The 72,089-nt window shown below is 46.5% G+C and overlaps 1 protein-coding gene across 1 annotated transcript; it reads left to right on the top strand.

The window, feature by feature from the left end:
* Positions 1–28,341: 28,341 nt before the first annotated feature.
* On the top strand, positions 28,342–54,337 carry LOC144166734 (uncharacterized). The gene is made up of 6 exons (XM_077696235.1): positions 28,342–28,532; positions 37,016–37,104; positions 41,773–41,805; positions 53,557–53,648; positions 53,740–53,982; positions 54,084–54,337. Exons 1-6 carry the CDS (start codon positions 28,435–28,437, stop codon positions 54,162–54,164), a joined length of 636 nt encoding a protein of 211 aa, XP_077552361.1. The 5' UTR covers positions 28,342–28,434; the 3' UTR covers positions 54,165–54,337.
* The last annotated feature ends 17,752 nt before the right edge of the window (positions 54,338–72,089 follow it).

The following is a 72,089-nucleotide window of genomic DNA, read 5'->3' as shown; positions in this document are numbered from 1 at the left end:
CTTGCAGAAGTAGCGGCACTTTCGGATAACGTCCGTAGCATAACTTTTTTCGGGGCGTCTGAAGAAACTCGCGATGTCTGGATTGCCTTGCAAAAAATCTCCAAAATCTTTGGTTAGCGCTAAAAGAATTGGCAAATCTCCAAAATGGTTGTTTCACGAAGGCTGCTTACATCTTATTTATCCCAATGAAGTGGGTCGTACCAAGAGCGGGCCGGGGAAGTGATTTGCCTGGGCTTGTAAGTGGCAGTTATTTAGTTAGTACTACGAAAGTAAATAAGGGTGTAAAAAATAACATAACCATGTTTATTCTGTGCGGTCGGGCAGACGAGTTGAACTGATTGTTTCACATCTCCCAGTTTCATTTATTCCACATCTTCTGCCGTTTGCTTCGTTCTCGACGCCTGAGAAGAACTCTTTCGCTCATCTCCAAATTTCCTTCTGAATTCACAATAAGCCGGCTCTGTAGAACGAAAAAAAAACATCTGAATACACTCACTAGCCAGTCGAAACAGTTCAGGCAGAAGCAACTCCCATTGGGCAAATGAATCCGGCTTACCTTCTATACGAACTACAATATTCGTACACGTTTGGAGGCTATAATTTTATGTATTTTTTACCACTTCTTTTGTAGGTGGAAGTTGACGACTTTTTATTGCCACTGCAGTTTTATCTTACTTAGCTTCGGTTGATTGATTTTGCTCATTTCAAAAGAGGCGCTTGTTATGGTTTCTTCTGTGGTAATATTTTTCAGTGACTATATTAGCAGACTGGTTTAGGAGCCCGAATTATGCGCATCCGTTAGCAATAAATGGCCTTGTGTGCAAAGGAGCCACCAGAGGCAGACTGCCATTACGGAGATTACACCGAAATGAGCTGCCATGAACGGAAGCTTCTCTTATGGCTCATCAAACTGCGGCATTTATAAATGTGCTTTGCAACCGCCGTTACAACATGCTTCGTGACCAAAGGCTGAATTGCTGGCTCTGGCTGGCATTTCGATTGTAGTGAGTAAATATTTCCGGGAGACACTGCTAAGCTGAATGGATTGAAATTTAGGAAAAACGGCATCTCACAGCAGCAAGGCGTGGCCGCACATCACCCTTGCGGCCATGGGAATCATCTTGGATGGGGAACCATGGAGCTATCAAAACATGTCAGTGACCGTGCGAAGCAAGCGGAAATTATTTAGGATAACGTATTTATGGTTCTACACCCCTTCTTATTTTAATGACACCAGATGACTGGATCATAAAGATCGGTTACAACTCGAATATTCGAGCCTCTGAAGTCAGCACTTCACCAAGAGATTGGTCATTTAAGTGAAATATTTGCCATGAATCGCCTACTACAGGGCGAAACCAATCACCCGCAACGTCATGCGAGAAACTAGTCAGGGAGCCATGATGGCTGTTGTGGGTTACGATTCGCACCGATCGAGGCCTATTTGCGCAGGAAAGCATGAGCCCGAGGTGGCGTCGCCTCGCTTCCATCGCGGGGATGTTGCACGAACATGTTGGGACGCGTCGCACTCCTGGTTGCACGGGTTTATGCGTCGTGTAAAATAGTGTAAAGCGAATGCAGGGGCGAATAGGGGGAAAATCAGGATGAAAAATGAAGGATGGGTGCTGAATGGTGAGACTGCTCAACAACAAAATGAACGAAAGCTGCCAACTCGACTGGGGAAGTTATGAAATGCAACAACTTTGAAGCCAAAAATTCAGAGCCCGAATAGGAAGTCCTGATGCATAGCTCGGTGTATTAAACTTCTAAAGTCGCCATAAAAGGGCATTGAGTTTGTCCTCAAGTGAGCAAAAAAAGGGGAATGCTGCGGTAACACATGACCAACAATGCACTAACCAACTTTCAAATAAGGTGTAACGACTTGTGATGTGATTCACAAGTCTTGTGATTCTTTGATTCCTGTGATTCTTAAATTCAAAATGTTGGGCCCGTCTTCATGTCTTCGTCGATCAGTTCAGCCACCCTGCCAAAAGTTGCCTGAATTGTGGAAAGAGTAACTCATATGGCCCACCCGTTCCAAAACTACTTAATCTGCTACCCTACGTCACATTTGTCAACAGTTTTGAGAAAAAAAAAACAATGCATATTTGAGACAATACTTTTGTACGTAAATCTTACAGGGCAGTGTTCTATAAAAAAAGTAGGCAAGAACCAGATATTTGCGAGAGCACATTGAGAAAATGCACTAAAAAACAATCTTTGGCTCCAAAAGACAAAACTAGCTCCCGCTCATACATAGATTTTGCATCGGCATTCCAGTCCAATAGTAGCAAAAAGTTTCAATGGATGGCTCGTGAGCAGAACAACGTTGAAAATTGGAATAGATTTCAGTAACCCTTCACGGCTGCCTTGTTAAAATTGGCGAATGGGGCGGAGAAGAGAGTAATTGGCTGGTGGGGCAGAGACGACAGCGTTTAGGTGTACCGGGCAGCCCAGAACTATCGGCTTTCAACAATATTTGCGCGAAGTGGGAAGGCACAAGACACAATTAGTTAGTTATGTTTTTGTTGTTGTTGTATCCGTTTATTTTAGACAATTCAAAACTACCTTGGATGGCTTGGCAAAAGGCAAACAAAACAGCCTGACGGGGCCCTGCCACCCCTAACAATCAGAGGAGCAGCGGGATCACAAGGAACAACAATTAGAGGAAGAAGATAACAAAAATAAACAAACAAAAGAAAAATACAAAAAGCGAGTCACATCCGTTCGCCAAAATAAAATAAAAAGTGCGCACTGGCGTAATCATACCAGAACAAAATATGAACACACAACTGATATTGGAACCAACAAAACAAGAAAGAAAGCAATCACAATGCACACATCCTTCAGGCACTGGAAAGTGACAAAGTTAGAGCGCTAACAACTGCTGTCAGCGGTAATTTTTATTTGCCTCAACAATTTTTCTTTCATAACTTTAGATACTTTATTTGGGCTACGATATCGAATGACGTCAAGAATATCAGGGTACTGGTTGAGGAGGTGAGGAATCTGCCATTTTAACCTTTGATCCCCATAGCCTGTCCGGGAACGGCATTGTTCTATCAAGCACGTTCTCAGTTCATACGGACTTCTATGTACATGATAGTTTAACTCAAACAATTTTTCATTAGTATTATACTGGCGGAGTACTTCCAGGGATAATTTTTTGGTGTAAAGTTGCCGTACTGGTTGTGTTTCATGTTTGTTAAAGTATGCTGCACAGCTTGCAGAATACTTTACGTTTGCAATTGCACGTATGGCTCGTTTTTGAATTATTGTAAGGTTATTTAGGTTTGTTTGCGTTGTGGTGGACCACACTAAAGAGCAATAATTTATTCGCGAATGAAAAAGCGCGTAATAAACTTGACGTTTTACACTCGTAGGCAGGTAGTATCTCAGCCGGTTTAATACACCCACAGCTCGACAAAGGTTTTTTTCTAAGGGAAGTTATGTGTGGTGTCCACGAAAGGTATTCATGAAATGTTACACCAAGAAAACAAATTGTCTCAGACTGTAAGATGCTTCTTTCATTAAAGTTTAACATCAGGTTTGTAGGAATTTGTGTCCCTTTTGGTCTGAATACGAGGTATTTTGTTTTATCTACATTTAATTCTAACCCATTTGATCTCAGCCAAACACCTAAATTTACCAACCAATGATTCGCTTTTATAGAGGTCTTGAATATGCATACCAGAGAAGAACACATTTGTGTCGTCTGCATACAATAAAAGTTTTTCTGTGCGTTGAAGATTTGCAATGTCGTTAATATACAAGAGAAACAGAACTGGACCGAGAATCGATCCTTGGGGTACCCCATACTGAATGTACTTGGTGCCTGATTTAATGCCATTTATTTCTGTATACTGGGACCTGACGTTAAGTAACTTTTAATGAGCGACCATGCGACACCTCTGACTTTATAATACGAAATTTTCCGTAAAAGCACATCATGTTGAACGCTATCAAATGATTTTCTTAAATCAAGAAATATGCCTAGTGTGAGTACTTTCATCTCAATGTTTTCTAGAATTGGCTCTTTGATTCCCAGAAGTGCCACCTCAGTGGATTTTTTCTTTTGAGACCCAAATTGCTCAGCTATTAAAATATTGTATAAAGACAAGAACGCTGTTAGCCTTTTGTTTATAAGACGTTCTGCGATTTTTGCAAACACTGAGAGCACGGAAATCGGTCGATAGGTAATTAAATTGCTCGTTGGGCCTCCTTTATGTATAGCTGTCACTCGAGCAAGCTTCATTTTCTCAGGGAACACTCCTTGAGAAAGAATAAGGTTGCATATATGCACAAGGGGAACACTTAATCCCTCGGCAACAGCCTTTAGTGGTTTAGGTTTAATACCGTCAGCACCTGCGGCACAGCTGTCCTTCAACGAAAAGATTATCTCAAGGATTTCAGATTGTGTGTACACGTGCTTGGAAAATGAGAAAATACGTAACGTCACGCATCGCACGCAGGCTAGATATAATAAACTATCAACGTGCCAACACCTGCACACATGTATGTGGGAGTAAGGTTGCGCTACTACGTACAACTCCCGCGCTCACGCGAATTCGCATCTCCTAAATTGACAGCAGTAAAGAAGAATAGCTCAGAATGGTTCACAATAAATTCTCTTTTGGCGTCTATTTTTCGTTCCACCTGTATAGGTACGTATCCTGCTTAAGAAAAAAAAACGAACGTTTTATAACTGACCGCGGATACTGAAGAAGGCAGTAAGAAATAAAAATGATCCAACCTGACCAAATTTAAATTCACATGATACCAAATAGCTTGAGTGTGCATGCTATGACTTGAAACAATGCATTGGCTTGTGTTGGCCAGACCGCGGGTCTGTACACAAAAAAATTCAGGAGAGCACCACTGCACCCAGAAAAGTCGAAAATGTAGATATGAAACTACGATTGATCAGAGGTCTACCCCGTTATAGTAATGAGATACCGAGTAATTACGATTACTTGTGGCAGAAAGCCGGAACTCGGTAGTTTTAGAATAGCCGAAAAATGAAAAGGGTTACCACTGTCATGGTCAATCTTACATTCCCCTAGCACTTTTATAGCGGTGCGCACATATTTCTGATAATGCCTTTCTTGGGCTTACTTTATTGCTCCCTGTCGTGCGGCTGCAACCACAAAGCTGAACGAGCTGTGATTAACGTGTTATTACGGCTGGGTGATTATATTAGAGCACCTAAAAAATAAACTTTATTACCTCACTCTGTTTTAAACATTGATGTTAATCTCAAAAGAAGCCGCATACAGGCACGCGCACACATTCATTTTGTCATTACTGATTTGGAAATTTTGCTTGTTGATACGTGATATACCCTAGATGCATAGCCAAGTCATGAGACGTAGTAAATGCGCAATGAACCAAAATAGAAGCTGGATCCTTTACAAACCAAGTGGTCTCTCCCGACAACAAGGACAGCAACTTTAACAGTGACTGCACATACGTTACCGAGGTATTAAGGAAAGCTTATCCAGCAGTGGCTGGTCCCTAGGTATTTTCTTTTCACGTCGCCTTTAGTCTTCTTTCGGTAACTGGAGGCAACAGACTCAAGCCGCCGCAAAGAAAACACAATGTGTAACTGTAACGAAAACCCTCATTTTGTTTCTTGTATTACCTTCATTGTAGCGTACCATTCAGAACATCTATTGTAGTGCTGGTTTGAGTGACGTCACTAATTCTTTTCGTGCAGCGATGCAGCGATGGCGTAGAGGTAGAACACCGGCCTAGCGTGCAGAAGGACCGTGGTTCGAATCCCGGTGCCGGACAATTCCCACCGCATAAAAAAAAAAAAAAAGTCCGCGTATTGATGGAATTGCACAAAGGGGCTTGGGGTGCGGCCTGACCCAGGCGACCATTGCCGGCAATGCACTCCCTCACCAGAGCAGGATTGGCCACCCTGGTGTAGTAACGGCCACAACCTCCCATGAATACGCCAACTAACCCTCGGCCCTCAGTCCCCAGCGGCTGCGAAGCAACTGACCACGGCGGCGGTCAGACCTGTGACGCAGCAGAGGGGGCTAAGAATCACTGGATCCGGACAGGCCGCCAATGGAATCTGAACCTGGCAACGTTTAACGCGCGAACCTTATCTAGCGAAGCAAGTCTCGAGGTGTTCTTCGAGGAACTAGAGGGCATTAAATGGGATGTAATAGGGCTTAGCGAGGTTAGGAGGGCAGGCGAAGCCTTTACAGTGCTGAAAAATGGACACGTCCTATGTTACCGTGGTCTAGAGGACAGAAGAGAACTGGGAGTGGGATTTCTAGTCAATAAAAACATAGCTGGCAACATAGACGAATACTATAGCATTAACGAACGGGCAGCAGGTCTTGTAATTAGGCTCAATAAGAGGTACAAGCTCAAGGTGGTACAGGGCTACGCGCCCACATCCAGCTACGACGACCAAGTAGTGGAACGCTTCTATGAAGATGTGGAATCGGCAATGGCTAAAGTAAAAACACAGTATACCGTAGTTATGGGGGACTTCAATGCTAAAGTAGGCAAGAATCAGGCTGGAGACAAGGCAGTTGGGAACTATGGTCTGGGCTGTAGAAATAGCAGGCGGGACCTACTAGTTGAGTTTGCAGAACGGAATAACCTCCGCATAATGAATACCTTCTTCTCTAAAAGGGAGAGTCGGAAGTGGACCTGGAGGAGCCCGAATGGGGAGCACAAAAATGAAATAGACTTCATATTAAGCGATAACCCTGGCGTCGTGCAGGATGTGGAAGTGCTCGGAAGGGTAAGGTGTAGTGACCACCGTATGTTAAGATCTCGAATTAGGCTAGATTTGAGGAGGGACCGCAACAAGCTAGTACGAAAGAAGCCGATAAACGAACTAACAGTAAGACGTAAAGTAGAAGAATTCAGGATCGCGCTGCAGAACCGATATTCCGCCCTTAATGAGGAAGCCGAGCTTACGACACAGGAAGCCAGCGACAACCTTACACGCATCATCACGGAGTGTGCAGTAGAAGTCGGGGGCACTTTGGCTAGACAGGATACTGGTAAACTTTCACAGGAGACGAAAGATCTAATCAGGAAACGGCAAACCATGAGAATCTTCACCGCAGCTGACAGAATAGAACTAGCCGAGCTCTCGAAGTTAATCAACAGGCGTAAGACAGCTGACATACGGAAGTATAATATGGAGAGGATCGAATACGCTGTAAAGAACGGAGGTAGCCTGAAAGCAGTGAAGAGACGTCTTGGCGTGGGGAAAAATCAGATGTATGCACTTAAGGATAAGCAAGGCAATGTCATCACAAATAGGGATAAAATAGTCACAGTGGCCGAGGAGTTCTATAGGGATCTGTACAGTAGCCGGGACATACAGAATAATTCCGAACGAGACAGTAGTTCAGAGGAGATAGACATCCCACCAGTAACGACCGAAGAAGTAAGGAAGGCTTTGAAAGAAATGAAAGGGGGCAAAGAACCTGGTGAGGATCAGATAACAGCAGACCTCTTGAAGGATGGCGGAGAAATTGTACTTGAAAAACTGGCAAACCTGTATACGCAATGCCTAATGACCGCAATGGTACCGGAATCTTGGAAGAACGCGAACATCATCCTAATCCATAAGAAAGGCGACATGAAGGACTTGAAAAATTACCGGCCGATCAGCTTACTGTCAGTCGTCTACAAGGTATTTACCAAGGTAATCGCTAACCGAATCTCTGCAACCTTAGATTTCAGTCAAGCTAAAGAACAAGCAGGGTTCCGTAAAGGTTATTCAACAATGGACCATATTCACACGATCAATCAGGTGATAGAGAAGTGCTCTGAGTATACTGAACCCCTATATATAGCCTTCATAGATTATGAGAAAGCATTTGACTCGGTCGAAACCATAGCAGTCATTCGGGCATTACGGAACCAGGGGGTAGATGAGCATTATGTAAGAATACTAGAGGATATCTACAGTGGGTCTACTGCTACCATCATCCTCCATAGGGAGAGCAGTAAAATACCTATAAGGAAGGGTGTCAGACAAGGAGACACAATCTCTCCAATGTTATTCACAGCATGCTTACAAGAAGTATTCAGAACGTTGGATTGGGAACAGGTGGGAGTAAGGGTTAATGGAGAATACCTCAGTAGCCTCAGATTTGCTGATGACGTTGCCTTGCTAAGTAACTCGGGGGACGAATTGCAAAGCATGCTTTCCGCACTGGGCGAACAGAGTAGAACCGTGGGACTGAAAATCAATATGCAAAAAACTAAAGTAATGATCAATAACCTCGGGACAGCACAGCAGTTTGAGATAGGTGGCGAGGCAGTGGAAGTGGTAAGCGAATATATCTACTTAGGCCAAGTTGTTACCCCAGATCCCAACCATGAGGCAGAGATAATTAGAAGGATCAGAATGGGGTGGGGTGCATATGGCTGACATTCTCAGATAATGAATAGCAGCCTACCATTGTCGCTGAAGAAGAAAGTGTATGACAGCTGCATCTTACCGGTACTCACCTACGGGGCAGAAACTTGGAGGCTCACTAAGAGGGTTCAACTTAAATTGAGAACGACTCAGCGGGCAATGGAGCGGAAAATGATAGGTGTAACATTAAGGGACAAGAAGAGAGCGGAGTGGGTCAGAGAGCAAACTGGTGTTAAGCACATATTAGTAGAAATTAAGAAGAAGAAATGGACGTGGGCAGGGCATGTAATGCGAAGGCAAGATAACCGCTGGTCATTAAGGGTAACAGAGTGGATCCCTAGAGAAGGCAAGCGTTGCAGGGGGCGGCGGAAAGTTAGATGGGCAGATGAGGTCAAGAAGTTTGCGGGGATAAATTGGTCACAGTTGGCACAGGACCGAGGTAATTGGAGAATATTGGGAGAGGCCTTTGCCCTGCAGTGGGCGTAGATAGGCTGGTGATGATGATGATGACTAATTCTTTTGGTAAATCACTTTAGCTCGAAGTTTTTTATTATTGCATTTTTCTATGAACAGACGTATTTTATTCTTTATATCTCCAATGACGCAGAATGAGCTACCAAAGGGTAGTTCTATTAAATTGAACAAAGATGGGTTTTCCCTTCATAGACCCTTTATATGGAGGTTTGGAGCGGTGTGCTACTTTGTTGTTTGGAACGCTGTGCAACTTTGGTTGTGACCTTATGGTAATAGCACACACCGGGGTATTCGCTGTCCAACTACTAGGGGCAAGGCCTAACCCTTGAATAATGCGGGAAGCTTGGGGGGATTTTGTTCTTGGACATCAAAATGCGTGGAACCTTCCTATACAATCTTGGCTAAAAATAATCGATGACTGGACTTATCTGCAAAGCGTTGTTTAAACGCAACCTTTGACAGAAGGTTAGAACAAGAATTGCGCCTGTACTCATTTCGCAATAGGGGATTTTTAATGGCTAAAATACACGTGACATTACAAATGCTGAAGTTTTATCAGGAAGCTCGTTTATAAAAAGCTTCTACTGGCTTTTTTATTACGGTACACGTTACATTTCGGAGGCAAGTAATGCACTCGGGCAGCAGAGGACCTGAGCGCATGGAGGTCAATGGCGGAGGTCTTTTCCTGGCTTATACTTGAAGAGCTTGGTGATTATGAGATGATTTTATTGTGTGATCGTATTTTGTGCATCACACTCCTGAGCACCATGCCGAAACGAAAAAGTGTTAAATTAACGTACAGTTGATGGCGCCTACTTGTCGCATTCGTTTCAGTCTTGCGCAGATCTGGGAACTTCAGTTACTGCATTACCGAGAAGAAAAAGTCCTACATGAGGGATAGCGCCCGCTTCTGCGAGGCCCGTGACATGGCACTTCTTCAAGGCAGCACCCTGAGGGAACCGCACAACCTGTACAATCCTGTGTTGCCGGTTGACCTGCGTGACAATGATCAAAACCTTATCTGGGAAGCAGGATTCGACAAGGAAGGGTAAGGATGCCCGCCTTTTCTTTTCTGCATGAGGAACATGATGTATAATGCGTTTACACGTAGATATAAGAAGGGAAAGGTATGTTTGGTTTGTTTAGCAAACACTACAAAGACTGCGTCCTATGAAAGTGAAGTTAATGCCTGAACTCAGCTTTTTACTTGCCCTGAAGCGCACGCACAGGTGGTCTAGACGAGACGGCATCTAAGACGAGATTTAAAGACAATGGGTCGGCGAAGCAGCCCTGAAACTAGACACAGTCACGTGGTAACGCTCTGGCAAAGATCCGATTGAATCCAGCTGTGACGCAACTCGACAGAAAATTAGGCGATGTGACGTCTCACACTTGCCCACGTGAACTCCCGCGACTCAGAGTCATTGTGACGCGATGAATGACATTGCCAGGCATAGGATTGTAGAGCTGTCTCTAATGGGGTTGTTTACCCGTGAGGGTAATCTAGCTATGAAGATGTAGCAGGTCTATTAAGTGTATTTTGAGCAACCAGGGTGTAGTTTTACAAGGGGAGTATTAAGTCACCCAACTGCAGTTTTTTTCTGGAACCTTTCGTATCATGCGGGACTTCGTTTTGAGACAAAAATAAATAAGCAGCCAACAAAATGAGTAATCGACGCTGCTGAATATATCTCGCAATCACTTTCATCGCAATAAGACAGAGAAGTGAGCAACGAATCAAGAAGTCAAGCACAATGACTTCAACTGGAATGGTATGAAGATGGAGATGGAGCCTGGAATAAAACATTGTTCCCATGAAAGCTCATTCACCCGATGTTTGCCCAAGCGAAAATACTTGATTTAAGAATAGCTGAAAATTCTTAAAACCTTTCACTGCCAGTCATTGACGAAGGAATTTTTGTATAGGTAATTGTGTAGCTTTACAAAGGTAAATTGTTCTGCCCTATGCACTTCATGGTAGAAAAAATGACCGCTCACGTTTTATACCTCTCCTTGTTATTCCACATTTGTAGGAACAACAAACCGGGATATTGCACTGCTACTAACCTTGCCAAGATGACGCCAGAAACACAGAGTCTCCCGTGCTCTCATAAGCTTGGATATATCTGTAAGTTTTTGAAGAAAACGTAAAGTAAGTGCACCTCATTGGAGGGGAAAGGGAATGGCTGCAAGACACTTTCCAATAACACCACAAGGGAGAGCTGTGGCAGGGGCTTCAGGTTTTGTGTTTGTGACTTGCAAGGCTATTGTAGAACGAACCGATTGCGTGTAAAGTCCACCTCTTCCCTTTGTAGCCTAGGCCATTTTAACGCTACCAAACCTCTTCGTGTGCCTAAAGCAAATGTTCCTTTCAAATGTTCGCTGCCTCGCAAAAAATAAAGGTTTTTTTCCATGGGACTTTTGCAGGACCACCTGTTCATAAGCTGTGTATGAGGCGTCTCACCATGTTCCTCACACCAAACACCAGAGGTGTTGGCGACATCACAAAAAGTAACATGCAAATATTTTGCTAGAAACGGTACTGTACTGATGTACGCGTTAGATTAAAGTAAAAAACCACTCGGCATCAACAATTCAGCCATGCGTGATGAGAGGATCAACACGTTGAGGCGGTTGGGATCTGTTATACGGCAATTACCTACAACGCGTGATGCGGAGGCGTAAAAATAAAATAACAAGAAGTGGTAAAGACTGAAGCCCTTTTACGTTCCTCATTGCCCGAAGTGTTATACAAAGGTATAGGGGTTCTGATGCATGCTGCGGTTGCTCAGAAACCTCGTGCGCGAAGTCCTGACGAGAAAAGTGAATACCTACCTTCGTCCGGGGCAACACACGACAGACAAAGAAACTTTCATCGGTGAAATTTGTATTCGCGGCCTCCCACTCATTGGTTACGCCAAACAGCACTACACTGGCAGAATTTTGTTGAATGCATTCCACTGCTTTTAAAGGGTTATAATATTCACTTCAGACACTACAACCCATGAACAGAAAACGGCCAGTAAACGCAAGAATACGAAAGTGTAAAAAATGTTATTTGCAGTGGGATATCCTGTAGTAAAATAAACCACTTGTCACCTGCAGTTAATCGCGTGAATAGACACAGAGAAAGGATACTACGATGCACTCTTTCATTTCTATGCGTCATTAAACAAAATAATAAGAATAAAAATGTGCCAATAATAGAAACAGAGTAGACGAACTGATTACATGCATTCAGTAGCATTTTATTATTAGCTGGAGAAATAGAAGGAGGAAAACAGAAGTTATTAAGCACAAATTCCAGTTCCGGGTGGCCTTCGTAGTGCAAATAGGCGGTAGCCTCGCAGGGGCTCTTGCCAGATGCACAAGGTTAACCTTGTTAAAAGCATTGCAAAAGGACACATGAACTGCTTCATGTACGTACGAATCGTTTGAATGGCAAATGCATCTCGAGCCTGTCACTCTACCGGGGTGTAAAATAGTACAAGCTTTCAGAATGTGGGTACCACTTCACTAATTCTCCTTCAACGGTACCGCCACCTCTCCAACTCTCCCAAGTTCACACTACTGTCACTGGAGGAGGATTTGGAGTATCGGCACTCTTTTATCCTATTTATCTGCGCCGCCGCCATGATCGGCAGTTTACATCGCGTGATGTTTGCTTACACTGCGACGGTTCAAGAACTCCGCCATTTCGGTGTTTGTGCATTTTAGTTGGTCAATGCTAGTAGATTTTGCTTGTACGCCCTCTGTGGCTGCGCGCGCGTGAAGTGGTTCCCCACTGGAATGAAGGATTACGCTTAAAGCAGAATTTCAGCAGCAAATCTGTTTCCGAAGATGCCGTTTTTCGGCATCTTCTGCAGTTTTGTTCAGAAAAGAGTCGAATTTAGCGGTGAGGTCGTAGAAGCGGCGATTTCGCAACAGTGACTAACACCAAAAATGCCTCCATTGATAACTTACTCTCTTAGTAGCTGTACTCTGAGACTTTGTCGAGTGCCTCTGGTTTAAGCAATAAAATTTTCAATGTACAGTACTTAATACATGCGTTTTTTTCCGCAGCTATTGTTAAAGATGTGTTTTAATATAATGATTTCTATATTGTTGGGCATTTTGTATTTTAGTAATTTTTTAATTGGTACGACGAAAATTATCTGTTCGAAGCAATAATGTCAGCACTAAAAAATGCATGGCTCAAACGCAGCGGAAAATGTAACTTTTCAACGTCCTCTTTTAAAATTGGTCATGAAAAGAATCCGCGGAAACAAGGTGGTGCTCCAAATATTGAGGCTGCGAGAGCGGCACTTAAAGCGGCATTTAAAGCGGCAGTAGCTAGCCTCAGAGCGACGGCTATGGCAAGCCTTTTCTCTGGCGGCTCGTATATGCTCATCTTTGTAACTCGAAGTGTTGTTAACGATATTGAATAATACTACTGCAAATCAGTATACGTGTAACTCCCCCCAATTTTTATTCCGGTGCCATCGATTGACTCGGCGTCGCTCCAGGAATTTTCCTTACCACCGCTGACACCTCTTTCACAAATATTTTCCCCTCGCCTCCACCGGTGCCCTTTTCGCAAGTTGCGCAGTCGGCACCTAACGGCGGTAGTACAGTTCTCATTTCATTGCAGAATATAAACACAAGCACACACGGGCGTAAGAAATGCACTGAGAATTACTGCGCTCCCTAATATGAAATTTGTGTGCAGCGCGAGCTACTGTCTTCTCGGTCACGGCGCATTTCTGCTGCATCTCAGGAAGTGTTCGCATGATAAGCGAACGTAGGGCGATGTGAGCCGCTCTGCTGCTACCTCGCAGTGCACCGCCGCCACCGGCCAGCATGTTGCACACCGTGCTTGAACCTGTCGCACAAAAATCACGTGGTTCGAATTAGCCCCGCCCAAAGGAGCAGCGAGCATGTTGTTGCATATCGTGTTTGAACCTCCCGCGCAAACGTCACGCGGTTTCTATTAGCGGAGAATGGAAGAGCGTCTGGGAAAAGTGTAAGGGGGAGGGCGATCGTTGGTGGCGACACATGAAACATGTGTTAGGGAAAGGCAGTGAGACAGATGGCGCCGCAGCCGCACGTGTCGCGCTCCACTTCACCCTTCGCTAGACGCTTCTCTCCCTTTTCTTTCTTTCGTCGCTGCCACGCTCGCTCACTCGGTTGCGCGGATATAAACAGACGCCTCTTCCGCGAAGCCCAGGTATCGGCTGCCAACGGGCTGCCCCTTTAAACGACCGAAACCCACCGTCGCTGTTTCCACTCAAAATCACTTTTCCAAGTAGCTGCGAATCCCTCCCTGTAGAAGAGTCACTACCCCAGTTGGAATGCCGTGTTGGGCCCATATTTCTTTTTTAGCTTGGAAGGTCTTCCGAGGGAGATTTTCGCCGGAGTCTTTCACGCCTAAGTATGCGCCAACACCGGTTGCCGGTTTATGCGTGCACGGTTTGCGGGTAGAAAAAGGGGGGCGTGCAGGCACAGCTAGGCTTTATGCCGCTACTAATGAAATGCAGGTTGTGCTGGTAGGAGATTTAGATGTCAAAATTACATTGCTCAATGTGGTTAGTCGGCTGTACTCCTCAATCCAGTGGTTCGGGAGCGAGTTGTGTTACACAGACATCTGAAAAAACAGTGAGATGCATACGAGGGGGAAGGAAAACGAACCGCCACATGTTGGTACGCGATAAAAGAGCTCAAGTTCTTCTCTGATTTAAATAGTTAAGGGACGAATGCATGCCATTCGTTTGGAGGACGAAGAGCAAGAATTGAAACATCCGCCCGAATACAAGCGCGAATGGGTGCAAAAACCAAGGAAAGCTGCTGGCACCGCCGTTACCTACTCAAGTTCAGCTTGTCGAGTAGCGGCGAATTCTTTTTAGATGAATAGCAAATTTTCCGCTTGGAGCACCGGCGTGACCCAATATCACTTCTTCAGATGGCTTTCAGGGGATAATTTGAAGGGCGTTCGTCACTTCGAAGCCCGCGCACATCACCGGTTGCCGCTTCATGTGTTCGCAGGTTTGTAGTGCAGAATATTGGAAGGGAGGAGGGGTGGTGTTCACGCGCAGCTAAAGGTTTCATGCCCGTACTGATGGATGGCATGTCCATTGGGCTGGTGCGAGGTTTAAACGTGGATGTTAAACGGCGCCATGGGACCTGTCCAGAGCCCTTAGTGATGGAGCGGAATGGGTTTGTGTATTATGCTGCCCAGATTATTCACGCAAAAGACGCATCGTGATCTACGGACGTAAAAAATGCCATGTCTTGCAGTTCGGTTGGCTCAGACGTGAAATGACGTCATTCTTTAAAGATATTACGACAGTTGCAGCAAAAGTGTGAATCCGTCCTTACACAAACAGTAAGATGCTTACGACGCAGGAGGGACACAGGCAGATACATGTTTATCTGCAAGAACAGAGCTTGGATCCTTCAGAGGTTCATTCAGCGAATTTCCTGGGAAATGTGCTCCATCGCAAATTACGATAGCCGTGGTTAGTTTTGTGCTCTCCTTGGACTGCGTCCGGCTTTGTAGGTCATCCTTCTTCATAGAGTGGAAGACCACTAATTTGTTTTTATATCGCCGGCTTTTTTGCAATTCTTTTACACAAGAGTTGTTTACCCCAAGTGTTTCTCATCCATCGCATGAGAAACCTCGAAGCTTAAAAAAACTTGGTTAGGAAGGTACTGAGAATCAAATTTGGTACCTTTATGCCGAGAAACCGCCAACATTAGCACTGCGCCACCGTAAAACCTCAAAGGGTTCAAGGTTAACAGAGGCGACGAACAATAAGATGGGTAGCCAATTAGAAAAAATTATAGTGTCGGAAGCAGTGCGGAACACCTACAAGTAAAAAAGTCCAGAAATGAATTTTCACACGTTTTAGAGGCAAATGGCTAAACTTTGAAGAAAAAAACAACAAAAAATTCATGGGCATTGAGCGTTCAAAAGCCAATCTATCTTGCCTTCTAAAGCTGCCTGAATAAGAGACTGGAAGGCAGTTGCACACAAGTGTTTGGGAGGTAGGAAATAACTAATAAAATTACAAAAAAACAAGTAAGGTAGCCCCGCAAATTAACCTTAGCTGAAAACAAAACACTAGTGACGCATGAAACAAAAAAGAACCTGTATAAACAACATTTCCGGTGGCCACAATCTAACCTGGATCATGGTGTTATGAAACTGGCTTGTGTGCGATTTCGCCCCTGGCGTGACCTCTCGAGTGCTGTTCTCCTTGCCAGTTGCCGTGCGTTCGTGCCGGAAGTAAGGGGCAGAGATACGCTTTCAACAGAAGTACGACAAAATCTGCTTTAAGGTGTGATAACGACACCGACATGAAAAAAACCCCGACTTCTTTTAGCTGTGTCTGTTTTGCACATATTGTCACGAAGACAAGGACGATGCAGTTGTCTTGAATGAGAGACACATTTATTGGAGCGAACTTGTGCTCCCCTAACAACTCAAAAGAATACAGAGGCGGCGAAGCAGCGGTCAACAAAGTGACTTGCGTTAGCGAGCGTCGCAGAATCGAATGCCCCGGCGTCTGCTCTGCAGGCTTTATATCTTTCGGCGCGCGTGGTTCTCGAACCGTCGATTCACATCGAGAACATTGTAGATCCAAGAAGATTATTCCAGGCTGTTCACGTTAGATCGGAATGCTCTCCCTATCAGAACAGATAACACATGCGGCAAAGAAAGAAAGAATGGAACACGCGCTTCCCTTGCCACAGAGATAACACATACCGGCGCAGCCGGGCGGTAAAAGCAAAACACAAATAAACAAACCCAATGCATGGTTCGCGGCATTACCCCCCTCTAAGAGTGCATCCACCCGATGCTAACATAGGCGACAGTCCGAACAAATAAAAATTAAAGTTCGTCATCGTCCGTAGAAAGGCTTTAAGCGAACCACGTGGACGACTTCGGGCCGCGTGTGTCGTCGTGATGTGCCGGAGTCACCATCGGGGATCACTTCGTAGGTGAGTTGGCCAACACATCGTAGAATCTTGTAGGGTCTGAAATACCGTCGCAGAAGTTTCTCACTCAGTCCGCGTCATCGGATGGGAGTCCAAACCCACACACGATCCCCTGGTCGGTACTCGGCGGCTCGGCGTCGGAGGTTGTAGCGGCCGGCATCCACCAGCTGCTGGTCCCTTATACAAACTCGAGCGAGCTGGCGGGCCTCCTCCGCACGCTGAAGGCATCCTTGGACGTCGGCGTTCAGGTCGTCGTCTTCTACGTGCGGCAGCATGGCGTCAAGCATTGTAGTCAGCCGTCTTTTGTAGACGAGCTCGAACGGTGTCATCTGCGTGGTTTCTTGGATAGCCGTGTTGTACGCAAACGTGACATACGGGAGCACTTCGTCCCAAGTCTTATGTTCAACGTCGACGTACATGGACAGCATATCCGCAATCGTCTTGTTCAAACGTTCCGTCAGTCCGTTCGTTTGTGGGTGGTGCGCCGTCGTTCTTCGGTGATCCGTGTTGCTGTAGCGTAAGATTTCTTGCATCAGCTCTGCAGTAAAGGCCGTACCGCGGTCCGTGATGAGGACTTCAGGGGCTCCATGTCGCAGCCCAACTTGTCTTATGAAAAACTTGGCGACTTCTTGTGCAGTCCCCCTCGGAAGAGCGGCGGTTTCCGCGTAGCGCGTCATGTAGTCTATTGCTACGACAATCCACTTGTTCTCTGATCGTGACGTAGGGAACGGGCCCAGAAGGTCCATTCCAATCTGTTGGAAGGGCCTTTATGGGATGGCGATCGGCTGCAGAAGTCCCGCAGGTCTCGTTGGTGGCGTTTTTCGTCGCTGACAGTCACGGCAGCTCCGGACGTAGTGGGTGACGTCGGATGTAAGGCGGGGCCAGTAGTACTTCGCCTTGATTTTTCCAATTGTGCGGGCTCTGCCGAGATGTCCGGAAGACGGGTCGTCGTGGCATGCTTCCAAAATTTCTTCACGAAGGTCTGCGGGGATGACAAGAAGGTAATTCGTTCTCGTTCCGGGGCTGAAATTCTTCTTCACGAGGACGGAGTTTCTCAGGCTGAATGCTGGTAAGCTGCGTTTGAAGGTCCTAGGTACAGCGACGTTGCGTCCCTCGAGGTAGTCGATTATGACGCGTAAGTCAGGGTTGGCACGCTGCTGGGCGGCTAGGTCGGTCTCCGTCACGATTCCGAAGAACGCGCTGTCTTCATCAGTCTTGTGCGGGTGGGTCGACGGGGGCGCGAGACAGGCAGTCGGCGTCGGAGTGTTTTCTGCCGGATTTATAAACGACTGTAACGTCGAACTCCTGCAGGCGCAAGCTCCACCGCCCAAGACGGCCAGAGGGGTCCTTCAAATTGGCGAACCAACACAGCGCGTGGTGGTCTGTCACAACCTTGAATGGTCTTCCATACACGTATGAGCAAAATTTTGAAATCGCCCATATAATTGCCAGGCACTCTTTCTCAGAGGCAGAGTAGTTTTTCTCCTCCTTCGACAGACCACGGCTGGCATAGGCGATTACCTTTTCGCACCCGCTTTGTTTTTGGACGAGGACGGCACCCAAGCCTATATCACTGGCGTCCGTGTGTATTTCCGTTACGGCGTTTTCGTCGAAATGAGCGAGGACGGGCGGGCTTTGCAGGCGTTTTTGCAGCTCGCAGAATGCTTTTTCTTGGTCGCTGTCCCAGCTGAAAGGAGTGCTATCTTTCGTCAAGCGCGTGAGCGGCTCTGCAATGCGTGCGAAGTTTGCGACGAAGCGCCGGTGGTATGCGCACAGTCCGAGAAATCTTCGCACGCCCTTCTTGTCTTTCGGCCTTGGGAAGTTCGCAACGGCTGAAGTTTTTGCTGGGTCAGGTAGGACTCCCGCGGCGTTGACGACGTGGCCCAAGAACTTGAGTTCCTCGTACGCGAAACGGCACTTTTCAGGCTTTAGCGTTAACCCCGACGTACGAATGGCCTCGAGTACAGACTCCAACCTTGCGAGGTGTTCGTCGAAAGTCCGGGCGCATACGACAACGTCGTCGAGGTATACGAGGCAGGTGTGCCACTTCAGGCCAGCTAGCACCGTGTCCATGACTCGTTGAAACGTTGCTGGCGCCGTGCACTGCCCGAAAGGCATCACCTTGAATTCGTATAGGCCATCCGGGGTTATAAATGCAGTCTTCTCTCGGTCCCTCTCGTCCACTTCAATTTGCCAGTAGCCGGTCTTCAAATCCATCGATGAGAAGTACTTCGCATGGCAGAGGTGGTCGAGGGCGTCCTCGATTCGTTGCAGGGGGTACACGTCTTTTTTGGTGATTTTGTTCAGTCGCCGGTAGTCAACACAGAACCTTAAGGTGCCGTCTTTTTTCTTCACGAGTACGACTGGCGCAGCCCACGGACTTTTCAATGGCTGTATTATGTCGTCGCTGAGCATGTCGTCGACTTGCGTCCGGATGGCCTCCCGCTCGAGTGAAGAGACGCGGTACGGTGACTGTCGGGTAGGTGGGGCTCCATCTTCGGTTATATTTCGGTGCTTCGCTAGGGGTGTCTGACGTAATTTTGAGGTTGCCGAAAAACACTCGCTGTAGTGATGGAACAAATCCAGCAATCTATCCCGATTTTCTCGCGGCAGCGCCGGGTTCACGTCGAAAGGTTGCGGCGGCTTGGAAGCATCTGCGCGTGCGCATTCAAAGTTAGCGACCGCGATCACTTGACTTGGTTCTTGCGTTTCTCCGAGGAACGCAATTGCAGCGCCCTTGTTTAAATGCTGGTACTCCTCGGTGAAATTGGTGACCAAAACATGGGATTTGCATTGCTTAAAGTGCGCAATGCCTCTTGCGACGGAGACACCGCGGTTGAGAAGAAACCTTTGGTCACCCTCGACGGTAGCGTCGATGTCAGGAGCAGCATCCCCACAGTAGACGGCGATCATCAAGCTTGCGCGGGGTGGCAGGGTGACGTGATCGTCGGCGATCCTGACAGCAGCACGGTGATCGGGGTTTGATTCCGGCGTCATGGAGTGATCGGAGGAAAAAGTTATCGACTTCGTCTGCAGATCGATTATTGCGCCGTTGTCCGTCAAAAAGACCATTCCGAAAATTATGTCGCGGGAGCAGTTAGGCAAAATGACGAACGCCGCTGGGTACGTCATGCCGTGTATGGTGACGCACGATGTGCACGTTCCACTTGGCGTCACGAGGTGGCCTCCTGCTGTGCGTGAATGTGGACCGTCCCATCTTGTCGTAACTTCCTTCAGCTTAGACGCGAATGACCCGCTCATTACCGAGTAGTCGGCTCCCGTGTCGATGAGGGCGACTACGTCAAAGTCGTCGATGGACAACTGGACGTCGGACGCCGCCTTCCTCGAGTTCCGGGTGCGTCGGGGCGTCGCGTCTCGGCTTGTGCGTGTTGACGGTCGGGCACTGTGCGTCGTTGTTGTCTTCTCAGCGGCAGCCTCGCTCATGTCGGGTACGCGTCGTGCCGTGTAGCTGTCATCGTGTTCGGGAGTCTCGTCAGGGTTAGGTCGGGTCATCGGGATGAGGGCATGTTGTGAATCGGTGTCTTCGGCGCGTCCTTGCGTTGTTGGAGGGTTTCCAGTTTTTCGCCGTAGAGCAACTTCACCTCCAGAAGTTGCTTCCTTTAGTTTCACCCGCGTGGGCTGGGGGACCTTCCACGTGAGAACTCAGCATTGCTACGGTGGTTCGGCGACTGGTATAGATAGGGTGACGGCGAACGGTTGAAACGGGCTGGTCGACGGCTGGTGTTGGACAGGTACTCTTCGATCTCCGATGGGCGCTGGCCAGTTCGGGGGCGGGGTGCGTCGACAGAGAACCCTCGCAAACCGAGCCTCCTGTAGGGGCAGCGATGGTAGACGTAGTCGGCCTCTCCGCAGTGGTAGCACAGCGGACGATTTTCGGACGTTCGCCACACGTCGGTCTTCCTTGGGGCGGGGAGTTGCGGCGCAGGTGGTCGGGCCGGCGAGAGGGGACGACGGTACGGAGCCTCGTGACGATAGGGTGCAGGTGAGCGAGGGCGATGTACGGCAGCCGCGTAGGTCATGGCTTGCGGCTCGCGAGGGGCTACTGTTGTCGTTGAAGTTCCCAGCGCTTGCTGCACTTCTTCTCTAATGACGTCGGTAAGAGAAGCGACTTGTGGTTGCGGCGGCGTCGGGAGCAGTTTCCGCAGCTCCTCCCTCACTATTTCGTGGATAGTCTCCCGTAGGCTATCTTCGGGAATGCGCACGTTGTCGACGCAATTCGCATTGGCCATGCCAACATAGTTCCGGTCGTACTGCTTTGCACGCATTTCGAGTGCTTTCTCGATGGTGCTGTCTTCGGTCACGAATTCGGCGACGGTCTTTGGCGGATTTCGGACAAGTCCAGCAAACAGTTCCTCCTTCACACCGCGCATCAAGAAGCGTAACTTCTTTTCATCAGTCATTTCGGGTTCCGCGCGGCGAAATAGTTGCTTCATCTCCTCAACGAAGATTACGACCCCTTCGTTGGGGTGTTGTGTCCGAGTTTCAAGCAAAAGAGCAGCTCGCTCTTTTCTCACAAGGGTAGTGAACTACCCAGCACCTCCACCAGATGTCACGAAGACAAGGACGATGCAGTTGTCTTGAATGAGAGACACGTTTATTGGAGCGAACTTGTGCTCCCCTAACAACTCAAAAGAATACAGAGTCGGCGAAGCAGCGGTCAACAAAGTGACTTGCGTCGGCGAGCGTCGCAGAATCGAATGCCCCGGCGTCTGCTCTGCAGGCTTTTTATCTTTCGGCGCGCGTGGTTCTCGAAACGTCGATTCGCATCGAGAACATTGTAGATCCAAGAAGATTATTCCAGGCTGTTCACGTTAGATCGGAATGCTCTCCCTATCAGAACAGATAACACATGCGGCAAAGAAAGAAAGAATGGAACACGCGCTTCCCTTGCCACAGAGATAACACATACCGGCGCAGCCGGGCGGTAAAAGCAAAACACAAATAAACAAACCCAATGCATGGTTCGCGGCAATATTTGCGCAGTCCGTCAGCGAAGGTACCCGTCAACCGGTGAGGCATCGTACGAAGGAAATTGGTATTTCTTGTCCTTGGTAAAGACGCGGTTTTCTATAGGGTTCTTGTGAAATGAATTCGGCAAAAAAAATTTGCGTGCCCTAAGCTATTCTTTATTCCGTGAGCTGATGTGGGGCTCCTGAAGAAAGTTTGCTCCGGACGTATATTTTTATTTAGAGTGCAAAAAATGCCAGTGAAAAGAGGTGTAAAAGCTTTATTTTTTACATCTACATGCATATACCGCGTGGTATAAACCTGATGTTCACTCTAAAAAAACCAACAAATATTGAACACATAATTATCTACAGAAACTACACCTGTGTTATTTTGGTATATCTTGCAAATGGCACGAAAAACGCTTGGAATTGCGGCACGTTAAGTTCACTTTCTTACTGTTCAATTTCATGTTTTACCATTCGCCTTTTTTTTGGGGGGGGGGTTACATGAGAGGGGTATTTTTGCTGTGGGGTGCTAATCTTCAACATGTAAAAACCCGGAAAATATCAAACACATATTTATCTATAGAAATGACGCCTGTTTTATTTTGGCATACCTCCTTGCAAGGTGCATAAAAAAAAGCTTAGAATTGCGGCACTTGACGGTCGCTTTCTCGATGTCCATTTTTATGTTGTACCATTCGCCATCTTTTTTTTATAAGGAAGGGGGGGGGGTTATGTGTATACCGAATAGCAGAAAGCTGTTAGAAACACAAACGTCAATGCAGTCTAAGTGCAACTACGTAGGAGTGAAGATGTGCAAAACTGTGTCAAGTACTTTTTAGTACCTTTCTTGAACGTTACGCAAGAGAAAGAAAAACACGCACGAAAAACTGGCCCACTTTATTGTCGGTTATAATTTGTGCAGTTTTAATTCAGAAAGCTTAATCATAACAAAGACCACTTCATTTTTATATGCCTGCTTAAAAAGAACTTCGCGCAGTTGGCCCATGTGTACTCCAGGCTAGTTGCCCAGAGACTCTCCATTGAAAACTGAGTTCGTAATGTCAGTCTACTTTTTATAAGGTACGTCAACCCCTGGCCAAAAGGCAGGTGCGAAGTTAGAACATCAAATCGGTCATCAAGGAAGGAAATTCAACGTTCAGCAATTGGAAGGTCTTTTTAGAGCGTTTCAAGAAGTCACAGCCTGGTAATGGCATTCAGATGTGAATGAAGGCGTGCTCGATATTTTCCGGTTTTAACACCGTGAGCTCTCCAACCCAATGCATAACATAAACCTCTGTCTAACGTCCACGTATCGACCAAAAGGGTATTAGTATGTAATAAAAAATATAGAGCTGTTAAATCTCCTGGCATTGAGAGTCCCTGCACTCACAGTTCAAAGCTATCTCCTCGGCCTACTTTACACAAGGAGTGGTATTGCGTCTCAGCGCATAAACAATCGCTTTGGTACAATGACAATGTTTTACAAACCACAGTTGATACAAACGCTAAAGTAGATCGCGTAACTGAAAAACGCGACGACGAACCAACTTCAGTCATATACTGGCCGACCCAATAACGTGTTCCATTCTCTGACATTACTCCCCAGTTGGGCAAGACGATTCATACCCTAAACAGCAAAAAGGAGCGATATATAAGTGAAATCGATCCCCTAGAAAGAAAAACGCTATAAACAAGATGCTATAAAAAAGAGGAGGTAGTCACATGCATTCCCGTTGAAGTTTTCTAAAGGAAAGGATTGTACCAGTTCTATTAGAAGTTGACTGCCTTACAATGACCGCAGAGATCCGGGGAAATGTTGGCACATTTATTCGAGAACGAAACAGATCCTGCACGACGTACCAAACGTTCGTCACTAGAAATACAATACAAGAGTGATCTCACAGTAAGAAGACGGTCTACGACCCTCCAACTTTCCCGTCACGCCCGCAAGGCTTGGGCACTTTCGCTTAATTATATTTAAAAGTTTCACTAATTTCTTAACGGTACTCCGAAATAAGTGAGGCAGCTTTTTTGACCGGGAAATGCTATTGAAGAATATGTGGGCTTCCGACAAATCGCAGTGCCATAGTCTGAAAACTTTTCTGAAAAGGTTCTCTGTGCTACTGGTCATACAGAGTATTTGTGAGTAATGCTCAGCGAAATGAAAGCGCTTTCTCGAATATAAAAACAAAGGAACTTCATCGGCAATATGCCGTTTTTTTCACCTCTCTAGTTTCAAAGCACATTCTTTGCACGAGAGGACTCTTGAGGATTTCTGTACATTAATGCTTAAGGCAAAGAGCGAACAGGAGTAAAGAAGTTCCCAGCGTGACGCACATATTCACACAAGTCCACCTGGATAGGTAAAGTGCCCGCTAATAACTATTTTGTCATATATTCGTGGTAGGCTAGTTTTACCCCATACATGATTTTCGGTCCACTCTGATGTGTTCTAGTATTTGAAAGGTACACCAGGAAACACCTTTTTGAATTCGTTCTTAGAATGCCTCTGCAACCTGGCAACCTGTTCAGCCTGTTTGACACGTATATAGAAGACACTTTCTGCCACCTGAATGGTATTGCAGATGCTCCGTCCCCTGATTCCACATATTTGATGCAGACCATCGAGTGTCTTCAGGGCACAATGGAACCTCTACGCAAAACGTTTACGAGTACATTGTAGCCTTTGTCAGATAATGTAAATTTCCCGCAACCCGTTACTTTAGCGAGCACCTCTGTGTTAGCTTTCTTACAAACGAAAAGCCTGTGGGCTTTTGAGAAAGTGGTGGGGAGGGCCCCTTTTTTGAAGGATTCCCTGAAGATATTATGAAGGACATGTGTTGAGCCACATTTACAGTTTTGTGAAAGGGCGATCTTAGCCTATCAGTGCCTATGAGCCATTCAGATTCTTCCGTTATGTACTCATCGAGACAGGGAAGCAGCTCCAAAAGGACCATTTGAATTTGTTCCGATGGGTGCATGTTGTCGAAGAGAATGTGGTAATATTTTGCCAAACCCTCATGAATATTACACTGCTCCTGCACCTAAACAACGTCGAAGAGCAGAAGGAATAAATGTTTATTTCACGAGCGCTGGTATTTCTCTTAGGGCGCGCGCCCGGGGGGCGTCCGTAGTTCGGGATGCCCTGGCCTTGGCTGGCAGTCTTAGCCCTGTTCACAACTATGGGCTGGGTCCCAGGGTACGGATTTTAAGGAAGGGCACCCAGTGCTCGTAAGAGGGGGAAACTTTGGGGGTAGGCCTGGGGTGCGTCCGCACTCGCATTCTTGGTGGTATGGCGTGCCGGGCAAGGACCAAAAATTACAGGTGGCCGGGTATATAAGCAATCCTACAAAGTAAGCACTCGGTATTCATATCGGAAGCGTAGGAGGAGATACCTGCGGTTGGTGGCCTCCACGGAAGCCGCGTTTGCTAGGCCGCACCGCACGCGGGAGAGGAACGGAAAATTTGAAATGGCTGCGCTGCAGACAAATGACCCAGTTTTCAGCACGGGCACTACCGTTGATAAGCAGTGCTTTATGCCAGAGTATGAGTGGCCATGCTGAAAAATTCCTATAACTTAGGCGTGATTGCAGGTACACCATGGGTAGTGAGTCTGTGTGTGATGAGGTGAATATTATATAATGAGTGGTAATACTTTGTCTGCTATTTCTGTGGTATGTCTTCTTGAGATTGGGTCAAGCTCACCAAAGGGGTGGCTGTGATTGGTTAGGGCTGGGTCAGGCTTTCGTTGGGGTTGATTGGGTGTGCCGTTCAGTTTATTGACGATGGGTTTGAATATCGAGAAATGGGTTCTACAGACACCGAGTTCACGAAACGGGTTACCGCTGGTGTTAGCGCGCCCTCACGCGATCCACTTTTGGTGAGGTTTGAATGGCTGCGGATGAAATGATCGTGCACTGCCGGGCATCGAGAACTTACAGCGGCAAGTTGGGAAATTTATGTGAGCTGCCGCAGCCATGTCTCCGACTAAGGGAGAGCGACCACCCCCTCTGGTGTTTCACCAGCCTTGCACCACTAGTTAAAGCTGGGCCATATTTTTTTTTGTTTTTGATTAATTGATTGTGGGGTTTAACGCGCCGATGCAACGCAGGCGATGAGGCGCGCCGTAGTGGAGGGCTCCGGATTAATTTTGACCACCTGGGGATCTTTATCGTGTGCCGAAATCTCGTACACACGGGCGTTTTTGCTTTCCGCCTCCATCAGAAAAGCGGCCGCCGCGGCCGGGAATCGAACCCGCGACCTCGTGCTCAGCAGCGCAACGCCTTAGCCACTGAGCCCCCGCGGCGGGTTTTTTTTGTTTTTGTTTTTGCTTGAGGTTTACTAAATTTTATCAGGCTTAGCGCACTTCCCTCCTCTCCTGTTTTGTAGATAATTCGAGGCGATGCCTATTCTTCATTTTGTTCATTTCTTTATAAAATTTGTAACATTTGTATTTCTGCATTTTATTTTTTAAGATTCTATACGGCCAATTGTCTTCCATGAAGTGATTATCACGAATATATGTGTTCGTTTTGCGAGTTAAATATTTTTAGAAATGTAGGTAAGTTCACGGTGGACTCATTTATGCTTGCGTGTATTAGTATTTCTACGCTATTTACCAGACATTTTTATTCAGCTTAACCTAAATCGTGGAGATGTTTATGATGCAAATTTGTTATTTTGTGCAATTGTTTTTGTAAAATTTTTAATATTCTATTGCTTTTATATTGGCGTTTATGCAACACTTTGTTGGACAAATTATTCCCATTTACTGCATTATATTATGTTGATGCGGTATCGTTGCAAGTATTGCATTTATTGTAAATGCAGCAAATTACTCGGTCAGTGTTGTGGCAATATATTATAATGCCTAACAATAGACAAATAAACACAGTACCGCCCTGCGTGATATCTGCTGAAACCGCAGAGCGGTGGGATTTGTTTACCATTACTTCGTTTAACTTGGGCTTTTTCTGGTGCACCATATAATAATTGTCTTAATGGCTGCCATACAAATTGTTGCCGAATTACTCGTGTAATACAAGTTATCGCCATTTTCTGTAACTATGCTTCCTTCGTAGATGGGCATGTGTTACAAAATCAGCAATTATGTATCGCTTCAAGCTCCATAATGAACCCATTACGACAAGTAAATCAAACTTAGTGTAACTGTACAGCAGTCTTAGCGGCTAATTGTGACCTAATTGGTTTGATACTTTTCGTAACACACCAGCGAGAGCCCGTTGCTGTCGTCATACTCTCTGTGTAAATAGCCATGCTTGACTGATCGAAAAGGCAATGTGGGAAAGCCACCTTCCTTATAAAGACGCATCTGACACAAATTTTTAACAATCGGCTTTAACTCAGAGTTTTAAGGCTTCTCTGCGAAGACGCGTTGCAAGAGTAATATCAGCCGTGTCCTATCTAGATAGGAACGTTTTAAGAGCATTACACTGTTTTTATATTTTTATATAATATCGAGTGTTTTTTTTGCGGTGGAAAAACCTGCTCCCCGTGGAGAACGGAAGAATACAAGGTGAAACTTTCGTAACACTCAGCCCTAGAAGAGCACCGCTGTTACATAACTCTGCCTATCAGGAACAGGGGTGCAGAGGAAGCTTGTCCAATCCTATCAAACTGTAAACAATGCCTTTTGGAAATCCGTGTCAAAACAAATTGCCAAACTGCGCTTGCCGAATCCCCTAAATGTCAAGCTTGTCGTTTCGCCCGAATTTCTGTTGGCCAAAACTTTAAATTTCCGCGCCGTTCTCGCGTACCTTCTTGAGCCAGCTGCCGTAGTCGTACGTTCTGGGCAGATCGACTTCATCGGAGTTCACCGATTGCGGCGTAACCATGCCGCAGATGGCCTCAAACTGGCCAGAAATATCTGTACAGAGGGCGCAAACTCCGCTGTTCCTTCTCCAGATGGAGGGAATACCTGGGATTGGCTGTAATAAGCCGGAATCTTGCGCGCCAGTTGTGGGAGCGGGTTTTTTCACGCCGCCAGATTTGTTCGAGCAGACTATTTCGTCCGCCAGCTGTAGGTGAGGAGAGAGCGAATAAGGAGGCCTTTTGGAGTGCGTTGCCAACGGAAACGTAGACGGTGATGCGAGGAACCCAATACAAGAATCGCTTAAAAAGAAGTAGTTACCTGCGTCGAGAAAAACACCAAATACTGTCAACAACCTACCCAAAAAACAAAAATGGCACTCGCTTTATCTTCGGTCCCTATCATTGGAAACTGTTCACTTGCTGGAGAAAAAACTTTACACCGTGCAAAGTGTCAGTTGCGAATGCATATGCTACTCCTTTGGTACCTTTTAAGTTCTTCCGTCATGTTGCAGGTCGGCAACGAAAGCTTCCGCATTGTACCAAGCCGACAGAAATAGCCAACAATGCCATTGGCAAGTACTACCTTTAAACGTTTTTTTTGCTTGGACAACTTGGTACGAATATGACCGTGTACAACTTGTGTGCTCTTGTCTGTCTTATCACTGCATGACAGCACCTGGATGGAAATTTCCCCTAAGCCGGCAACGATTCTGCATTAGCCTATGGGAGTTGACCTATACAGAGAGCATCAGCTTTTGCAAAAAACGCAACATGACTGTACTATCCCAGCGACATCTCTCTGGCGAGGAGGAAAAGCTTTTTTTGAAGCAAGAACGGGACCAGAGCGTCTGGGTTGCTCCGTCAGGGAGGTAAGATTCAGTGTTTTATATAATAATGATGTCATTGTTCATGTCCTTATATTGTTTTACTTCTATGGGAGCGTACTGCACAGTTACAAGCAGATAGTACGGGACGAAATTTTCCTTTTTAGGTGAGAGGAGTTCAAAAAATTTATGTACAATAGCCGACAAACACAAGCCTAAAATTTTACACACACTAAAAGATAAATGCCAGCCAGACCCAGAAGGGACCAGGAGTAGTACAATTACCCAGCTGAAAACGTAGCAATAGGCGATATAACAGGAAATACTGAAAGGAGCGTTTCAGTAAGCACCAACATCAGCCGGGTAAATATAGGAAACATAAGCAGATGGAAAAAAATAAAAAAGGAAGACACAAATTTGTTGCATAGCTTTATAACTATGCATGGTGGAATAAAACATGAGAAGTTGGCCGAAATAGAAATAAAACTTGAAAACAACCACATAAACATATATATGTTTGTGGAGATTCTCCTGTGAGACTTAAAAGCCCGTTTCCGTACGCTATTATGTGCGGAACTGGCGGAAGCGGGCAGAAGGAGGTTCTTTTCAGTTTCCAAACTAAGAAAGGTCTGTTAGAAAGTGGATGAAAGAGTTTAGTTACACCTACGTGCAAAGGCACAAGATAACATAGAAGCTCATGGTTAGGGGTTGCTCATCCTCTAGATAGTGATGAATTGAGATAAAAATTTTGGAAACTGTAGAGGTATAAAAGAGAGAATAATCAGTTCAATACCTAAGGGTAAAGTGTATTACTTCGGGTAAAAATGCTAATGCAATATACTTTGATAGACACACTGACAATAATGGCTCCTTTGTGCTTGACCCATGTCGAGAAAACGGGATTACAACAGAAACACCGAAAGAAACTGGCACAATATAGCGTTGTAAAGCTGTAAAAGACACTCGAGCATACTGTTAGCTGATATTCGGGACTCTAGGGGTTTCAAAAAATTAAGACAGCTGAAAACGAAACAGACCATCTAGGAAGTGACTGCAAAAATGCTACTATACCACTGTATTTGGAGAGGCAATCAGTCTCAACTCTGCTATGTCCACGCAGAGTCAGTCAAATTGATTTGAATTGTGAAGCGTGTAATTGTGTTGGTGATATAAGGGGATACGAAAAAAAGGGTTTTGAGGCGAAACTTTGAAGCACGACGAAAACAGCGTAAGTAAAACGCAGATAAGAAATAAAAGCATCACATCCGATGGAAACAGAACACTGAGCCGAGAGGCTAGCAGGCTTCATCAGGCTTCAATGTGCAGGATTCAATATGCAGGCTTCATGATTCTTTCTGCATTTAACGGGAAATATATTCAACTACTTCGTGTAGGAAGCCAGAAACCCTAGGTGAGCTTTAGCGCTGAAATGTCAAAAATGGGGTTGCTGAGTGGAACGAAAGCGGACGCAGTGCCACACCAGTGTAACGTCCAATAAAGCTGTAAGTGAGATTCGTAGAGCGACGAATAGACACTGGGGCATGAAAAATACGATACCATCCGCCTTCTGCTGGCTTTGTTGCCCTACATGACACTAACCAAGACGCTCTTACTAGTAACGGAACGAAGCAAGTCTCGGTATCCTCTTAAGAGCGTCCACTGACAGGCTCGTATGGCTCTGAAAAACGCTACAGATGCACTCATAGAGCGCCATCTCTCCAGCCAGAGAGCCCTGCTTCCAACGAGAAAAACTGGCGAAAAACTGCTGAATCAAACCAAATTGACTTCCACGGATTTGAAGACGCAAATGAGCTCTCTGAGAGGGGGCGGCGCGATATCATATCCAACCCTTTGCCAAATAACGTGCACCCCGTCCAGCCCACCGGTCGGCGTGAAGCTTCACCCGAAGCCTGAACAGGAAGTGAGCCCCCTCCAGGACATGGTCTACATGAATGCAGCCGTAATACATGTTAGAAGGACAAGTACAATGGCAGGCACCACAAAAATGGAGCTGCTCGTCAGTGCCACCCAAATAACCGCCTCAAGCAAAGAACAGGATGACCTAGCTGTGGCACTCGCCCTAACGCCACCAAGTGTCATGGCGAAGGTAACTGACTTACGGCAAGCGAGCTGCAGCCGTAGGTCGAGTTGGGCAGTACCAGTGCACACCTCACGCTCTCAAATACCGCCATAAAAACAAACCTTCCCATGACGATGCCAGAGAACTAGACGACCAATCCTCGGAAGGCGTGGACAAACCAAAACAACTTGTGAAGTACGAAGACATTCCACAACATTACAAGCTTATTAGGCGGACTATTTCGCTACCTCACCCGAACCTCACGAACTCCCAAGAAACAACCCTAAGAGTTCGGCACACACGTTCCAGCACCCAATCACCCTAAACTTAACTTTTCCCACCCAATACCCACCAGAATGCAAATGCTGCCAGCCCCCAGTTAGACTCACAAATATTCTAAGACAGTATAGGATAAACAAGCACCTGCCGTCCCTTCCCCGCTCCCCAAATCGTCTTAACCAGAGGCACACACTTCTGTCGAGCCCCTGCCTTTTGCAAATGTCCTGCTCACCGATAGAGGAGCAGATGCTAACGCAGCCTATAGATTTATGTGAGAACCATTTCTGGAGGATCCCCTAAATACTCGCTACAAATGTTTTGTTGCTTTCCAAAAATATTTCCTCACCACCACTCAGTATAGGAATGAAAAGAAGTATACTGGAGTGTGAATATAGGAAGAGGAAAGGCTTGGTATTGAATTACCAGACAAGTTTTCTGGCATTTACAATCACCTACATGGCTCTCGACTATGGGCCGGGGATAAGGAAGGAACAAACCCAAGAATGAGCTGTCCAGGAAAGAACAGCTGTCGTAGGCGTAAGCGAACATGGACTTAAAAGGTTTGTTCCGTTTTTTTTTTAGCTTGAGCCATATTCCATTACCAAAATTAGATCAATATTTTTCAAATAGGAGAAAAAATCAGATAGAACTTCGTGCTGCTTTGCTAGACACGTTCATGGCGCTTACTAAATCTTTAGCGTTATTCTTCTCGCTGTAGACGTTCGACTCATCCAAGAAAGTTTGCCGTTATGTGCTATGTGGGCCCTAGATTCTAGTATGTATCGAACCCACCAGAAACGTACAAAATTCACGAAAAAGCGACGCAGTATTTGCGAAGCGTAGAATTGTGCTGCCATAAAACTATAAAGTTGTGCGAGGCCTTTGATGAGTTTTAAATAACTTTATCTTTCGATGTTTTTTGTGTTCACACTTGTATCAATTGTTAATCTGTACTTTTTGCATTCTGTTTTGTAGAAAATCCCCCCCTATGTAATGCCCTGACGGGCCCTTAGGGTACTGAAATAAATAAATAAATACTGGTTTTGCAGGCCTCACCTTTCCGATTGCAGGACTCTCAAGAAAATAAAACATGCGATCATGAATAAAAGGAAGTGATACAAAGGGAAGCCATTTCAATTTGGACGTTCATAATAAGTGAGCCAGCGTTTCAGCAAAGGCGCACGTGCGCTGGGTTTTGCTTGAAATTCTTGAAGCTTCAAGTCAAGCTTGTTTTGATAAGAGTGAAGGAACAATAGGTCCACGTAAGCGTCCACGTGTAGTGTTTAGATATATCTACATAAAAGGCGTAGATTCTCTATGAATGGGAAAACAAGAAGGCGAACGATGAGTTGGGGTAATAAGTCAAAAAGAGGCAAAGTATAGAGAAACTAATAGCTTCAGGAAGAAATCAAATCAAGAACGCGTTATAAATGTGGCGCACAGAAAACATTATGATTCTTTCTGATAACTGCAATGGCACTCTTTACGTTCTGAAAAAAAAAGAGCATTGTGGATAAGTAAAGATGCACCAAAGGGGCGTGCATGGCTTATGCAAATAGGAATAGACACTATACGGCACGTTTTATTCAAATTTGATTGCATCTATATCGATGTTCATATGCCAAAAGTATTCGGTTTCCTGACGCCATAGACCCAATGGCATGAAAGAGAAAGTAAAGTGTGATGCTGTAGAAGTAATTAAAAAACATTGGGATGCCGCCGGGGCAACAGCAGAGAGGAAGATTGATTGATTGGGGGGTTTTAACGCGCCGACGCAACGCAGGCGATGAGGCGCACCGTAGTGGAGGGCTCCGGATTAATTTTGACCACCTGGGGATCTTTATCGTGCGCCGAAATCTCGTACACATGGGCGTTTTTGCTTTTCGCCTCCATCAGAAAAGCGGCCGCCGCGGCCGGGAATCGAACCCGCGACCTCGTGCTCAGCAGCGCAACGCCTTAGCCACTGAGCCACCGCGGCGGGTAGAGGAAAGGGGAAAATGTACCCTACGGTACCTACCAGTTGTAAAAGACGAAATGTTGTCTTACTTCGACTCTTAGAACGGTAAAAATTTGAGTAGTGCAGGTTAAATACATGAAATTTGTTGATGAGAGCCCTCGTTTGGAGGCATGCACTTGTGAATGAATAGATTAATCAAATAATGAATCAATAATTCAATCAATGAATAGATCGATCAATGAACCAATGAATCAACCAATAATCAATTATTCCATCATTAGTTCCCTTCGTTAGTCAATCAATGAGCAATCAATTCATTCAGTATTCAATAATTAACAAAGTACAGCCTCCCAAATTTTTAATAATATAGCGGGAGCGACGACCATTCAGCATGTCAGCGCCTTATCACTGTGGGCAGCAGTCGAATAGTCGAGAGTACGCACACCCGCATAGGGCCATCTGCTGTATGAGTGTCGTCTGCTGAGCTGTTTTCTTGAGAGTGGCCCACTGCCCTGCCGCTGTATCTGAATGACTTTGTGCCCCACGCTGTTTAGCTACCTTTGGCGGTAGCGAAAGGGACTTGCAAGATAAAAATTACCCGCACCTCCCCGAGGGGGATTGTGAGGATGCAGAGCATAACGGACTGACTGGCGCTGTTTGAAGGTGCGCCTGACAGTTCGTTAGCAGATTCGTTGGCGTCCATTTTCAGCGCATCGAGACGGCGCTCCGCATATCAACCGAAGAAGCAACTGATCCAGCGGCGCACGCACGGGGTATATAAAGCAACTGCCGTGGAGAGGAGGATGAGAGAGAGCCGCGCATGCGCGCTTATCACACAGCTTGCGGATGAGACACGGAGGGAAAGCGCGCCAGCGCACAGGCGACGTGGAGAGGAGAAGGGGAGAGGAGGGTACGAGCGCGCTGTAGCAGCTGACGTGGAGAGAAGGAGGAGAGAGAGACGCGCATGCGCTATCACACAGCTGGTGGGTGAAGACGCGGGAGGGAGAAGCGCGCGTCGGGCGCACCGACGGCGCGGGGAGAGGAGAAGAGGAGAGGAGGGGTACGAGCACGCGTTATCGCACAGCTGGCGTGAAGAGGAGCGGTGCGGACGGACGCACGTTCGACGCATGACCGGCCCCCGCTATAAGATGCTCTGCATCTAAAAACTGGTGGTGTGTTGCCCTGAGAAGAACCGCGGAGCAGACGACACTCCCACATCAGATAATTTCATGCGCGTACGCATGCCCTCGCCTATTTTTCCGGTGAACACAGTGATAAAGCGCTGATATGCCGATCGGCTGTCGCTCCCGCTATATTATTAAAAATGTGGGAGGCTATAGCTGCCACATGTGCAAGGACCATTGTTTCTTCAGTGAGAAAGCCCTAAAACGTTTTTTGTGCAAATAACCGCTCATGATGCTCTACTGGCAAAAATAGCCACCGCAGTGAAGAGCAAATAGGTAAATAAGACACACACGTCCCTCAATGAGCTTTGAAGCGACGTCTGCACAGCAGTACACCAGGGGTGTACCAACTGTGCTATATCTTTTTTTTATTGCTTTCTTAGAAATTCTTATGGCACATGGCAAGTCACTGCAGGGATTCAATACCCGTCGACCCTGTTTTGTTGACGTAGGGTCATTGAACCTTTCTAAGGCACAAAAATAATCAAGTGCAGGAAACCACTCAGGGGGTTCATCATCTGCACGATGCCCTCCGTTGTACACTTTATGTCTAGAATGAAGTTTTCCATGACAGGCCAGGCGCTAACGTCCACATTCCGCGCGGCCATCTCATCTTCTATGTGCTGTGAACACTGACGTATATGAATAAATAGTACGGCACAGCGTCTTCATTTTTCACTACTGGGAACCGAATTACTGGAGGGTTACTAGTAAGTTTTTTATTAACGCACAGTTCAGGATGTCACATGAAAATACGGGGTCACATAGGCTGATAAAACATAAGGAATAACATCTTGTCCCACTGATTATACTGACACTTTCTGTTGTCCACAGTGCACTAATCAGGTACTTACGGAAAGCATATCGCTGTGTTTATTTTAAAAAAAAGTCCCTATTTGTCGGTTTTACCTGCGTTCTTTTTAGTCTCCTCAAAACGTCGTTCCCAGTACCTGTGCCAAATTGCTACCTATTCACTGGCTCCGGAAACAAACATCGTCTACGTGCTTGTATAGACGCATCCCGGAAACATTTCTCAGGTAGTGAAGAGATACCTGCACTTTCAGAAGGACACGAGATACAATCACGTCTCGAAAATCTTCTTTAAACACTACTTAAAACATCGCTTGATGACGCAAAAAACGCCAGGTAGCACTTTTTTCAGCAGCATTTCAGCAACTGTGCTTACGTTTGGTGCTGCAAAAAACAAAACCTTTCCACAAGTTGTGAAAATAAAAGAATGACCAAGAAAGATTAAAATGACTGCGTTTTTCCCAGTTTCAAAACCAAATGAAAACTACAAGTACTTTGTGAATTCTTTGTGCATTTGCCCGTGTAATGCAGAACACATGTAGCAGGTATTAAACTTTGACAAACACAGATTAGAAAGGTTGTGCGGGGAACCAAACAATTGCGTCCTTGCCAGGTCCTTTTTTTGTCCCCCAACTTTTCTGTTTCCTAGCATCAGTCATCTGGTTCTCCAGATATGTCTCCAGAGAAACTAGCAGATATTTTGTAGGTACTTCTTTGCAATCTCCTCTGGTTACAAAAAGCAAATCAATGGTTTTTATCTTTCTTGTTCTTTTTTTGTGACAGACAAACCTACCGGATTGGCAGGAATTGGGACCCTTGTGGGAAACACAAAACTATTCATTTCAAGCGTACACAAAAATTGTAGATCAATGCATGCAGTGCTACAAGTGAACATGCTGGGTCATGAGTCGTTTAGATGCAAACCAGCGGAGCCGAACTGGGATGGAAGGGGAGCTTTAGTGTGTGCCAATATCCTAGCTGTTTCACTTCACGGTTTTACACGAAGAAATGTGAGCGAAGAAAGAATGGTATAGACAGTAAACCAGAACATCGGATGGTTGATGCAACTTGTGCGAAAAACAAGGACACAAACGCGGTGACAGCTTTGCAAAAGATAATGTAGCAGCTATCAATGTTTTAATTACTATCGCCATGCTTGCGCGTTCAAAGCATGGACGCAGACTTGCATGCCCAAGAAAATGTTTTCCTGTCATTTGTGTGCTTCGTGTTCACATTTTGGAATACTCATCGCTCAACCAGTGTTGTGATTTTTAACTTAAGTTGTGTATGACCATAGTTGTCAATATAACACCACAAAAGAAAAACTGAACGCGTATGATAGGCTCATGGTTATTTGTAGGGCATACCCGTAAAGTAAAAAGAACAGGGAGCTGGTATTTACTAATGCTTTGTTTTCTGCCACACCTTGCAACGCAAGCTAACTGGTGAATCATTATTAGAGGTTTGAAGCGCAGCTTTATGGGGTAATAGACGAAATGGTTCGACGTCTTTGGTCCCTGAGTACCTGTATGTCCCGAAAAACACGTCTGGTCCATGGTTAGCAAATTCAACTAGCGGGGTAAGGAACTAGAATGTGGCTTAGGGGCTATTTTACTAGGTATAACAGCTCCTAAAAGGAACCCTAAAATTGCTATAAGTTCGAGCAACGCAGAGGTTACGTTGCGAAAACACCGGTCAAAAAAAACGAGTTTTTTTTACAAACCTAATGTAGCTGTCAGAAAACCTGCCTACTTGGCTTTTTATTTTTAACTTGTAAAGAATTATGCCGGCTTTGAAGACCTGCTGGAACCATCACACTGGCAACCAGATGAGCACTGGTTGTCGCATTGCTCAGAAAACACTGAATGGTTTTAGTCAGTATAGAACCTAAAGCATTATTTTAATGGAAAGTGTTTATTGATTTTGCAAGAACGCGATCGCTGTACGCACGCGTATTGCTTGTCTATCTCTTGGACGTAGGTCCGGTAAAGCAGGTGCCATCTGGAGTTCAGAAGTGATAGTAAAAAACTTATTTGCCAGTTATATTACCTTTTTGTTATTACATATACACAAACCAATTTCATGCAGGCAGCTGTCACCACAACGGATCTCATTGTATACCCTGTAGGACTGATGCTTCAGTTTCTTTCTTTTAGACAATTGGTTGGCATTTTCTGCCTGAAGTAGGCCTAAAATTACTGCTCTTTTTTTTTTTCAGAGGTGTAGCGATGTATGCGGCTAACTGTAACAGCACCATTATCCAAGCAGACGCTGGCTGTTTACAGGGGCACAACGTAATTTGCGCAAGTAAGTATTGTCTGAATTGTGATGCTTATACTCACCTTATCTGGACATTTGTGGGCAACAATGGTTAACTTAGCTGAACATAGCAAAAATACTCTTCCATCAAGCTTCGGTTCATTGCCTTCCTCAGAACTAGCAGCACACACACACACACACACACACGCACACACACACACACACACACACACACACTCACACACACACACACACACACACACACACACACACACACACACACACACACACACACACACACACACACACACACACACACACACGCACACGAACCCGAACACGAACCCGAACACGTACACGCGCTCGCGCACTTGCACGGGCGCACTTGCACGCGTGCGCACGCGTACACACGCACACCAGCGCACACGCACACACACATACACACACCATCTGTGTGTGTCTGTCTGAATGGCCCCGTTTGATCTCATATGACGACGGCCAAAACATAAAATTTTTAAATTCTCTGTTCTGCAATCACTGATGTCAGCAGGTCAGCAGCGGCCGATGTCAAGATCCGAGTTGAGAAGGTGTCTAAAAATTTTCAAATAAATATGGAGAAATGCCTACGGCTGCCCCTTTGTGGGCATGTATATTACTTAGCTGCTTGATCGGCTTAAATTTTGGGGTGAGAGGTTATCCCATGTGCATGCGCCACGCGTCAGGTTCCATGCGTAGAACGCAGATCAGTGCCAGCGCAGACTACGCAGGTATTTGCTGCTCCCTTCAAACAGGGGGCGAAACTAATGAGGGCGCACTGCCACTCCTATGCGAACGAACGGCGCGGTTTAGTTCCATATTTTCCACAATTATGAGACCGATAGTGAAGATGTTATCATTTAGGTTATCTTTCAAATAAACATTTGACCATTGCGATTATCACAAGGCGAGAGCAACGCCTCTTCCTTGAACGTAACTTTCGACCAAACTGTCATCGACATGAACAGTACTAAACCCCAAAAAGCCCAAAAAGTGTGACAGCAATGTATAAGAGTTGAATAATATTAAGAAAGGTAACAAAAATTCTGTAGTTATCGTTTTCTCAGTATAATTCCTGGTAATCTACAATTCAGGACGAAGAATTCTCCCAAAATAAACCTTCAATTCCATAGCACAATATACCTTTTCGTTGTTTCCGCCCCAGCATTCACAGTGCAACTCTCCATCGAGCTGTAGCTTTTCCCGTAGTATGTTTCGAACTCCTTGGCAGCCTTTCGGTTCAATGGATGGTTCACCTCTTGATCCGCACTCGCCTTAGGTGACGCACCCAAACCCATTTGTTTAGATCAATTTGAGAGATAATGTCTGCCCTGTTCACTGAGCTACTATATATTCTTGCTCCTTGCCCTGGAGTTAGTTTTTTAAATTACACTGCTCATTTTCTCTCTCTTGGTCTTACTACTACCTTATTTCTTTCCATGTCTTGCTGCGATGATCGAAGCTTTATTGTAACAGTGTTATAGTGAGATTCCACGTTTGTGGTCCGTAACGGAATCGCCAGTATGGCACACTCGTTATAAACCCGCATTTGTAATAATAAGGTAGGATTACTCTTGAAAAATACCAGATTTCTAATCGAATGCGGCGCAGCGTTTGCTGATCCTGTGGCTAATTTTCTTACCGTGACTTGATTGGTCGAAACTAAATTGCCCGATATTGTTATAACCATCGACATGCTCAAGCAGTAAATTTGAAGATGAATTATCTTCGCATAGTTGTTTAATATCACTTATTTTATTGTTTGTTCAGTTATGTTTCACATCATAGCTTTGCGAGAATTCGTGAAGCAGTTTAGGGACGATTCTGCGGGATTATAAAGACACGACAATGACATCAGAATATTTCAAATGGCCTACTTATTCCCCATTGTTTCGAAATCTTGATCACTCCCAATTGAGTTTTCCGCAAACTCCTATCAACGACGCTGCTAACAATTTCGGAGCTAATGTGTCTCCCTGCCCTACCGCTATTTGGGTAGGGTAATTTGTGTTCTTAAAAAGAGCTGAGGTATCCATTCACTGCTCGTATATCACCGTGCAATGCTACACTAAGCTTACCCTATTAATTGATTTTTTCATGCTCTCACCACCGTGGCTGTAGCCCCTGATTGAAATGCATTTTCAGAATCTCTAAACGACACATAAATGCCTTAATTTGCACTGCCGTTTTTTAATTGCTCAGAATAATACATAAGTGTGAATCATTGTTAAAAAGACCTTTCCAAGCCTGCTTGGTATTTCATTGAGCAAGCTTGAAATTTGGGCTAGCTGATTCAATGCGCAGTGCCGAAAAAGACATACGGATGTAAAATAAGGGACGTACAGAGCACTGCGGATTTCCGGAGTAATTCCTATGATTTGCCAGTATTATGATCTTTATCCCGTTCTTTCGACTGTCGAACACCTATCTTGTGGTGTAGTCAAATTGCAATACTTTTATGCGTGATTCGTGGAAAACAGAGTATGCTGATGGGCCTGTGATTTTTGAGCCCGTTTAAAACATTCCCCCTGATTGTAATTTTTTTGTGTTTTCAAGTCTTCAGCACACTATGCAAAATGCAACGAGTGCAATAATGCCATTGATAGTGGTGGTTATTGAGTACATTTTTAAACAATTTGATGGAAATTGATGATGATAGATTATTTACTGATCAATGTGAAAGTTAGGGGGGTGGAAAAAAGAACAATTCACACATATAAAGCTAGATAAGTGCGGATTACGAACGGCACGGTAGCATGAGGGGGGTTCTGAAAGTGGACATTTATAGAAATGTATCCATCACAAGTACGCCAGGCTGTCACCTTAAAAGCAGACAAGCAAACAAAGCATCCAGAGAAATGGTTACTAGTGTGACCAACACCATTACAGTTACACTCTAAGAAATTGTCGTTTTATTGCAGTTGTGCATAACAATTTAGATGAATAATGGAAGAAATGCCGCCTAATGCGTAAAGGCTCATAATACATGAGCAATATGAAAAGGCCTGACGGGCGGTTAGTGTCACCGCTCCTCGAGGTTTTGTTGTGCACTTGATTCGAAAATTTGAAAATGTCTCATTGTGCAATTTTTGGCAATAAATAAATGCTGGATAATTTTATATGTGTAGACTTCCGCAATGCCTTGAATGCTGAGAAGGCGTGTGATACTAGTTGAGCCCTAAAACCGTTGGGGACATCGATGTTTTATAAATGCAAGGAATTGAAGCTGAACTTTATATAAGAATATGAACGAATCATTTTTCCCCCATTGTAGAATGAACTCAATAGGTCTGTGTTAAGTACAGTTATCTAGAGCATACATTTTGTATTTTCCTACTGGTATGCATTGCAACGACGTTTATGGCAGCGAACGTGGATGAATTCAAAAGAAGATGGTTTATTACAATTGTAGCTCTTTGTTCGATTTTTGTAATATCGTGTAAAGTCTTATTTTAGGTGTGACCAGATTCTAGTATCTTTAAGGGGGCCTGCAGAAAAAATATGTTTGCTTTATTCGAAAACTTTGGTGTTTTATTTTGGCCCAGTGCTTCTCGAGCCGCAATTGACGCTTTATTTAGTGAGCAGTTAATCAAAGAAAGTAAAACATTGTTTTTTTTGGCCAAATCGTGCGATTAATGATGTCTGCCGTGATGTGACAGGTATGGGTATTCAAGCGAATAAGTGTATTGTTCCGTCTGCCGCGGACTGCAGAACCTTGTTGCCGTCAGTCCTCCTTAATGGCGCCGCCATACCGTTCCCCACCCCTGTCCGCCTTTCTTTTTGTTTCCAACCGTATTTGCATCTGGCTTATTTCCGTTACCGATGTTAGTAAACGTTTAGAGAAACATGGGGTGTCTTCGACAAACAGCAGCTATAAGAAACACAGTCGCGCAGTATGAACACCAGTACGCACTGGTACTTGTATATTTACGTCTACTTTTGTAACTTTCATTCTTTGCACCACCATCCTGACAGTATAGCATTTATATGCATTACGCTTAAGACGAAATATCTCATTCTGAAAGCTTAAAAGCTATTCCTACTTTGCGTTTGCTTTGTCGGCCTTACCCAATCACACGAGTGTGCATATTGCTTCATTGGTCCAGTGTGGGGCAACAGCTAATGAGTCGCATGGCCATTCCTTTTTTCATGTTTATGTAGCTTAGTAAAACAAAGTTTACGTTAAAAGTAGTGTAAGCAGGACGGAGCAATCTGTGCAATAAAACAAACGTGTTTTGTCAGCACTGCCCCTTGAACATATAATATCTATGAACGTGGTCCAGGATGGCTAGCGCAAAAAACGGCATGAATTTTGTTTGTTGCTCAATGGTAAACGTTTGGTGCGGAGGAAATTAGATCAAATAAAGTCGTCATTTTACCACAACCAAGGTTATTTAGAGTCCGCACCCCAAAAGCGGTCAATTATCTATTTAATATTCATTGCGGCTTGCACGAGCTGGCCTTCACATCGCACCGCTTTAAATATCCATGTAATTAAGCTGCATCTGAATTGGCTCAATTGTATCTTGGTTCGATAGGCGGGAAGAAAAACACTACAAATATACAATTATAATATTTTAGTATTCCCCAGTAGCTAAGGAATGTGGCAAAGGGTTTAGTGTGCCCCTCCGTCTGTCAACCTGATCCGATGCCAAAAACGGACTTTTTATTCTATTACAGGTGACAACATGACGGACACTACAGCGACTACAGGTAACACGATTAAACGGTCTCTCCTCTTCACCATCTATCACAGCCGTTGTATTTGGGTGGCGTGTAATTAGGCAAACCTTATGTGAAGCCAGTGTTTTTATAATATGGGAACATACTGTCGATCACCTGCCGGAGAGGTAACCTACCAATCCTTTGAGGAACAACTCAAGTTGCTTCAAATGATAGTTTATGATACACGCTTTCTTTATTTCTACCACCGTATTCAGGCACACACATTTTTTGGTCGTAGGAATATCTAGCGTTTTCCCAGACTGTACAGAAGGTGAAACATGTTGGTTGACTGGGCAACACGACTGCTGTTCGGCGTCACGAATCCAAAGACTACGCAGTTGTCTTCAAGGAAAACAAGTTTACTGGAGCGAACGTGTGCTTTCCTAATAATTCAAAGAATACAGTGGTGGCGAAGTAGCAGTCGAGAAAGTGACGTGTCCAGGTGAGCGTTGGCGAGCAGAATACCGAGGCGTCTGCGCTGCGGGAATTGATATTTGGGAGCGAGAGTTTCTAGAACCATCGATTTACATCCAGAATACTGTAGATCAAAGAAGATTATTGTAGGATTTTGACGTTAGTTCAAAACGCTATTCCTATCAATGGAGATAACACATGCGGATTTTACATTAAGAATTATAAAGCGCTTCACTTGGCACACATATAACAGAGACCAGCGCAGCCGGGAGGTAAAAGTAAAAGATAAAGAAACAAACTCAGTGCAAGATTCCCGGCATTGCCCGCACTCTAAGAGTGCATTGACCCATTGCTAAAATAAAAGACAGTCCGAACAAACAAACAAAAAAGTCTGCCATCGTGCGTGGTGAGGTTTAAGGCGAACCACGTGTACGACTTCGCGCCACGTGCGTCGTCGGGACGTCCGGAATCACCATCGGGAACACCCGGTAGGTAATTGGCCAACACGTCGTAGAATTTGGTAGGGTCGAAACTACGCTCGCAGAAGCTCCTCACTGAGTCCGCCCCGTCGGATGGTAATCCAAACCCACACACGATCTCCGAGGAGTACTCGGCATCTCGGCGTCGCAGGTTATAGCGTCCGGCATCCACCAGCTACTGGTCCGTTGTACAAATTTCAACTAGCTGGCGGGCCTCCTCAACACGCTGAAGGTATCCTGGGAAGTCCGCGTTGAGATCGTCGTCTTCTACATGCGGAAGCATGGCGTCAAGCATCGTAGTGGGCCGTCTCCTGTAGACAAGCTCGAACGGTGTCATCTGCGTAGTTTTCTGCATTCAAACGTGACATATGGAAGGATTTCGTCCCAAGTCTCCTGTTCAACGTCGACGTACATTGACAGCATAAACACGATCGTCTTGTTCAGGCGCTTCGTCAGCCGTTCGTTTGGGGGTAGTACGCTGTCGTTCTTCGGTGATCTGTGTGGCTTTCGCTTTAGATTTCTTGCATAAGCTCCAGAGTTAAGGCAGCTGCGGTGTCCATGATTAGGACTTCAGAGGCTCCTTGTCGCAGCACAAGTTGGTTTATGAAGTTCGCGTCTTCGTGTGCAGTCCCCTTGTTGGAGCGGCGGACTCTGCGTAGCGCGTCATGTAGTCTGTCGCTATGATTATCCACTTGTTCTCGGATCGCGACGTAGAGAATGGGCCCAGAAGGTACACTCCAATCTGCTGGAACCACCTCGTTGGGATGGCGATCGGCTGCAGAAGTCCTGCGGCACTCGTCGCCGGTGTGTTTCGTCGCTGGCAGTCAAGGCAGCTCCGGACGCAGTAAGTGACGTCGAATGCAAGCCAGGGTGAGCTGTGCCGAGCTGTGGCGAGATTCCCGGAAGACGGGTTGTCCTGGCAAGCTTACAAAATTTAGTCGCAAATATTTGCGGGGATGACATGCTGATAATATTTTCTCCTCGCGGGGCTGAAATTCTTCACGGGGATGGAGGTTTTTAGGCTAAATGCTGTTAAGTTCCTTTTGAAGGTCCTAGGCACGGCGAAGCTGTGTCCTTCGAGGTAGTCGATCAAGACACGTAAGTCGGGGTCGGCACGCTGCTGGGCGCCTAGGTCTCTTTCCGTCACAACTCCAAAGAACTCGCTGTTTTCATCAGTCTCGTTGTGGAGGGTGGACGAGGGCGCGGGACAGGCCATTGGCATAGGAGTGAATCCTGCCGGATTTCTAGACGATTGTAACGTCGAACTCTTGCAGGCGCAACGGGCCCAGACGGCCAGAGGGGTCCTTCAAAAACAGCGAGCCAACACAGCGCATGGTTGTCGGTCACAACATTGACGGGTCTGCCATACATGTAGGGGCGCAATTTCAAAATCGCAAATATAATAGCGAGGCACTTTTTCGCGGAGGAGCAGAAGTTTTTCTCCTTCTTCGACAGAGCACGGCTGGGAAAAGCGATTACTTTTTCGCAACAGCTTTTCTTTTGAACCAGGACGGCACCCAAACCTATATCCTGGCGTCGGTGTGCATTTTCGTTTCGGCATTTTTGTCGAAATGAACAAGCACGGGTTGGTTTTGCAGGCGTTCTTGCAGCTCGCAGAATGCTTTTTCTTGGGCGTTTTTCCACCTGAAAGGGATGCTATGTTTCGTCAAGTGTGTGAGTGGCTCTGCAATGCGCGCGAAGTTTGCGACGAAGCACTGGTAGTATGCGCAAAGTCTGAGAAATCTTCGTATGCCCTTCTTCTCTTTCGGCCTTGCGAAGTTCGCAATGGCTGAAGTTTTTGCCGGGTCAGGCAAGACTCCTGCTTCGTAGACGGCGTGGCTCAAAAACGTAAGTTCGTGGTACGCAAAACAGCACTTCTCAGGCTTAAGCGTTAACCCCATACAAAAGGCCTCGAGGACAGACTCAAAGCTTTCAAAGTGTTCGTTGAAAGTCCACGCGAATACCACAATGTCGTCGAGGTATACGAAGGAGGTGTGCCACTTCAGGGCAGCTATCACAGTGTCCATGACCCTTTGACGCATTGCTAGCGCCATGCCTAGCCAAAATGGCATCAGCTTGAACTCGTAGAAGCCGTCCGGGGTTATAAATGCAGTCTTTCGGTTTCTCTCGTTCACTTCAATTTGCCAGTAGCCTGTCTTCAGATCCATCGATCAGAAGCACTTTGCGTGGCAGAGGTTGTCGAGGGCGTCGTCGATTTGTGGCAGGGGGTACACGTCTTTTTTGGTAATTTGGTTCAGTCGCTGGTTGTGAATGCAGAACCTTAATGTGCAGTCTTTTTTTACGAGTGCGACTGGCGCATCCCAGGGGCTTTTCAATTGCTGTATAATGTCTTCGCTGAGTGTGTCGTCTACTTGAGTCTGGGTGGCTTTCCGCTCGTGTGAAGAGACGCAGTACAGTGACTGTCGGGTAGGTCGGGCCCCATCTTCGGTTATTATTCGGGGCTTCGCCAGAGGTGCCTTACATAATTTTTAGTTCGACGAAAAACACTCACTGCTGCGACGAAGCAAATCCAATAATTTGTTTTGTTCTTGCAGTAGCACCGGATTCACGTCGAACTTATGCGGAAGCTTGAAGGTGTCTTCGGGTGCGCGTTCGAATTTGGGCACCGCGATCACGTCACTTGTTTCTTGGGTTTCATCGACGAAAGCTATTGGAGCGCCTTTGTTTAAATGCTCGTAAACCTTGGTGAAACAAGTCACTAAAACGTGGGATTGGCGTTGCCTAAAGCGCGAAATGTCTCTTGCGACGGACACACCACAGTCGAGAAGCAAACTTTTGTTACTCTCTACACTATCTTCGACGTCAAGAGCAGCAGCTTCACATTACACGGTGATCATCAAGCTTCCGCGGCGTAGCAGGGTGACGTGATGATCGGCGATCCGTACAGTAGCATGGTGTTTTGGTTCCGGCGTCTTGGAGTGGTCAGAGGAAAAAGTTATCGACTCTCTCTGCAGATCAATTATTGCATAGTTGTCCGTGCAAAAATTCCTTCCAAGAATTACGTCGCGGGAGCAGTGAGGCAAAATAACGAACGCGGCAGCGTAGGTGGTGCAGTCAAGGGTGACGCGTGATGTGCACGTTTCACTTAGCTTACCAGATGGCCTCCTGCTGCGCGAATGTGCGGACAGCCCCATCTGGCCGTAACACTGTAAGGGCATGTCGTAAGGGCATGTAAGGGCATGTCGTAGATCATTGGTTTTGTCGAATCGTTACGTCGTTGCAGGGTTTTCATTTTCCGCCGTTCTGCAACTTCACCTCCCGACTTTGCTGCCTTTAAGCTCCCCTACATAGGCTTGGCGAACTCCCACGCGTTAACTCTGCGTTACTTCGAATGCTTCCCGATCGGTATGGGTAGGTTGACGGCGAACGATTGAAGCATACTGAACCTTGGTTGGTGTTGGGCAGGGAAGCCTCGGTATCAGTAGGGCGCTGGCCGGGCCGGGGGCGTGGTGCTTTGACGGAGAACCCACGCAAAGCGAGCCGCTTGTACGGGCAGCGACAGTAGATGTGATCGGCCTACTCAGTCGTAGCACTGCGGACATTTGTTTCCTTTCCGCAGGTGGTCGGGCAAGCGACAGGGGACGACAGTATGAAGCTTCGGGACGATAGGGTGCAGGTGGTTGAGGTAGACGGACAGCAGCTGTGTAGGCCATGGCTATGGGCTCCCGGGGTTCTTCTACCATCGTTGAAGTTCCCAGCGCTTGCTGCACTTGTTCCTTAATGACGTCGGTAAGGGAAGCGACTTCGGGTTGCGGCGGCGTTGGGAGAAGTTTCCACAGTTCCTCCCTCACTACTGCGCAGATAGTCAAGCATAGGCTCTCTGCCGGGCCCCGCATGCTGTCGACGTAGTCCGCATTGGCCACGCCAAAAAAGTTGCGGTTATATTGCTTAGCACGCCTTTCGATTGCCTTCCCAACATTTCGGGGGCATGGAGTCGAGAATGTATTGTTTACAAAGAGTGTGAAAAATTGGCGTATTTAGGAAAGGGATGCGAGTAATTCGAAAAGAATGGCGCTTGGGAGACATATTTTTCGCAGGCTTTTCAGTTTCACAGGCTATTCACTTCACAGGCCCGCCTGTGAAGCCGTAAGCAGTGCCAAATTTCCTATTGAACTGTCGGGCAGTGTGATGTTATCGGCAGGATATATAGACCTTCATGGTGTCGAGTGAGACGAACCACGGTAGAGATGAGAATCTTCGGTAGAGAATCTTGGAGTGAGACGAACCACGGTAGAAATACATCAAACCGGTTTATTCACTCGAAATTCAAGAAAGGGTTAAAAGCGAGTCTCAGAGTCTCTTGTCGAAGGCCACAGACGTGGTGAGTGAGAGCAGCGGTGACCCTGATCAGGTCGCGTAACTGTGGCAGAACATCAACAGCTTCATTCCTGAAGGCTGCACTTGCTGAGTGGCAGTGGAATCGGCCCTGAACATTCGCAGTCCGGTCGACTGCTGCAGAGTTCTCCTTCCCCGGACTGAGGTGTCCGATGGGGAGCGATATTCCAACGACGCACTCTTCCTCTCTCTGCATGAGACCTCCGACAAGTACTCATCATCCTCTTCGAAGGCACGTTCAACATTACCTCTCTTCCCGTCTTGAGCGCTTTCTTCCTAGGCGTTATGTGCCCTATTCTTCATCTTCAACCTCACCTTTGCCTTTCTCTTCTTCCTTTGGTACTCCTTTTTATCGTGTGGCCGCTACTGTTTGTTGTCCTCGGCCCTATGCCGATCGGTTTCATCACACTACCCCCTACGCATGCCCGGAAGCACGCACACTTTCAAAAAAGGAAAGAATCAGTAAAGAAGTATATCCGGGAAGGAAAAAAACCACACACATGGTCGCACTAAGCGCTATCATATCACGGTCATTACGAAGTGTAAAAACTAAAATATTCGAGTCAGTGCATTTTCAAAATCACAAGTTCATCCACAAGAGGAAGACGCAACGCAGAAGTTGTATAAATAGATGAGAGCATACCAGTCCGTCGCCAGAGAAGTTGTGCCGTAGGAAGCCGATTGTATATTCACATGCTCCTTTCTTCGGTACTTCCAACGAGTATGATCAGGAAGCTTGAAAGATCTTGAACTCATCCGTATCCCGTCGGTCTTTCTGGTACTGTGGCTTTGTCTGATACATTTTCGGCCATCATAAAATTCCTGTAGCTCGGGAGAGCTTAGGACTTCAGCCTCCGCTTTCTCCTGGCATGAAAGCAATTGGTTACTGGATGGTATGAAACATCTAACCAGGCGTCTTTTAACTGTCGTCTTAGAATCGGGCGCTCCTTTACATCTACTTTGCAATCCCTCCGCCGCTTCAGCATACCACCAGCTTTGCGCTTGAGTAGCCTTTGCTTCAAGCAGAAATGCGAGTTCAACTTCTTCCAGAACTGTTTGGGGTTTTGCTCAACAGGAAGGCTCTCAGGGCTAGTCGTACGGTTGGTCATGCAGGTCCCCTTCTCCTTACTTGGGCTGCAATAATGTTTTCTCAGTTTCCTTACGCCTGAAGTAAGCCCGGCCTCCCGGTGTGTGCAGTTTGATTGAAGTTCTCAACACTCATATCCGGAATCTTTATTTTGTCTTGCAGCAGTGGGAGGCGGCGCATCTGGTTGGGTTATCGCTGAGCCTATAGCTGCGGCTTCTTTCATCGCAACCTCTAAGGGTATGGAGCCATCAACAAGCAGCAATCTTCTTTCATCAAACCTGGCTTCAACGTTGGGACGTTCTACGTTGCTTTGGAATCGGGAACTAGGATTTTCATTACGAATTATTCTACAGTGCTGTTAGGTGCTCTCTCGGACCCTTCCTTCAGATGAACCTCCGGCGATGTCCGTTCTAGAAAAATGAGGCTGACTCGTTCTTGGGCCAAGCCATTCTGCGTTGTTATGGCTTGCGTCAGCGTCCATAAGCGAAGGTGCCTCAGCCTCTCTTCGCTTCCGGAAGTTCTCCAGAACTGTTAACTGCTGCTTCAGCTCTGCAAGCCTCTTTTTGTGGGTATCCATTAAAGCCTCCTGTTCTGCCTCGCGCTGTTCTTCCAAATTCTCTGTATGCTTCACGCTGCGCTTTGAATCTAGCCCGCTCGCTGTCTAACCACATGCGAAGTTTGGGTCCTTTCAGTCCTGATTGAATACCCTCTGAAATACGTTTTTCCGATTCTTTGATCCCGAAGTTGTAACTTTCCACTCGTATATCTGCTCTCACCACTCAGATCCAACTCTTCAAGTTGTTAACGAAGAGTCCGGCCATGTTTTAACCGACGCCCGTTGTGACGTTATCCGCAGGATCTATGGACCTTCATTATGTCGCGAGATCTTGGAGTGAGATGGACCACGGTAGAAATGCGCCAAACAGGTTTATGCCACAAGAAATTAAAGAAAGCGTTAAAAAACGACAGTCTCACAGCTTCTGGAAGGCCACAGACTTGATGAGTGACAGCAGCGGCGATCGAGATCAGACAGCATAACTGCGGCAGAACATGCCGTACCTGACGTGCAGAGACGGAGGAATAAGTCGTTGCTCTATTCCCGGAGGCTGCACTTGCTTAGTGGCAGTGGCGTCGGCCCTGAACACTCGCAGTCCGTTCGACTGCGGCAGCGTTCTTCTCTCTTGGACAGGGCGTCCGACGTGGAGCGGAATTCCGATGACCGCACACTTCTTCCTCTCTCTGCACGAGACCTCCGACCAGTAATAATCATCATCTGCGAAGTCACGTTCAAAATTGGCACTCTTCTCGTCTTCAGCGCCTTCTTCCTATGCGCTATGTGCCAACTTCATCTTCATCCTTATCTTCGCCTTTCTCGTCATCGTTTGGTCGTCTTTTTTATCCTGTGGCCGCTGCTGCTTGTTGTCCTCGGCCCCATGCACATCGGTTTCAGCACAGGCAATCATTAAATGCGAACAAAAGAACGATAATTTAACTGCGTGTCGCAAGGCCGGGCGCTCGATGTCGGACTGCGCGAATTGTGATCTGCTTGTCGCGGTTGAAGTGCCCTGGAAGCGGCAGCTCTGGGCTCAGCATCTCCACCACATCTTGTTGTATCTCTTGTCGTTTTTTATATTCTGGACACACAAGACGATGTTAAGTGCCTCGCACTTCAGGGTCCACGATGTCATCCGTGCCGCGTCATCGAGCATCTCAGAAAATAAAATACGCATACTTACGTGGGGAGATCAGCCAAGAGTTTGTTTTATTCGTTGAACCCAACTAGAGAAAAGAAAATATGGGATCACAAAACATGGTCTATTCAGCAATGAGGAAAAAAAGGAAAGAGGAGAAGGAAAACAAACAAGAAGTGAAGTTTATCGCAATAGTTTTAGCACGGTAGGTAAGCCAGCTCTGCAACGTTGGAGTGCACGGCACGGCAGATATTTCTGAGGCAGTTGACAAGATACTTTGTGCTTCGAATGACAAAAGCTCTGAAAAAGAAAATAGCAGTCTTGGGCGTCACAGGCTTGTCTTCAGAAGACTTGTGCGATTGTTGTTTTCTCTTGTTTAATTTCGTATACCGACGTTGGGGACCTGCCAGAAATCGAAAAATGTGAGATGGTGCTGCACCCGAACCTAATAAAACGTATCAAGAACAAACAAACAAAAAGGCAAGGCACACAAAATGGAAAACAAAAGCGCACCAAAACATACACAGAGAGAAAAAACACAAATAACCAGAACACAAATAAAAGTTACTCAGAACAATACACAAGGAAAACAATGGCGAGTAAGTACTCAGCTATTCCGACATATATCCCGTTGAGTAAACTGCCACCAGCCTTATACGCATTCTGCGACACAAGACAAGGTGTAGGAGCGCATTTCAGTTGGCTAAAGTCATTGTGTGATTCTGGATTTAATACTTAAGCCCATCATGAAGCTTGATAAGAAAAGAATGAATGTACCCACTAGGGCATTTATAAACTTCGTTAAAAGAAGCTGTTGAGCAAGTTCGTGCAATATGATGAAAAATTCGAGCGCGAATCAGGCAACCACCCACGGAAGAATGATGGGAAAAGCATTTGTTGAGCGCTTGCGCCATCGTTCTTCCGCCTGTCGTTGTGTCAGTCGTACTAGAATTTTTCCTTGTTTGAAGAGCGGTATATTAGTGTATTTTCACAAAAGGCGGAATATCTTTTCTCGGTGACAAGCAACCCGCCTCCTATCAAACTTCGTAGACCATTTTCCGCTTTGTAATAGGCGAAGTTAAATAGGGGACTGGGTGCATGTCACACAAAACATATACCAGCATATTTCGAAATCAGCAAAAATGCAGAAAGCCGGCAAAAGCTCAAAAGTTAGGGCACGACTCAGACAAAGATACCCAGCAGAACGACGGGACTATCGCTCAGCGAGTGCTTGTCCCATCGTTTTTCCGCGTGTTGTTGTTTCAGTAGCGCACAAGTTTTTATTCACAATGCAACAACTTGCGCAACAGATTGTTTTAATGAAGTTTACAAATGCACCGGTGGGTATATTCATTCTTGTAATATCAAGTGGCGTGACGGGCTCACATATTATAGGGTTACACACCGACTTTACCCAACTGAAATTAGACCTACAAATTTTGAGTGTATGCATAGAATCGGCAACAAGCAATTGCCCAGCTTCTTCAGAGTGTTTCTGCAAGACGTTCTCTATGCCGTTAATGTCACAGGCAATCGGTGCAGATACAAGCGTTTGGGGCTTTTCCTGGTTTGGGATTTTGGCTAGGCACACGCGTCAGTCTACGATGTACGAGGCGATCAGCTCGAGCCAGCTTCCATAGCTGATCTTTATGCGACTCAACATGAGTACGAGGTAAGAGTACGCAGCATAAAAGTTTGTAACGGATTTTACTTTCGTCAGTCCTCCTGCCAGTTCTTCGAGCGGTAGTCTGGCACTTACCAATACCTTTACAAATGCTAGCTTCGCTTTTCTAACAAGTCACTACCACCGCCAGCTTGCACACAAAAGAACAGTTGAAACACCGCTGGTGCGGGCCGTCTTGAAGACAAGCCGCGTTATGACTGTGTCCCATTTATTGGCCCAGAAGTCATAAAAGTTTCACCAAGACATCATTGCAAAGCATTTGCATTCCATGTTTGAGACCAAGATGCCTACTTAAATACGCCAAAAAATGTCAAGTCATAAAAGATTAGTGGAATGCATGCACTGATGTTTATGAGTTGACCACAGTGTATTTTGGAGAGATGCGTGATGCATGTTTTACTGCACGGTCAGAGGGGGGGAGAACGTTTCTTTGTAGAACCGCTTAAATTTATTCGGGAAGTCCCTCCGAAGTCAGCGCCTGCCGCAAAACAGTAAAGTTTACGATCGCATGACAAAAAAAGGGAGTGGCATTGTCTTTCAGTGTGTTCTCTGTGATAGTGGTGCTATCGGAAAATAAAGCGCATATGTTACCGGTCCTTCGGCGCTTCAAAAAGCGCGACCATACGCAATTCGAAACCTCAGATTAATGACGCTAAAGCTCACGACATTGCTGCCCAGGGGGCGACAACTTCCAACTGTCCTACGCTAACAATTCACCAAAATTTAAAATTTCAGTGCCTTTCAGACCGCTTTTAACGTCCACTTAATGAAATCTGCCCCATTATGATGCAAACTTTTTGTCCGTCTCTGGCTGTGCGTGGCATTCAGAAAAGTAGCCTTGTATTTGATCAAAATGGCTCCAAGTGACGGGTATGAATGTTCAGCCAGTGAGGACACTATTCAGCCCCTTTTATTTGGGTAATCACGTTTATCATCGAAAGGACAGCTTCTCGAGCCAACACTAGGCCCCAGGCTCTCCGTTCAACAGGTATAACGGCCCTGTCAAACAGCCTGGGCTATTCTTTGAGTAGATTTTACTTCAAAAAGCTTCTCCCCTATCTTCCAGTAGTCGAGAAAGGCACTCCAAAAGTAATGGCAAACGGCCCACAGTGCACGTTGTTATAGTGTGATAGACTCGAGAGGCATTCAGGAAATTTCACGTGTACTTCAGATACGCTGGGGACACCTTTATGAAGCGTGATAGATCATCCTTTTTTGGTTCTTCTCTTTTATACCAAGTGGACTCTTTCCCCCTTGCAGGAAAGCAACCTAGGCCTTAGGCAGAGTAATATTCCCAGCTTCCTTTTGCGTCCACCGTTCTTTTATTCATTCCCAGTTTTTTTTTAAATGCCGCTTCCGCAGTTTATTATGTATCATTGATGTTCAAGGTAGGTTGGAGGTTCCAAAATATTTTAAGGCAAATACCTCAAGCACCCCATTCAGCGTAAACCTGCTATCGCTGTTCACCAGTATTAAAAAAGGCGGCTTCAATGAAGAGTAAATAAAGATAAAATACTTTTGCCGTTAAATGGGATTTGCGCAGTCAGTGCTCTACTAACTAAGCTTCCTTACCATCTTAATGACGACGCTTGCAATTTCGCATCAACATACCATGGAGAGTTGAAAACATGAGTGGACCGAAAGTAACAATGCCGCCAACACATCCATAGCTTACGTTGTCATTTTAAAATATATTTAATGCGGTCAATGGCTCCACACGTGTCCTTAGTTTAACAAAAGACCGTTCTTCGGGACACACACACACTTCTGTTGCCGCCCTGTAAAGGTACTAAGACGTGTAACACACCGGCTAAGGAATAAAGCATCCCATTATGTTAAATAAAAGATTTCTGGTGTTTAAGTAACGATGAGAAAGTGGGGCAATGTCCCTGACTTAATCTCTGGGCTGGTTTTAGTATAGTTTTGTTTTTTATGTTTTCTCTGTGTATGACACAGCCCACCTGAGCACGAATGCATACAGGGTTTGTTTTCTCCCAAATAGTTGTTCAAACGCTGTATTTTTTTCAGAACCTTTGCCGAAATGTTACGGGTGTGATGATCCGTCACTCCAGCTTACGGGTGTTTCGGACTCCTTGAAATATAAATTGAAACACCCTCTTGTGAGTACAAACGTCTATAAATTAGGAAATTGTGCTTGATAATAAATATGCTGTAACCTTTCATTCCACGCTGTTACTGCGTTTTATCTAGACGTTTTCCAATGAGGAAGAATTCCTAGAAAATCTGAACGATGCGCTGGACATAGTCAACAGCCCTGACGACTTTGAAGTATTGCCCAATTACTTGGGCAGAATGGTAGAAGGTCATCAACAACTTCATAGATGTCCGGATCACGAAGACAAAGCGAAGTATAACAAGAAGATTGCCGATACTTTAGTCAAAATTGTAGAAAAAACAATGCTGAAAACAAACATTTTAAAGGGTGTTCCCGAGGTAAGTCTTTGAAGAATTTATTGCAAGATTTGTGTTGTTTTAGTATAGTGAACTGTGTATTGTTATATATTCTTTTTTATGCTTTCTTTTTCAAAATTCAGGATCGGCGAGTTCGAACTGCTTCATGTTTGTTCAGCATTGTCGAAGATTTTGTCCAGCAGAACCTTTCAAGAAGCCGCTAGCAGTATTCTACAGAACGAACCAATGAACCATATATATCACTGAAGGAGGTCATTTGGAGAATATACATGCTTAAACGTGTGCCCAAAGCGAAGCAATCAATGGCGAAGATGTAGCGACGCGGAGTTCTCGCTGTAATATGACTGTGTCTTGACACAACCCCGCATGGAATCGATCTGGGGGAAATAAAAACAAAACTAACTAATTTTGTGTAGCATGTTTACTCTTTTTCAAATAGAAGGCCATAAATGAAAACACATTCAACTGGAGTGGCTTTTTGGTGGGGCGACAGAACGTTTGGAAGAAAACTGTCTAATTGTGGCGGCCTTAACTATGATGCGTAACAAATTCTGGAAACCATGGCAGTGAGCCGCGCTACAACATACTTTACGTGAGATGGAAAGAGGTATTAAAAACTTTAGGCAGTGTAAACTAATCTAATGCGGGGCTTTTTATCGCTCTAAGCAATTATTGAAGCACTCATAGAAAAAGAAACGGGGGTGCTCTCGTATGAACAGTTGATTTATTGATTACTAATCATATCCTTTTTGTAACGGGATGATGACTTGTAACCTTACCAAACAAAATAATTTGGCTCTTCATGCTCTTTATTTATTCGTAGCGCTGGTCTTAGGGCAGGCTCAAAATACTCTTTTGTTAAACGTGGACCCTGTCCTACGTGATAATGCCCTCTGTTATTTTCGTACACCAGCATTTCAACCTAACTTTAGTCGCCTCGACAGCCTTGAAGTACACTACCTTTGTGGTATTCTTTGTTTCTAGGGGTTCTGGATTCTAAACATTTTTCTCACGAAGATTTGGATGGATACACTCACATCCCAACACTCCGTGCCGCATCATTATCATCACCATTAGCCTACTCAGGTACACTACATGACAAAGGTCTCTCCCATTGGCTTCCAACCACTCCTGTCCTGAGCTGCTCGAGGCCATAATTTACCCAGAATTTTTCCATTTCAGCCCTCCGTCGTGTAATGGCTATCCCTTCTGCAAGAACCATCACTTGATACCAAATCCGGTACCCTAATTGTTAACTGGTTCTCAGTTTGTCTTGCTACATCGCCAGCCCAAGTGCAGTTCTTTTTCGTTATTTGAACAATGATATCTCCTACTCTACTTTTGTTTTCTGATCCAGATAGCTCGTTAATTGTAGCTGGTGTTGTACCTAACCTTAATTGTTCAACGGCCCGTTCATCCGACCTATTTTCGCTTGTTTGTTGTTTAGTAAGGTGCCAAATTTCGGCACCGTATGTCATCACCAGCAGTTTGCTCTACTCGTACATTTTTTTTAGTGACAGAGGAAGTTTATTTTTGACTATTTGGGAGTGCTTGCCGAGTGCTGCATTAAACTCCTGAGATTTAAAAGTTATCTTAAACTCTTGCAGTCTGCTTCTGACTTCATGGGAGTTTCTTAGTTACTAAGAGTTTTTTTTTTCATCCTTGAGATTGAGCGTTAGGTTGCATCTAACTTGCATATGATCACAGCCACTAATTTTACTTAGAACCTCCACATCTTTCAAGATTTCGGGGTTATTACTTAAAATGAAGTTCATTTTGGTTTTTGTTGCACCGTGTGGACTTTTTAAGTCCATTTCCTATTCTTCCGTTTGTAGAAGGATGTGTTCATTAACCTCAGAGTAGTTGTCTTTGGAAATCCCAAATGAGTATCTCCTCGACTGTTTGCATCGTCTATTCTGCAGTTTCCCACTGATATTTCTCCTTTTTGCTTGTTACCTACCTTTACGTAAAATCTCGCATCGCACTTGTGAACTGCATTGTTCCCTTCTTCATTGGTGATCCGCCGTCCTTGTAGAAGCTGTCTACGGTTTCGGCATCACAGCTAGTTGCTACTGCTTAGGCCTGAACTATCTTTGCCAGTGTCGCCTGTTTTAGGTGAGCACAACAGCCACGACTCTCTCGCTAAAGTTGAAAGTCTGTTCCAGGTATTCTGCTATTTCTCTGTGGAGTAACATTCATGTCCAACGCTTGTTTCTAACCTTGAGTTGCACTGCACCGAAGAATATGCCCCATAATTAGATCAGTGTAGCCTCCTCCTGTCCGTCCACCTTCACTTAGCCATACAAAATCCCACTTATTGACTGAGAGGTCCTCCAGTATTACAGCTAAGCTTCCCTCACCAGAGAATGTGCGTACGTTCAACGTTGGCAGGGTCATCTTCCATTGACAGCCTGTCCTGACTCAGAGACTTTTAGCAACCGCTGCTGTATCGCTGCTCCGTCTGCTGCTGTGGAGAGGTTCTCTTCAGCTACTTTGGACTTGGGGGTAAGTTTAGTTGGTTACTTATGTTAGTCATAGTGTGTTTTTGCCCTATAGTTTGTCCCGCATTGTTTCTGTTTTTCCGCAGATCACGCACACCCCATCATTTTATGTATACTTCCCAGCGAGACTTTTAGTCCTCAAGCATCCTGATCTAGCATGAAAAAAGCAGTCCACTGACCTTTTAATAATCGTAGAAAATTTCATTTCTGATGTCCATTTTTCTAGCTCTAGCATTACACCTCTAACGACATTTTAGCTTCTATTGTTTCTCTACGTTTATATGTTTCTATCCTCCTTGCTACTTTTTTGGTTTGGTTGGCTTGTTTTGATTGTCCGCTTCACTTTGCGTGTGTCATTGTTAGCATTCTCGCCTTCCTTCGCCACATGGTGTCCCCGCTTTTTATGCAATGGTACCACTAAACTCTAGCTGTACACCTACGTGGATTTATTGTGCCAAACCACTCCACAAACATCTTTACTCTGAGCTTCTCGAACTTCGAACGACATCCAGCCCACGTCTCCTTGCACTGCTTCATTATTGTTTTACCTTGCACTCCTAAGGGAAACCGCGTATTGGTCACTTGTTCACTTCAACCCATGGTGAAACATCTGACTTTAGGCGGAGTACTGCGTTCGCTAATTTGGGGTTTGGAACCTTTACCAATTTATACAACCCTACTAATACCTCATATATGTGACATCCCTACCCAGCGCAATGTTTCATTATAGCTGCGTTTCGCTTCCCTTTATTCTAAAGTTGCTCCTCGTCGTTTCCTACATAATTGTTCTCGATGTATATCCACACTCCCATTTATTTATATTCCTTGAATTTTTCATGCTGGATTGAGAGTTTGTCAGTGCTAGTGTGATTGACAGCCATTATTTCTGATTTTTCAGTGCCAGCTTTCGTGTAAAAAAGAATGCAGTATTTAAAACTAAGATAGCAGTCCCGTTGCCATGTATCCTTTGTGAGAGCACCGCAGAGCGAGAAACACATCTTCACCCTCGCCCTCGGCCGCTGAAGCGTGTGCGAACAAGACGGGTTGACCAAAGAAAGTGGCCCCTGGGCGCCTAGCGCTGAATGTGGCAAGCATTGCCGTTTGAAGCGAATGAAAAAACAGGTTAGCGAGCGTGGTTGGACGCGCACGCGCACATTGGTGTCTCGACACCAGATGTGCAACGTCAGATGTCGCGGCGATGCATTTTGCCACGAGCTCGCGTGCCCCGGCTTGCTTTGACGCCGGGTGTACATACATATACATACTTTCATGCATGCATGCATGCATACATACATACATACATGCGTAAATACACACACATATGTGGAGAAGCGTGTCTATTGCTTCCACTCCAAGCACCTTACAGCATCTACCTCTTGTGGTGTAGCACAACTGTCTATAAAGGGGATTGCGTGACTGGTGCATCTGCGCGGACTTAAGGTGTTCGGACTCATACTTGCCGAAGCACGGCTTCGGGTAGTGAAGATGGTGGGTATTTTGGGGTCTGTTTTCTCCTTCGCTGCTTTCGAGACACACTGATGTGATCGCCGCACTCTCCTTTCACGTGGAGACCAGACCTAACGGTAGAAGAAAAGTGATGAAACGCACTCGGCCTCCTAAGCAGTTCGTCTAGGGCAAGGGGAATGGCCGGACGTCGTTGTGAATGGATAACAGAATGCACACAAAATTTGGCGTCTCCTAGAAGACTAGGCATGACGGCTTCATACGGCCGGTGGAGAAGCGGACATCTTTTCGCTGATTGACATTGGGAAGGCTTTTGTCGTCACGACGAACGACTTGGTATGGTAAGGAGGAAGTTGGACGTACCGGGTAATCGCGGTAAAAGGAACACGTGCACGTTGCCAAGTCCTTGAACAAGGACGAATTGATGTTCTGGGGTGCTGCTGGCGATGGCCGGAGGCGGGTGTCAGGGTCGGTAGGGTTCGAGCTTTATATGTCGCAAGTGGGTTTGAGAGAAATTATCCGGGTAGCAGAATCGGTTTCCCATATACGAGCTCTGTGGGCGTGGCGGCAATGTCTGGGTTGCAGGTGACGCGCCGACACTGAGCCACGTCTGGGAGAACCTGAATCTAGCTAGAATAAAAATGACCCATGATAGCTGCTTTGAGTTGTCAGTGAAAATGCTAAAACATCCATCTGTTTCCGCAACGGTGGTAATTGGGTTCCGATAACGCTCTACCCAAGTGGAGAGGGTGAAGAGTTTGATGAAGTGAGATTTAAAATGCCGTCTTTGGTCTGCTGCGACGCGAAGAGGAGTGCCTCAGCGGGATATCAACCCGGAGAAGAAACCCAGGGTGGTCTACGGTAGTCTTTTCGAGTGGTCATTACTCACGCCACCCAGATTAACAATCGGTGCTGGTGACGCAATAGCGGTAAGGTCCTGCTGGGGCAACAGGGCAATATTATCGATGTGGACGTGTTGCGACGGCAGGGGACTGCTTAAAGAGGCTAACTGACATGCTGCGTTATTTTCTCACGTTGGCATTGGATGCTGGTTCTGGCCCAGGTGCAGCGTTCACTCTGCATTGTGGGCCAAATCTATCGGCCAGTCTTAAGTCGCGTAGAATGGCCAATTCCGGAATGGTTCAAGTTATGGAACTGGTTGAAAATTCTGCGCCGATGCAGCGGAAGCACGTAGGATCTCAGTCCTCCGGTGCGGTGTTCGCAATAGAGAATCTATCGACCCAGGGACCGCAACTTGTTGAAACTGATGAGCCGAGCCATTCTCCAGGAGCCACTCGTCTGCGGCGTCTGGTTTCCTAGCGTTGGCGAGGCCGCCAGTTAACCCGGTTAGCAAATCGGGTGCGAGGATCCAGGAAAGTGCGTCGATATTTTTCTTTCGGTGATGTCCCAGATGTCTGCTGTAATCTGGGCTATAAAGGAGAGTTGATGTTTCAGAACCAGAGGTAGTATATCCCACCGTTTAGAGAAGGTGTAGGTGATAGGTTTGTGGCAGATGTAGGTGGTGCAACACTGTGCCTCTGAGATGTGGCCAAAATTCTCAACCGCAGTTTGGATTCCAAAAAGCGTTTTTCAGGCAGCCGCCTTGGTTGTTTACGCATGCGCAGAAGTTGTACAGGCGAAGGGGGGAGAGGGCAAGCTGCGGCTGTTGGCTCGAGAGTTTCTCGGAAAGGAACGGCAGTGGGCAGTTTTTTCCTCACTAGCTGCAAAAGGAAGACACGAACGGCGATGCTGGAGATATCACCTAACATCCAAAGGAAGCATGTGGCTTAGAAAGAGAGAGAAAGGTGGTGTCCCAGAGGGCAGTTTGCAGTATCCAAAGGTATTCGCTAAAGCTGGTGTCGAAGTCACACATTGGTACATTGGTTGCTTCGTACGTCAGCATCATTGAGAAGGAACTGTCATGGGTATCTTTTAGACACGAAGAGCGGGTAAGAGTTGATTATGTCAAACAACTGACGGAGTCTGTTGCGGTGGTAGGCCGACGACAGTTTTGCAGGGCTGGCGTGCAGTCGCTGAAGGGTGTAGTCCCTCCTGCAGGTATTTGGTGACAAATGAAGGGGACTACAAGGACGGTAACCCTGCTGTTTTGTCCAAATATAAGTTAGCAGTGGTCCTTGATACTCTGGAAAAGTGGGCAAAGGTGCTTGCGACGGTCGTGTTTACTGCGAGGAACGAACAATGTCGTTTATATTGAAGCAGAAATCTAGATAATGACAGCGTCGTAGGTTAAGCGTTATAATTTTTCGCGTGCGTTGCGGAGGCCAAAACACTTGAAAGGTAACTTGAACAAGCCCATCTGATGATTGTGGTCTCTTGGACGTCTTCTTGGTCGCAAACATTACGCGGAGACCTTAACCGTTATAACCTTAACCTTAAATGAGCCATGAAGAGAAAACAAGTTTGGTTCATTCAAAAGACTGCTTCGTTAGAATCATACTGACACCACTTTTAACATAAACTTCGCTCAAATAAGCTACATCATTACGAAAAAAGGGAATGGCCATGCGACCCACCAGCTGATTTCCCGCAAGAGAACCGATGATGTCATACCAGGAAGCTCTGTGACTGGCGGAGGGCGGTAAAAGCAAACACAAATTAGGCAGAGCTTATGAGCTTGCCGAGCGGGCAATTAGCGCTTAAATGCTGAGCACATACTTTTGAAAGCATTAAGAAGGGTGGGACAAACAGTGGAAGTTACGAAAGCACACGTAAACATAGAAGTACCGCTGCGTATGCTGCTGTTGGTACTGCGGGCATTATGCTTGGATTAGCTGCACAGGACGCGGGGCTTTGGGCGTTGTCTCAGACGACAATGGCCGATTGACGCAAGCAACGGTGTCTTACGTGACCCCATTTGTCGAACAAGCACTGTTTCAGGGAACGAATATTTTCTCCCACAACAAAAACAAGCTGGGTTTAAATACGGACAAAAACAAACCAAACGCTTGCCACGGTATGGTGGCGCCATCTAGGTTCGGGTAAGGTAAAGAAACGCGAGAACAAATCAACACCGCTGTACAGGGTGGAGACAACCTTTGAACGGTCCCATGCCGCCGCAATTGGGCGAACGTTCTCAACGCGTTGTTTTTTTCGTTTCCCACGAGACCTAGCAACGCGAAACAGACAATATAATTCAAACTTCTTCAGTAAACCGCGTTACGGCGATAATGTTAGCGCGGTTTTGACACAATGACTTGCTTCGGCGGCGAGCGAGCGACCCAAAATGGCGGCGCCAGCGTATACGTGTCTCTACCCCGTACGGCGGATGCGTGAATGAAGGTATTCCAGGCTGCAGAGCGGTCGGTTCCTGTGATATCATTGCAGACCCCGACAACAAACGATTTAGCGGGAAAATCAAAATTTTAACATAAATTATTTAATTTCTCAGTGAATAAAGCATCGTTTGTATCCGGACAAGCGCTGGGGGCACTATAAAACACGCAATCTTTCGAATAAAACCAACTTGCATTTCTACTTCATGGCTCCTTTAAGCAGTTGGAAAAGCCCTGTTTGTGACGAACATAGTACCTGACTGGGTGGTGTGGGAATAGAGGATTCAGTATTCTTTACAAGGCGCCACCATTGCTGCTGTTTGGCACCAGATGTAGCAATGAGGTGTTAGAACCTTTTGAGCGGCGTACAGTTTAATAAATTCAGCATGGCTTGAAGCTATTTTTTGGAAATTCGCGCGAGGTAGGGAGCTAAGAAATTTGCGTGCCAATAAACCGAAGGTCCCGGAGGGGTAGGAGTGTACTGTACGGTTGGGTGGCGCAGTTTTACATGACGTTCACTAGTTGTGTGAGGAATTAAAATTCTGCGAGGGGGACAGAATACGGCCATTTATTTTCAATGGCAACCACTCTTGCACTGTGCTCATAGGTGGTACTACGCTGGCGCGCCGCGGAGAAACCTGTTTTGGCGTCGATAAGTCAGTCGTGCCACCTATTCGGTAAGAGATTGCAGCGCGCGAAGTCGGACTCAGTATTGGGCTCTGCTACATGGGCGACGACGAAATTGTATGGAATTTTGTGCCGTAGGATTTTGGACTGGATGTTTGGGTGTTAATTAGTCAGTAGTTCACTGCTCTCGGCTATGAGGAGTAGCAATGACATTTCTCATGAAAAAGGGCTAATGAATACCATAAGTTGTTGGAACTACAGTCGGTGAGAAGCCACCGCTGCGTGACTTGGTCGGTGATAAAATTGCGACGGCCTCCCGTTTGACAGCTCGTGGCCGTCTGTGCGGGCCGCCATTGGTGTTATGTGACCTGTTCCAAATAGCGTGGTTTACATGTCCGGGCCCAATCGCCTAAGCAACGATTGTAGTAGCAGCTGCCATTATCGCTGCGATGCACTTAGCTTAAATTGCGGTTGGGGCTCTGTGAGCCCTTGGGGGGACGCTACCATGGGCGTCGATGCAGGTGGTTTCTTGTGCACTTCACCTGGCGGGTGATGTCGTCGATAGGGTGCATGAATCAGGTGTTGCCTCTGAAGTGGCAACGGCATAGACGGTGAGCGTCAGCGATGGAAGAGGTGCTTCGGTGACTCGTCCGTATCTCGGCAGGTTGGCCTAGGGGTAGAGCCGGCTACAAGACAGGAATGCTTGTGCGTGTGATGATGGGTGCTGAAGCCACAAGGTTAAAAGAACGGAGTCATCACCCCGCATGTTTCCGGCGAAGGTACGTAAACGACGCAGCCACAGCGACTGCTTCCGGTCATTGAGCTCTCCGTAAAGAAGTATTTGACGCACTTTCTGGTCTCCAGAAAGTGAAACCCGCCGGACAAGTTACGTTTTGAAATGCAGGTAACTGTCGTTACCCGGAAACGTTCCTACGATGTAGCAGAGCTCAGTTACCTAGCGCGGGTCCAGATGCGCGGTGACATAATCGTAGTGCGTGGAGTCCTTGGAATACATGCCAGAAAAAACTTGAGCCCCGACTTGCGCGAAGAAAACCCCAGGTGAGTCGGCAGGAAATGGTGGAAACTTGACGGAAAGGCTAGACACGGCCGGATATGTGACACCCGCAGGAGTAGCAGCACCTGCGTTGACAGCGAGCGGGTGAGCGTGGCATCGGAGAGCGTTGCCCAAGCAGACCTGGGCCGAATTGTCGATGGAGTGGAATTCGCGATTCGCGCACTTGCGTGCGCCCAAGGTTCGTTTTCTCACCATCAGCAAATGAGCTCCTTAGGCTACGAGAGGCAGCTTTATCGTGTTTTGTATTCACCAGTGGCTTCTAGCTTTATCGTGTTTTGTATTCACCAGCGGTTTCTCTGAGGAACACCGAAGTGACTGCCACACACAAACACATACATACATACACGCCCATAGATACACGCACATACATGCATACATACATGCATACATGGATACATACATATATACATACATGCAGCGAATCAGAATGGGAAATGTGGGGATCGTTGAAATAAGACAGAAGTAAGGGCTGGCAGTCACGAAATCCTCGGAAAGCAAACGGGAGAATGTGGTAGGTGACTAAAACATATAAGAGTTTGGAAGGACTGAAAGCAGAGAAAAAATGCCCTCCGGGTGGGATCCGAACTCATGACCTCCAGAATAGGCGTCTAGTGCGATGACCACTACGCTACCGGCGTGACTATTTTCCGATCCACTTTCTGGGGTATTTATGTTAAAGAGTACTGACACAAAATTTTGAAGGCAAGATAGATAACTTCGGAGATAGAATGGTGTGAACACATATACATCATCTGCCAAATATCAGCGACGAATATAGCTTAAACATATTTAAAATAAATTTTAAAGTGTGCGACACGCAATCCAGCAGCTTACAGAGGACTACGCGCAATCGACATCGCGTGGGTATTTTGTAAATAAACAACATCGAAACACGTCACGACTTGGTGTTTGCCGCTTCTGCACTGCCAGCGTTTTTGGCCGGCTCGCCCGGCTCGCCACTCCAATCGCTGGGCCGGAGGGCGGAGCTTCTGCTCTCGAGGACGAACGACCCGATTATTGGCGGCAGAGGCGCCGTGATTTCGTCAGCTCATCGGGCAGCTGGCCTCGACCAATGTTCTACAACGATTCCAGGCACGTTGTTTCTGTTACTTTTTATTTGCATTGGACGAGAAAAAGTGCCGGAGACACGAAAAGCCCACTCAGCGACCCGCACGGTCGCTGTGCAGGCGGCGGCCACGGGCGCGAAGTGGTTCAGGCCGGCGCACTTAGCTCGAGTGATAGCTTGTTACCGTTGCACGAAATTGTACCCAAGTCCCTACCATGTCAACTTATATGCGAAAGTAGTAATGATGCGATGGCGGGTTGCATTAAAAATTATCATCTGCACCGCTTGCGAGAGCGGCAATAGAATATCCGCCGCAGTGCTAAGCCGAACACATCTGAAGGCGGACTTGTAAGCAGACCGGCCGGCTGCTCCCAGCGCGCGTCTTGCCACCCACTGTCTCGGGCGCCGCGCGCCGTTTTTTAGCCAGGGGGCATTTGCACTTGCAGCGCCGGCGTCACGTCGGCGGTTTCTTTTCAATTAAGCGGCTCACGAGATCAGTCGGAAGGGGGTGGGGGTGCATGCGCAGAACCTGCTGGTGATGCCCATTCGATAGTGCTACGGCAGCTCTGCTCTGTGATGTCCATCCGACGGTCACGGGGTAAGCTTTGTTCACACAAAATGCATCGTTTCGGCGCCCCCGCTGAAACCCAAACTGCGACTGGCTGCATTGAAAAAGCCTTTATTTAAGCAACCATCGCACGCTGAACCAAATGAGGTTTCTACGAGTGATAAGTATGGCACTAGCTACTAATCGCAACAAACACACAAGATGCAAAGTTTTTGTGTCAGTGCACCTTTAAAGTATTTTTGTTTCCGGTTCTTGGGGTGGTAGCCAGCGCCACTCGGTATAATAGGGGTGAAGGGGACCTTTTTTTTTATCCCCCTGGCCATGACTCCAGTGTCTACAACATGCCGAGAGTGGTCGACATTCATGCATGCATACATACATAAATGCGCACTATTATGACAAATGTGAAAGGGAAAACAGGAACGCGTTGCAAACAGCCTCCGTGCAGACTCGGAGTGATACGCGGATGGCGCTGTGAAAAACAAAGGGGAAAGAAAGGCGCTCTTCCACTAGCTGTTGGCACTCCCACCACGATGGCATTTCAACAAATGAGCGGTGTACGTCATTTGGCGGATAATATGGTATCCTTCCACACCCCATAAGACGCACGGCGGTAACGGGAACACCTGATAGAACAGCAAACCCCTTTCCACATTGTTTCCGATGGCGGCTGCTGAGCATAACTCATTGCTGGGTCTAAGAGCGCTAACACGAAAGTGTTCTATGCCCGGCTACTCAAAGAATTTGGTGACCTGATATCCCACATGGAAGTGACGTCGCCAGAAAAAGTGCCATTGACGCGGCGGCGCCCGGTTTCGATCCCATGACTCGTTGGCCTCAACGCGACGTACGTGGCGCTCTTCCCACAAAGCTACGAACCGAGATGTAAGCATCTGCTACGAACGCGCCTTATGTTCTTCCCTATGACTCATTCATATGGCGCGCGACGCCTAGAAGAGGGGCACCGAAGTAGCGCATCATGACGCTAATGAGCGCCGACTGTTGGCGCCTCGATGCCGGCGCCTTCGTGTACGGAGGACGCGGGTGAATGTAGGCACCTTCCCCTGTTTTTGTTTCTTGCATGTCGGTGTCATTTCGTCTGGCGGGATCACGCTCGCGAACCCTTCGCACAAGGAGGAAATTCATTTAATATTCAACTGCGCCTGTGAAGGTCCCTTTTACTTTCGTGTTTTGCGGATTCCTATGAAAGAGGGTTCAACGACACTTTTTTTCTACGCGTTCCTGTGTTCCCTTTCATATTGCTCCTAATAGTACACATACATACATACATACAAGCATACATACCTACATACATACATACATACATACATACATACATACATACATACATACAAAACATACATACATACATACATACATACATACATACATAGATACATACAAAAGATACATAGATACATACATACATACCTACATACCTACATGCATGCATGCATACATACATACATACATACATACATACATACATACATACATACATACATACATACATACATACACACGCATATATACATTGGAAAGTGGGCTCGTTGCCACCAGTGCCACCTTTCGTACCATTCCACTTGCGTACAATGCCGTCCTGCGCGTGGACGAGACAAAGCCGACCTTGAAGCGCCCGCAACGCTGGTGAGGCGTCACGTATGTGCGGGAAGCAAACAATGACCAGCCATTCCTGCTTTGTTCCCCAACGCGCCAACCGTCGTCTCCATGCAACCAGCGGAGGGTATAATAAGTCAAAACAAGCCCTCGGCGTCCTCTTTCTCCGCCCGACACCGAGCGATACCACCGGAGGAAGCTGCCGTAGGAGAAATCCGATAGCGCACTCCTGCATTCCGGCCCGAGAATGAGACGGGGAAGAAGGCCGCTCTCTGCGCTTTCCGCCAACACGAACCAGCGGGTCCGCAGCTGATCTCGGAGATCACCTCCACCGCCCAGCGGAGCACGTGGGACTTCACCCCCACGCCCGAGAGGAAACGAGGCACCATGACCGAGCTTACCATGACCCAAACAAATGTGCTAGGCTCGAGCGTCACGGCGCTGGGGGGAATGGTTCCGCATTTATGGGGATAGAAATGAGATATCCATTTAAGACGTTATACGTGTACTGGAGTAGGTTGGGCGTCTTGGTGGCTGAACAGAGGCACAGATGACGGGAATCGCACGCTGCAAAGAGGTCGGTGTGGCCTACGTTCTGCGTGGCATGAGGACGCCGTCCTCCGACAGAGTCTTACGCCGAATTCAAAGCTTTAGCGATGAAGAGGTTTGATATGGTGCCAGTGTGTGTAAAACTATACGTTTTTTGGCCGCCAAACAAAGGGATGGGGAAGACGTACAGTCGTTTGTGAGCAGGCTCCGCGCGCTGGGCAATTCTGCTGTTGGGACGCAGGACGGAACCATGACGGCGGATAGGCGCGAGCTGCGGAAAGAGCTTTTGGACTGGCAGCTTTTTACCCAGTTCCTGAACGGACTGAGAGACCCGGACCGCAGTTTACGCTTTCTCGCGACCCCAAGAATATCGGAGAGGCTGTTGAGGTCGCTGTGAGGAATGAGAAAAACGAGCGAGCCGTGAATCACGGCCACATGCCGGTCCGAAGCGTGTGGGAGGGTGAGAATGAAACTGACTAGCTCCGCGAGCATCGAAAAAGGCAGAATGCCTGTTTGAATCCAGCATCCCTGTGCAACATGAACAAATGCAACAAAAGGGTAGGCCTCGCGGCAACGGGAAAAGGCAGCTGAGAGGCCATGCGTGCGGCGAACTAGGACGCAATTTAATTAACTCTAGATAGGACGATGACCCTCCAGGCCGACAGCGAGGAAACTATAAAGGAAGTGAGGATAATGCTATAGTTAATTCCACAACCTGGTTCAATCAGGAAACAAGTCGAACACCCTTAAGGGGACACTCTAGCGCAGGAGGGACGCGAAGTGGGCACTGTAGAGGTCACAGTTAACCATCCTAAACAGCGCTTATTCCAACGATGAGGAACATGTGACACAAGACGGCGCCGTGTTGTGTCCCCTCTTCGTCGTCGTTGTGTTGTTAAGTGCTGTTTAGCATGGATGGATGCCAACTAGCCCATCTGTCGAAAGGAGCCATGAAGAGAAAACACAAGTTTTGTTCATTCAAAAGATTGCCTTGTTGGAATCATACTGGCACCACTTATAACGTAAACTTCGCTCAAATAAGCTTAATAATTAGGAAAAAAGGGAATGGACATGCGACCCACCATCTAATTTCCCGCAAGAGAACCTATGATGTCATACCAGGAAGCTCTGTGACTGGCGGAGGGCGGCAAAAGCAAACACAAATTAGGCAGAGCTTATCAGCTTGCCGAACGAGCAATTAGCGTTTAAATGCTGAGCACATTCTTTTGAAAGCACTAAGAAGGGTGGGACAAACAGTGGAAGTTACGAAAGCACACGTAAACATAGAAGTACCGCTGCGTATGCTGCTGTTGGTACTGCGGCATTATGCTTGGATTAGCTGCACAGGTCGCGGGGCTTTGGGCGTTGTCCCAGACGACAATGGCCGATTGACGCAAGCGACGATGTCTTACGTGCCCGTATTTGTCGAGCGAGCACCATGTTTCACGAAACGGTTGTCTCCATGAACAAAGGAAGCCAGGTACTAATACGTTCACAAACAAATCAAAGGCAGAAAACGGCTTGCCGCGGTGGGGTAGTGCCATCTAGGTTCACTAACGGTAAACAAGGCACTGTGATGTCAGTGCAGAGACGAACACGCACGATTTAGCAGGTAACTCAAAATTTTAACTGTAATAAATAATTTCTCAGTAAATAGAGCATCGTTGCCATTCGGAAAAGCGTGGGGGGCACTATAAAACACGAAATTTTTCGAATAACACAAACTTGTGTTTTGTCTTCATGGCTCTTTTAACATATGCGGGGAGACCAGCCCGATAATTGCGTGCGAAATACTGGGAGCAGCTATATAATGCCTGATTGACACGGGCTCAAAAGTAAATCTCCTAAGAGAAAGCGCTAGAGACGACGTTTCTCCCGTGTGACCAACGACACTCCGGTCGGTAGAACAGAAAACGTGTCTCGTTGTCATTACGGGCGACGCTTGGAAATTATAACGTGCTGTGATGAATGGGTGGAAAACTTTATTTGGTCCTGCAAGTAGTGATAATAACCGATAAGCGGGCTGCTACCACGTCGGTACCGAAAGACCAAGCCTTACAGGCACGTTGTGATCCAACGGGACAGTCTAGAACTGATTGTCCAGGTACGGACTGCTAAGCGCAGTCTCCAGCCTGGACGCGTCCTTGATAGGCGCTTTTCAATTAGCTCGCAGGACCAGAGCATGTATTCCAGTGTGGCTAAATCACCATAGTCCATGCAATAAGGCTCCGCATACGTCTCATGTTGAGCTCCCGTGCGGAAGGATAGGTGCCAGTCTTCAGTAAGCGTAATGTAAGTGCCTGAGCCCTGTTTAGTTTAGGATGTGGCAAGCCGTAGATCCTGCGGTTAAGAAGATAGTACTACGTTACCTCATTGTATGTGGAAGGGGAGTCTTTGTTCTCAGGTAGTACAATCACGCCGTGGCGCGGGGCAGAGCGGAGGGTAAGATCTTGCGCTGCCTCACGAGCAGACTCGTTGAGATTCAGAGGGGCTCCTTCAATCACTCCAAAGTGAGCAGGAACCCAACATAAGTAATGCTGAAAGATCTCACAGGTCTGCATATTTCTGAAAGCAACCTTAGCCACCGAGCCCTTCTCAAAAGCCTTAACGGCCGACTTTGAGTCGATATACACAAAAGGCCAGCTCCAGTCGACCAGGGAGAGTGCAATACCCACCTGCTCGGCGACCTCCGGTCTATCAGTACGAACAGAAGCAGCATTGACGACCGTACCCTCATTATCCACGAAAACTATGGTAAAGGCCTTCCTCTCTCCGTGAAAAAAGTGTCGGCGAAGCTAACCCTGTGATTCTCATCGCGAGTGAGTCTCAGCTTGCAAGCGCCCCTGGCCTTTTTTCTACCCACGTTTCGCTCCGGATGCGTGCTCCTTGAGATGAGGCTTTGCTTGATGCCGCTGACGGGCCTTCAAGCGTATGCAGACGTGAAGCAGTGAAAACCTCTCCTGAGGAACACCAAACTCTCTCAGAATCTGCACGACCCGCTCTAGTCGTAGAGAGACGCACTATCTGCGCCCTCTTTTGTGCCTCAGCTATCTTATCCAAGGTAATATGTATGCATAGCTGTAGAAGTCGGTCGTTGCCTGTGCACATCGGCACTGCCAACACCTTTTTGATGATTGTCCTTATCTGCGTGTCAAGCTTCTCTTTCTCTGAAGGCTTCCACTTGCGCATGGCCACAACATAGGTAAATTGACACAACACAAGGGCGTGCATAATCCCAATTTTGATTGTCCTCCTTCAAACCCTTCTGCCTGTTGGTCACCCTCTTCACTAGGGGAACGGCATTCTCTGCCTTCGCAATAATTTTCGCGATCGTCAGCGTGGTGGCGCCATTTGACTCAATCAGCATCCCCAAAACCCTGATGTTATCTACCCAAGGTATGAATTTCCCTATTCCTCGTGCGAAGCTGAATGCTAATCTTGTCCACGGGAACCCACTCCGGGGCTTGTGTCCCCTTCTAGTGGGACTGTACAACAGCGCCGACTTGGCGGAAGAGCACCTTAACCCCGTTGGGACCATACAAGTCTCGATATTACCTACTCCCTCCGGCGGAACACTTTCGATATAGTCCTCTCTACTTGCAGGACACAATTACGGTTACATCATCAGCATACATGGTATGTTTAATCCCCTCAATTTCCAAAAACTTCTTGGCCAATCAGACCATGGCTAGTTTGAACAATGTGGCGAGATGACGGTCCCTGAGGAGTGCCTCTGTTCCTGAGATTCAGTGTCCCAGACTCCACCTAAGCAATCCTCAGGGAAGCTTTCCTACCGGACAGGAAGGACGTCACATATTCGTCAGATCGCGCGCCCAAGCCTAGATACGAAATAGACTTCAGAATATACGAGTGTCGAACGTTGTTAAAAGCCTTCTCTAGATCCAGACCTAGGATGGCCTTAACGCCCCACTACTTCCGTAAATGATCTGATGTTTGATGAGCTTTATTGCGTCTTGAGTCGAAAGCCCGGCCCGAAAACCAATCACAGTGTGGGGGTACACCTCGTTGTCCTCAAGGTACCTGGAAAGCCGATTGAGAACCGCATGTTCCGCCACCTTGCCCACACATGAAGTGAGCGAAATTGGCCCTAAGGTAACAAATCCCGGGGCTTTGCCAGGCTTAGGAAGCCGCAGCATAAAAGCTGACTTTCACTGCTGCAGAACATGCCCATCTCTCCACATAGGCAGGATCAGTGACCACCATAAGTTCGATCTCTGCAGCCTTCTGCCACAGGAACCTCCCTTTGGCTGTGTTATGCTTGTACCCCCCCCCCGCCTTGATACGGAGCATTAAAATCTCCCGCCACGATCACCGGGTGTTTCCTGGCAAGCTTAGAGCCTTTTAATGAAGCAGCTTGAACATCTGCGCCCTATCTCTCCGTGCAAGTGCCATTGAAATTAGGCAAACGCACTTTTACGGCAACGTTCTTCATCTGCCCAGAGAGGGCCAGGTTGCTGGTAGCTGGTCTAATAGGGCAAAATATCCTATCCATAGAGAAGGTAGATTTGCTACTGAGCAAGGGTGTCATCCGCGCAAGTGGCGTCGATATGCCGATTATAAAGTGGGGGCATTGAGATACCCTGCGACAAACTCATCCTTGCCCTCATACTGTGTGGTGGTAGCCGAGAGGTCAGTGGAAGAGGGAGTTTGCCAGCATGTAGATGGAGCCGACCTCTGCAGCCAGTTTAATCTCTCGCACGTGGCCAACCCAGATAAAGCTCAGCTTCGAGAGTTAACCACGGAGTTCGCTCACATTTTTTCCAGTAGCGGCACGGATATCGGCCACTGCGAGGTTATCAAACACGGAGTGTCAACTGGCGATTCGACCCCGGCCTACCGCCGTGCGTATTGAATCCTCTACTCCAAAAGAGAAGAGATGGAATGATAGGTTAACAAGCGACTGAATGCAGACATAATCAAGCATTGTACTTCTACACGAGGTGCACAGGCGCTGTTGGTCGAGAAGCCGGATGCGCCCTACTGTTTCGTCGTCGCTCAATGAGACTGCGTGACTCGCGTGGACCCTTACCCCCTCACCAACACCTTGAAGACACTGTCAAAACTCGTTTCAGGGAAGTTTTCACAGTTATACACATGGCGTCCAGATACTGGCCGATAGAAATGCATGAGTACGACAAACAATACGGCGTTCAATACGCCATCAGGACCCTACCAGTGGGGACGCATGCCCATGGGCCTTGTTAACAGCGCAGCGGTATAGCAACGCACGGCAGACGTCGTCCTTGCTGGTCTTTTGGGGAAAGTGTGTCATGTATATTTGGATGACATACTCATGTAGAGCAGCACATTTGAGAGCCATTTAACCGACCTGCGTAATGTATTCAAA

Source organism: Haemaphysalis longicornis, unplaced genomic scaffold, assembly GCF_048455015.1.
Source record: "Haemaphysalis longicornis isolate Haplotype H1 unplaced genomic scaffold, Haemaphysalis longicornis Haplotype H1 scaffold_19, whole genome shotgun sequence".
Lineage (NCBI taxonomy): Eukaryota > Metazoa > Arthropoda > Arachnida > Ixodida > Ixodidae > Haemaphysalis > Haemaphysalis longicornis.
Note: the sequence above shows the minus strand (reverse complement) of the source record. Positions and strands in the feature narration are given on the sequence as shown.

Excerpts from the sequence above, each read along its gene's own strand:
- LOC144166734 (XM_077696235.1), top strand. The coding sequence starts at position 28,435 with ATGACTGTACTATCCCAGCGACATCTCTCTGGCGAGGAGGAAAAGCTT. Across the intron at positions 28,533-37,015 it reads TGGGTTGCTCCGTCAGGGAG|AGGTGTAGCGATGTATGCGG; the intron begins GTAAGATTCAGT and ends TTTTTTTTTCAG. Across the intron at positions 53,649-53,739 it reads ATAAATTGAAACACCCTCTT|ACGTTTTCCAATGAGGAAGA; the intron begins GTGAGTACAAAC and ends CGTTTTATCTAG.